General features: G+C 30.6%; 3 protein-coding genes and 1 pseudogene across 4 annotated transcripts; 2 read left to right on the top strand and 2 right to left on the bottom strand.

Moving 5' to 3' along the window:
• Positions 1-45,543: 45,543 nt before the first annotated feature.
• LOC120080284 (myb family transcription factor EFM) lies at positions 45,544-51,039 on the top strand. Its single transcript, XM_039034911.2, has 4 exons — positions 45,544-46,938; positions 47,483-48,187; positions 48,666-48,742; positions 50,272-51,039. Exons 1-4 carry the CDS (start codon positions 46,692-46,694, stop codon positions 50,773-50,775), a joined length of 1,533 nt encoding a protein of 510 aa, XP_038890839.2. The 5' UTR covers positions 45,544-46,691; the 3' UTR covers positions 50,776-51,039.
• A 3,721-nt stretch (positions 51,040-54,760) lies between these two features.
• LOC120079600 (RNA-binding (RRM/RBD/RNP motifs) family protein) lies at positions 54,761-58,968 on the bottom strand. The gene is made up of 9 exons (XM_039033828.2): positions 58,707-58,968; positions 58,139-58,237; positions 57,568-58,031; positions 56,486-56,552; positions 56,329-56,382; positions 55,947-56,015; positions 55,765-55,830; positions 55,618-55,686; positions 54,761-55,229 (listed from the first exon to the last, which is right to left on the bottom strand). The coding sequence occupies exons 1-9, from the start codon at positions 58,815-58,817 to the stop codon at positions 55,188-55,190; spliced, it is 1,041 nt and encodes a 346-aa protein (XP_038889756.1). The 5' UTR covers positions 58,818-58,968; the 3' UTR covers positions 54,761-55,187.
• A 776-nt stretch (positions 58,969-59,744) lies between these two features.
• Positions 59,745-66,545, bottom strand: GONST4 (golgi nucleotide sugar transporter 4). 2 transcript variants are annotated; one of them, XM_039033827.2, is made up of 2 exons: positions 65,033-66,545; positions 59,745-59,926 (listed from the first exon to the last, which is right to left on the bottom strand). In XM_039033827.2, exons 1-2 carry the CDS (start codon positions 66,030-66,032, stop codon positions 59,889-59,891), a joined length of 1,038 nt encoding a protein of 345 aa, XP_038889755.1. In that variant the 5' UTR covers positions 66,033-66,545; the 3' UTR covers positions 59,745-59,888. The 2 variants fall into 2 exon arrangements, with proteins under 2 accessions (XP_038889755.1, XP_038889754.1); XM_039033826.2 differs by lacking the exon at positions 59,745-59,926 and adding an exon at positions 63,736-64,348.
• Positions 61,191-63,291, top strand: LOC150035794 (pentatricopeptide repeat-containing protein At2g29760, chloroplastic pseudogene; annotated as a pseudogene).
• Positions 66,546-71,464: the final 4,919 nt, after the last annotated feature.

The following is a 71,464-nucleotide window of genomic DNA, read 5'->3' as shown; positions in this document are numbered from 1 at the left end:
GCATGATTACTTTCGATCTATATTGAATAGATTAACCTTCAGATCATTCATGTCAATGTCAATAATAAATAATATCCCGAATTCTATTGAAAGATTGATGATAGTTTTATAATAACTATTGTCTTCCACAACCAAAACTCTGAATGCCTTTAGTGAGATATCTCTTAGATGAGATTCAAGAAATACCGACGTATTGTTTTGGTATATTGAAGACCATAGCTCTAAGATAAAAATATTTTTATATACTAGTTCAATTATGATTTCCGTTAAACCCTAATTAATTAGGAATGAATTTCTACTAAATAAGTCCATACTTAATTAATTAGATCATATAATAGAGTCCAATCTAATAAAATATTCACATAAAATACGTTGACATTTGTTAATTACATTTGGAAGATTTATATAATTAATCAATATGATTATTAGAGTTTCTCTTGTCCTAGGGTTAGTTTACTTCTAAAATTGGCAAAATTTTAGGCAACATGATTATTTTTATTCTTCATCCGTCATTTTTTTTTAATTTCTTAAATACTATATATTAACCTTTTTTTTTTTTTTTAATTTTTAACTTTATCATGTGATGAACATTGATAAGGACAACGAGTCTCAAACTATCTTCACAATGATGTGATATTGTCCACTTTAGACATAAATCTTCATGACTTTGTTTTTTGTTTCATCCCAAAAGGCCTCATATCAATGGAGGTAGTGATCCTCACTTATATACTCATGATCCTCCTCTTATCTAACCAATGTGGAACTTTGGTCGCATTTCTAACAAACATGAACTACAATTTTTTTCTTTTCAAATATTCACACGGTTACATTCTAAGAAAAAAATCACATGTGTTATGAAAATATGTTGGATGTGTTTTCCATATTATTTAAAATTTATAAGATATCTTTTAAATAATCTCTCTCTCTAATAGTTTAAGAAAAGGAATAAAATGGTTGACATTAGGGTTAGCCCCACAACGTACCAATGAAGGGAATCAATGAACTTGTATTCATAAATGACAATCAATTCAAACCTTTATAAAGAAAAGTTTTGAGATGTTACAAATGGTTCCTTACGTAAAGATTTTTTTTCTTTTAAAATATAATTTACTTGTAAGCATTTTTAAAATTGTATTCAAATATCAATAACTATGGGATAAGATTTCCAAATTCTTAATATTTATTTTTTAGACTGCTTCTAAAGTATAATTTCATCACTATGAATATAAGTCAATAAATAAGATATCTTGAGGTTGGCATTTGGAATTTTTACCAATATACATTTGTTGTTGTAAAAATAAAATAAAATTAAATAATAAAAAAATTCAAACTTGTTTAACATTTTTCTTTGTAAAGTATACGTTAAAATAAAACAGTTATGAAATGAAATCTATATATTTTAATATTGATTAAAAAAAAAAAAGTACTCCCAAAATGATTAGGATGATTGTGACTATGAAAATGATAACAATCTAAAACCGTACACAAAACAAAGAGGAAACAAATTGATTACATGCACCTAACTTCTTAGTGGTCCAATTGATATTTAAAATATGCCATCTCACAATTAATTTGAATTGAAAATTTTAGGTATCATTTGATGAATATTTAAGTCTTGTTTAGTAATTGTTTGAATTTTGAAAACAATTCTATAGGTTAGTTTTTTGTTTTATTATCTACTTTCTACCAACATTTTAAAAGTCAAGTAAAGTTTTGAAAACTAAAGAATAGTTTTTAAGAACTTGTTTTTTGTTTATAGACTTTTGATAAAAGCTCAACTTTTCTGCTTAAATGGAAAACCAGGGTAAGAAATTGAGAAAAAATATGTATAAGTTTAAAAAACCAAAACAAACAATTCAAGTGTTGTGTGATAATTATTAATTTAGTTTTAAATTTTTTAAAATTAAGCCGGTAAACTTATATTTTACTTTTAAATTTCTTGTTTTATTACATACTTTCCACCAAAGTTTTCAAAATCCAAGCTAAATTTTGAAAACTAAAAAATAGTATTTAAAAACTTGTTTTTGTTTTTAAAATTTAACTAAGAATTCAAATATTTTGTTTAAGAAAGATGTAAGTAATTATAAAAAATTAAGAGAAATTTAATAAGTTCAATTTTAAAAAAATCAAAACATAAAACAAATGATCACAAAAGTTTGGTAACAATTTGGTTTTCAGATTTAATAATTTTTTTTTTGAAATTTATGTTTATGAATACTATTTTCCCTTATTAGTTCCTTTGTTTAGTTGTTAATGCTCCAAGTATTTTCATAATTCAAGTCCAAGTATTGAAAATACCCCAAAAGAAAATCCATATTTTTCTTAAACATTCTAACTAAGGGACCGTTTGTTTCAAGGATAAGGCTTGGGATGGGTTAGGCAGGCATCTTAAGCCCAACTCTTGTTTGAAACAAGGGTTTAGGAAGCCAAGACTTTCTACACTCTTTCCTATGGGTTTGGATTCAAATCCATAGGTTACATTATTTTTTTTTTTAATTTAGTCTAGGAAGTTTGTCGGTCAACTTCTAGACATCACCTCTGGTGACTGTCGTTAGCTAACTCTGACCACCACCTGCCAACCTTCGGTCACCACTTTTGATGACTTCGTCAGCAAACTTCCAACTACCAACTCCAACCAACCTCTAGCTACCACAGGCTAACATTGAAAAACATTAACAAAAATATTTTTAGTATATAACAAATCAAACAAATTTGTATAAAAATACTTTTAAGAAAGAGTTGTCAAATATTTTTATTTTAAGCATTTTTTTAATAAAAATGTTAAAAAAAAATGAGTTTTTGAATAACATTTTCTTTTCTAAGTTATCCCAAACAAATCTTTAGTTTAATTACGACAATATTTTTCTAAAAACACTTTCTCTTTCTTTTAATTTTATTTCTTTTGGAGTTTTTTTTTTAAATTATTATTATCTTAAATTCTCTTTTTAATTCTCTCTATTTCTTTCTTTATTTAACATTAATGTTTACTTAATTTTAGGAGATTTCATTTATTTTCTTCTATTTTTCCTTACTGAAACTCATCACCTATCTCTAAGTTCTTTTTATAGGTTTGAAAAAAAAAAAAAACTCTTTTAGAAAGTTCATAATCATGAGAAACTTTTCTTATATGTTTTTTTTTATTAACATTATTATTATTGAATAGTAAGGAGGACTAAAAAGTAAATTGAAATAGATTTTTATGCAAAATAATAGCTCATTAGACTACAATAATTGTGTAATTAGGTATCTTTATTTTGGTTGTGTAGAAAGTCTTAATTTAAATTAGTTAAAGTGACTAAAGTCTATGAAAACTTTATTTTAAAACATAGTAAAAATCAAAATATCAAATTATTAAAATAATTTATTAAATAAAATTATATTTTTAATCAAATATCTATTTCAAGTTTTTTTTTTTAAAAAAACAAATATTTTTCTAAATTTTTTAATTTATTTTAAATTTAACTATAATAAAATGACTAACATGAAAATGTAAACTAATCTAAAATCGAGTGCGGATTAAATACAAAAAATAAAAAAATAAAAAAATCACAAACTCAAAATTTATAAATCTATACTTCATTCAAGACTTTCTAAGCGTGCACTTCAAACACAGGCAAGCTACATTCCAAATACAGTTTTCTTGAACCTAACCTATCTAAACCTCCCAGTTTAATCTTAGACTTAATATTTTCAAACTTAACATTCCAAATCTACGCGCCAAAAGCCCCCTAAGAGTTTTTAGTTTAATAAAACTTTGTATTGTTATTTTATTGACCATATTTTATTATTCAAACCTCTAAATAATATTAAGTTAAAAGTGAAAGATCTATATAAATCTATTGGAAACACACTAAATTGAAAAGAATAGTTGTCTTTTGAAGTAATTATAATCATATTAAAATTGTTAGGAGTAGAATGCAACTAAAAGAAATATGTCTAAATAACTTTATTCTCAATAGATTTCTCTAAAACTATTAAAATTTCATTTCATTTGGTTCAATCTAAGACTAATATAACCATGTATCAAATTCGACTCATTTGGCCTACAAATTTTTTTAACACATGGGAGGGGATAGAGAAATATATTCTTTTGCTTATTTTTTTTCCTATCAAATTTTTATGTTTTGAAAATAATTAAAAGATTATCTATAAATTTATACAAATAGAAAAATGGAAAAGCAATATATCGTGAGAGACATCTTGGACTTAAAAGTGAAAACTTAAAGATTAAAGTGTCTCTTTTAAAAATTCAGAGACAAAAAATGACCTAATTAAAAATGTTAGATTGAATTGAATCAAATTATTCTAGGACGATAATCCGTTTTTTAAGCAATTTGTGTCCTACAACGGTACCATAATTTGTAGTGAATATAATTTCTAGATCCTAGTGGACCTTATTGTAAAAATTCCCTTCCATATTCATTAAATAATTTCCTTCTAGAGCAGCTGCCCCCTGCCTATCACAAAATTTTATACCCTAAATTACAAAACCAATGTGACTACATCTTGTACTACCACCTCTTTTTTATAAAACTCAACCATTAAAGCTTAAGGTTGGTGCAACTTTTAGAACTCTCCATATCACACATATTTTCTTCTATAGTTTTATCCACACAATTTATTCCATTAATTTCATTCTATAATTGTCATATATGAATATAACTCAGTTAGTTAACCTAAAGGTCAGATGTTCAATTTTTTCATTCCCTCTTGTTGATCTAAAAAGTGTTGTCCAATTACTTATCTAAATAGCTCAACATATAAATGTTGGGAATGACTAGTCAATAAATCATTTGCTGGAATGACTTGTAATAAAATTAGTTAAAGATTTCTAAATGAATTTTCATATTTAATTTAAATTTGAAAATGGTTTTCTCTATTTAATGATGCATTTTTCTATTTAATTTAGATATGAAACGTTTTTCTATTTAATTTAGATATGAAACGTTTTTTTTATTTAATTAAGATCTAAAACGTTTTCTACATTTAGTTTTGAAAAACATTTTGTCGGATTCTTATAAAAAGAAAAATGGTTGGTTTAGTCCACAAGAGTGAAATATGAGTTTGACACGTGATATTTCTCTCTATTAAAAATGATTTAATTCTGAGCAAAGTTTCCACTCAATTCCAATCTTTCTTCGACGAGTGCACGTCTGAGAAGAGTGTTGTATTAACCTTGGGGAGCAACCAGCTTCTGGCAATTTAGCACTGAGATCGTGCCGATTTTGCTTTCAAGGCGGTGGATCTTTCACGACACAACAAAGATTGAGATCCAGAATTGATGACGACTAACAATTTGAAAGAAAAATTTAAAGAATACCGATCGATTGTACCTCTATCTTTGATCTCCTTCTCCAGATCGAATCAAGAACACCAGAATCGTCAACATACACCATTATCATCTTTACAACTGCTCTAATTTAGATTTGGTAGTCGGAAAAGCACTTAATCGGATTCGAAAAGATTCATCTCATGGTCAGATCCTAGAAGTTAGTTCGAATTGGAATCCACATTTGCGATCATCTTAGTCGAGTCGATCAATATGGAACTTAAAGATGATGGCGTTGACATGCAACAGACGGAAGCAATTAGGATCTTAACCACTCTAATTCCATTAATTTTAGTAATTAAGCATGCATGTTCAAAATACAAACATAGAGTTTTAGATTTTTACCTTTGATGAATCCCTTCAATCAACTCGATTTTCTTATTCTCTAGCTTGTAGACCAGCACAAGATCTTTCCTACTTTCCTTTAGGCCCTTTGATGAATCCCTTCAAATCAACATTTCTTCAACTCGATTTTCTTCTTCTCTAGCTTGTAAACCACTACAAGATCTTTCCTACTATCCTTTAGGCCCTTTGATGAGTCCCTTCAAATCAGCAACTCCTCAACTCGATTTTTTTCTTCTATAGCTTGTAGACCACGACAAGATCTTCCCTTCCATTCTCTAGGCACTTAGATTAGAAGGTGGAATCTAAAATGAGAGTGAATTTTAAAAAAAAAACATTTCAGATTTGGAGTGCTTGATATGTTGAAGAAAGAAAACCAATTTTCCTCTTCAATTCTTCATTTTGCATGAATAAATAAATTAAATTCTCAAATATATAGAGAATATACATGCATCACTAATGTATATCAAAATCATCATTTATGAGTGGGAATTTGAGGTGCTGATTTAAAGTGGAAAATTTGGAAAATTTCCACTAAAACTTTTATTATTTTAAAATTCAATTTCAAAATTGAATTCTCTAAAAAAATTCATTAAATGATTCACAATAAATAATATTAATTCTACAATTAATATTAAATAAAATTCACTAATTTTAAATATAGTTAATTCTAATAATTAATTTTAAATAATTTAATATCTAATATTAAATTATTAAAGACATCAATCCTAAACATGAATCCTTATTCACATTTAATATTTAAATCATATTTAAATATTTAATTCTTTAATTTTGTTTAATACAATAATTAAACGTTCAATTATATTGCATATAATTAATAATTCCCTTAAATCAGATTATAACATTTCAAATACTCTCATCACACTATTATAAGATTTAGTCTGTTTATGAGCTAGTAGGGAGACCTAATGGACCTATAGATCATGAGCTCCAACGATCCAAGATTAATTGGCTAATACTCTTTTAATCAAATTAATCAATATTCGTTAACTATCGGACACTCCACTAAAGCCCAGTAGTTGCACTCTCCTCACTGTAGATATATTTCTTTCTACTTGATTTAACCATGATCAGTAAGTTGATCATTCACAAGTTGTTTGTATTAACAGCTGGGTTAAAATTACCGTTTTACCCCTGTAATACATCTTGCTCCTTAAGTCTTAACTGATCCACTTAATGAACAACTGGTTTATGGTTCTACCAATAAACCGAGTCATTCTCAGTCATAGAGAGGGCAGAGTCCCTTTATTCAAGACTGGAAGTCAGTACTTAAGGGAACAACTTATCTGCTAATCCTAAAACGGGTAGGAGTGAATTCCATCTTGTTGAACTATGTCTCCATCTATCTACTCGATCTTACCCTTAAAATGGGAGGCTTATTGAGTGACAATGTTGAGCCACTCTCACCCACGCAGATTAAAGGATAATCCTGAATAAACAAGACTTCATAGTTAGCTCATGATTGAGATAGAGTTACCTTAGGTCATCAGATCGAAATAGTCAGTTTTAATAGTAAACGGTCATTATAAAGAAAAGTGACTATTTCGTGGTTTGGTCTTATGCAAACATCCTTTGCATAGGATGCCCCCATTCGCATGTCTCCACATAAACGATTTTGAGATCATATCGTTTGTATCTAATATAAAGCATGTCGTATCCATAGTGTCCCTAGGATAAGGTATCCAACCTTATTCTTATACTTATAGACTGTTTTGGCTATATACTCAAACACGATCATCTTTTATGTCTCCACATATCATGCTATATCTAGGAGTTTGTTAGTTTATTGGATTTATACTATTAGTTGTGCAATTTACACATTCAACAATAATTTTATTGAATAAAACTCAATAACAACTTTATTGCAAATAGAATATGTTTAATGTCCACAAACTGTGAGATTTAGGACATACAACCCAATAGAAGACTGGAGTCCGCTGAGGATGTCGGTGGAGGCAATAATGCGTGACATTCTTGTTTGAGGAGAAAGTCATCTCTTTGGATGTCAATAAGGAACTTCGAGTATGAAATTATGGATAAGCTTGGATTCAATAAATGAAGAGTTAGAAAATTAAGAGGTTAATTTCTCTTTTTAACATATACACATAATTGGATTGTTAGCTTGCTTTGTTTTTTATGAATGAATTCTGTTAGGAAGAAATTTTGAGCAATATTATACTTTGATTCTTGTTTTGAGATTAATAAGGAATGATCTAAAAATAAGAGAGACTTTCATCCCAAATTAAGAAGGAAAACTAAGGAAAAACAGAAAATTTTTGGTAAACTAAATTAAGAAATAAATAATAATAATTTGTTGATAAAATCATTCAGCTAGAGACATGATTTGAGGAACTTGGAGAGACAACTCAACATATATAGTTTCCACTTTGTGATGAACAAATTAGTTATTAATTTATGTCGATTATGTTCTTGTGATATAATTTTTATAATATGTGGTTCTTGTAGCATGATATTGAATTTTGTGGTTAACCATCACTGACAATTTGGATGATGATGCTAGTGATCTTTTTCTTGATTTGATTAAGTTTCACATATGTTGAAGATATTTTAATTGGTTAAACATTGGGTTAAACGTGATAGAGACTTCTTGAACTCTACTTAGGTAATCTTATCACACAATTATAATAACCAAAGTTTATTTTTTTTATTTTTTTTATTTTTTTTATTTTTTTATGTGACCAATTGTCTATAAGCCTCCTGAAATATCCAAACCATAATGCTCAAATGAGAGCTCTTGTATATAAGGTTGTTGTGTGTAATATCCAAACAAGGAAAATAACATTTGCAATACTAGATATTATAGCCATTGGAAATTTGGCAAGAAATTATGTATCATTTCATTGTTTGAGGTGTTAACTATTGATCTGTTGAACTATTGGGTTGAGTTTGCTCTTGATTGATGAAGTTAATGTGACATGTGCTGATATAGTTAGCTCACGTGCTTTGTTAGATTGTTCCACAAATTCAATTTCTACATATGGTATGAAAATTTAGCAATTTTATTTTATTGTTATTGTATAGCATGATATTTCATATAACTTGAATAGTACATATTCGAATATTTCATGAGTAGTAAACTGTATTATCTTAAATGAGATGCTATTGTGATCTACTTGAGCATGTCTATTAGCATGTTAGCATGAACGGAAATAATATTCCATGTGTGTAATATCTGACAAAGTTTATACATGATTAATTATCATGTTTGGCCATTAATTTTTATGAAGTTGAAAAGTATTATTAAACTTTTAAATTGAGTGTGACCCTTTAACATTATTTTGACCATCACCTAGCTTGTTTCTAGTATGAAAATATGTAAATTCCATCATTTTTGTGGAAACTTATAAAATTGATGGTAATTTGAGGTATTGTCTAAGCTAAAAAATATGTGGACATTTTATAAGGACTTTTCATAGATATAGAAGCTAGAACAACTACCTTCGTTGGTATAAGGTTTTTTGGGGTCAAACCTAAAAGCAAGGCCATGAGGGCTTATGTCCAAAGTGAATACAATATCATTTTATTATGAAGATATTTGGAGAGTTGTTATCTCTAATAAGTAGTATCAGAATCGTCCCCTAGCTTAGTCACGTTGATGTAAATCCTCAGGTGTCGAACAAAGATGTAGTGAAGCTTCAAAAGCAGTCATGGTGTGATCTATGATTGAACACTATTGAATAGGAAGTATGCTCTGGTGAAAGTAGTTTGCCTAGATAAGAGTTAAATGGATGGATGGCTACTTGAGAGGAGGTTCAGTTGGTCCTTTGTTTGAGGGGAGGATCGTTGGGAATGCAACCAAAGTCCCACATTAGTTAGATAAGGACGTGCTCATGGATACATATCTATATAATTTTAATTTATTAAAAGTATAAAGTCCTTGTTTTATTGAGCCTATCTAGGATCATGAAAAGAGAAAATGAAAATTGAACGTCATGGATTTAGTAGAATTCTTAAAGGAAACAAAGCCTTAATAGCATTAGTATAATACATCAAATGGATGTAAAGAAGTCATTTTTCAATGGTGACCTAGCTTCCAAATAATTGTGCAATTAGAACTTTAACAGTACATTAGTAAATATCCATTGATACACATGTTTACTCAAAATTGTTTGAGTTAATTTTGTGATTATATGTTTGTAAGCTGATAATATGCTTATTTTTGGAACAAACGTAGATGTAATCAATAATACAAATTTTTTATCATGGTCACATTTTGAAATGAATTAGATAACGTAATACTTGGTGTTAAGCTTAAAAAACCTGAGAATGGATCTATTTGGGTCAATCACATTACATTGGAAAACTGTTAAAGAGATTTGATAGTCATGATGATGCTTCTGTAAGAATATCTTATGATGCTAGTATGAGCCTTAAGAAAAATAAAGGAGATAATGTTTCTCAATCTAAAAATGCAAAGATTATAAGAAGTGTTATGTTTTTTATGAACTATACTAGACCTATTATTGCATATGTTGTGAGAAGATTGAGTAGATATACACATAATCATGATAAAGATCATTTGATTACTCTTTGTTGTTCATAAAGGTATCTTAATGGTACAGTGGATTATTGTTTGCATTTTAATAATTTTTTCCATATTAGAAGGGTAGTGTGTGCAAATTGGGTAACTTAGAATGACGAAGTAAGCTTTACTAGTGGATGTGTTCTTATTGGATAGATGAGATATTTCATGGAAGTTTGAAAAACAGATTTGTATAGCAAGATTCACCATGGAGTCTAAATTTATTACTCTAGAATTAGCATTACAAGAGATTAAGTGACTTATAAGCCTACTGGGAGATACACCATTGTGGGGGGCATTAGTATGAGTGGCTTAGAAGTCTACTGGAAGATGTACCATTGTGGGTGGGCATTAGTACCAATTTCTTTGCACTGTGAATCACAAGCTACCATAGGAACTGTCAAGAATAGTGTGTATGATGGCAAGAGGAGGCATATACGCCTCAGGCATGGAGCTGTGAAACAATTACTGAAAGGAGGATTATTTCCTTGTAAGGTTTGAGAGGAATTTTGTAGATCTTCTCACTAAAAGCCTAACAAGGAGAGCAATTCTAGAATTTTCAACAAGTATGAGACTCAAACCATTATAATGGTCCATAGCCTTTTATCTGGGTGGTCTATTGCGATAGACCTGATGGTCCATAGCTCTTCATTTGGGTGGTCATAGTATGGACTTGATGGATAGAACTAGAACCTTTAAAAATACCATAGCTCTTCCTTTGGGTGGTCTTGGTATTGACTTGAAGGATAATTTTAAAATCTTCGTAGCTCAATTTTTGAATCGTTTATCTTTGACAGACTTGATGAAGTTGGTTCTAGTATGGACTAGATGTGAAATCTTCATAGCTCAGTTTTGAGTAGTCTATTGCAATAGACTTGATGAAGCAATTAACATGATTGTGAAGGTGTGACCGCTTCTATGGAAAAGTTTAAGGCTCTTTTTTTAGAGCTTTCACATTGTTCCAAGGTTTTATGTGCATGGCCTTAAATAGCACGCTTTTATCGCAAAATCAATGGAAATTTAAAAAGTAAAACGTGTTGTAGGGATCTCAACCATAGTTATTGAAATTCAAGAGGCAACTCACTCACTCACTCTAATCAGGTTGTTGCCCTAATTCACTATGCATCAATTCAAATCGAAAGATATTGATATTTAAGTTTATTCTCCTATATTTGCTTAGATAAATTGTTTATTATTTTTTTACTTCTAAGTCATTCGTGGAGGATTGTTGGAATTGACTAATCAATTAGTTATTTTTTTGGAATGACTTATAATAAAATTAGCCAAGGATTTCTAAATGTATTCTCATATTCAATTTAAATTTGAAAATGGTTTTTTGTATATAATGAAACATTTTCCTATTTAATTTAGATATGAAACTTTTTTTTAATCTGATTTAGATATAAAACAATTTTGTATTTAATTAGGATGTTTTCTACATTTAATTTAGAAAAATGTTTTTGTTGGATTCTTATAAAAAGAAAAATGGTTGTTTTAGTCCAAAGTGAAATATGTGTTTGACATGATATTTATCTTTATTAAAAATGATTTAATTCTGATTAAAGTTTCCACTCAATTTTGATCCTTCTTCGACGAGTGCATGTCTGAGAAGGATGTTGTGTTAAACTTGGGAAGCAACCGGTTTCTGGCGATTTAACATTAAGGTTGCGCTGATTTTGCTTTCAAGGCGGTGAATCTTCCATGACACAACAATGATTGAGATATGAAATTGATGATGACTAACAATTAATTTATACTATAGCACTTTCTCAAAATCTAATTAGATTGGCATGAGCTTCACTATTGGTTAAATTTTTGAAAATGCAATTTGAAGTACCACTTAATTGGTTAATTAATTAAGATATTATAGTCTCGACCAAAGGGTTAAAGATTATCTTTTCCCCAATATATTGCTAGACTTTTTAAAAAAAGTTTCATTTTTAAGAATAATAGCCAAACTTTAAATATTAAAAATATATTTTGTATCAAATAGATTCCTAAACTCTAAAAGGTGTCTAATACATCTCCAAACGTTTAATTTATTATCTATAGTTTCTAGAACATTAAAAAAGTTCTAATAAACCCCTAAGCTTTTGATTTTGTGCCTATTAGGTTTTTGGTCTTGAATAATATATCCTAGACCTATCTGAAAGTCACATTCTATTAGACAGATTTTAAATTTATCTCTAATAGATTTATTATCTTTTTTTTTTAATATTTATAAAATGTAGAGCATGTTAAGGTCCTATTAAACATAAATTTGGAAGTTTAGAGACTTTTTTTTTTTCTAAAACATTTTTAATACTCAAGAATCTATTAGACACAAAATTTCAAGTAATTTAGGTTCTATTTGATAACCATTTTGTTTTTGGTTTTGGTTAAAAATTAAGCCTATTTCATCTCAACTTTTCACATTGGTTTACATTTTTCTTAAGTCAAAAAGTTGAGTTCTTAGTCAAATTTTAAAAACAAAAATGAGTTTTTAAAATACTGTTTTTTTTTTCCTTTCAAAACTTGGCTTGATTGTTTAAAAAAAGTGGTAAAAATTAGATGATAAAGTAAGAAATTGAGAGGTGGAATGAGTGTTTATATGTTTCATTTTCAAAAACTAAAAACCAAAAATTAAATGGGTCTTAGCTTTTGGTTTTTAGTTTTTGAAAATTAAGCCTACAAATACAACTTACCTTACCTCTAAGTGTCTTGCTTTCTTATCTCCTTTTTACTCATGCTTCAAAAATTGAACCCAAATTTTGAAAATTAAAAAAAATAGTTTTTAAAAACTTATTTTTAAAATCAATTTTTTTAATAAAAAAAATGTCAACCATTATAGGAAAACAGTAGGAAAGTAAGTTTAATTTTCAAAAAGAAAAAAAATAGACAAAATGATTATTAAAAGGGATATTAAATATGAACATGAATACAAATGTGGGGTTAAAAGAAGTGGAAAACAAAATAAGATTTAACAATTTAAACCATTAAACTAAAAATAATCAAACAAATCAATGAGGCCTAAATTTGATTGGTTTTCTTGTGTAATATACTCAATTGCAATTATATTGTACAAATTATTAAAACCCTAATCATATCCTAAAGGAACCGTTTTCCTTGGCCAATCAATGGAATGAATCCATGGAGGAAAAGTAAGTTTCTTTCCTTGGAAGTAAATTTCAATAATTGGAGCAAAAAAAAAAAAGAAGCAGGTTTGAACTCAGGAACTTTTAATCCTTCCCAATTTACCAAATCACCACCAATAATCCATATGGGTTTATTTACATTATTAATTTTAGTTGAACCAAACAAGATCTTAGGAAAAACCTACATTACAAGTTACTTATGTTCGGTGGTTAGGAACCTTAGAAACATTGTCCTAATATTCGTACAAATCAATGGGCTCCCGTGGTCGGCCAATTAGAATGCCGGCCCAGGCCCATATGTCTCTTCTCTTTCATATGGCCCAACCCATTTGTGGGCCTTTGAGCAGCAGCCTAACACTGAATTAGGATTAAATTATAAGTTTAGTCTTCACATTTTAAAACTTGTATTTATTTGATCTATGGATTTTAAAAAATATAAATTTAAACTTTTAATTGGTATGTATTAAGTTTAAACATTCAATAAATTTTTAAATTTTTAATTTTATGGTTAATAGACTAATATGTCATCTAATCGATATTTTTTTAAATGTCATAGTTCTACTAAACAATATTGAAAGTTTAAATTTCATTAAGATTCAATTTTATATATAATAAATATATCTTTTCAATATAATTAAGAACATATTAGACCTAAATTGAATTTAAATGTCTATTAGATATTTTTAAAGTTAAATAATCTATAAGACACATAAGTAAAAATTCTATATTTATAATTTAAGTTATTTTACTCATTTTAATATTTTTGCAAAGCTTAAGTCCCTTGATAAAAAATTATGGATCTGCCAGCTGTACAAAAAGAGGTGAAAGTAAATATATATATATATATATATTGAATTGCTTTTGCAACTTAAAAAGTGATTAGGAAATCTTAACTATCTAGTAAAACAACTTATTTATTAATTTTTCAGAATTACTTTTTTAAATTTCAACGGCGTGTAAAAACTTATAAATACCAACTTTTAGATTTAGCTTTTCAAACAATTTGTTACCTCTATAACCATTTAAATAAACATATTACAATCAAATCATTCTATATTAATATATTTTGTTACATCTATTTTCGAATTTTAATTGATTCAATTTTTTATAACAATTATTTTTCTTTAAATTTTATTGAATAATCTAGATTAAACAAAATTAATTGAAATCCAAATTATACAAAAATTTAAATAAAAATCTTATAATAAATTTTAGGTTAATTATCCATATAATAATAATTGAAATAATAAGCTATTTTCGCTCATATAACTAAATTATACTAATCTAATATTAATTTATCAAACACTATTTTACTTCCGTTTAATTTACCAAACACTAATCTATTCATATTCTTATTTCTTTTTAATTCAATTTTAGTCCTATTCAATTGGATATTTTGTTAGGAATAATTAAAATGCCTATTAAAACCTATTAAAATCAAGAAATTGTTTTACATGACAAAATTGTTAAAAACATTTTTAAATATAACAAAATTTCACTATCTATCTGTAATAGATATTGACATTTTATTATATTTGTAAATAACTTGATTCATTTTCCTATATTCGATAGACTATGACATTTTGTCATATTTATGAATATCTTGACTAATTTTTCTATATTTGAAAACAAACCATTCAAATTTTATTAAAAAGTATTTTTTATACCTTAATAAATAAAAAGGTAGTTCAGAAAAAGATCAATTTAAAATTTATTTTTAAAGAAAAACTTGAGAGAGATTATATATAAAAAGAATGGCTTTAAAGTAATTAACTGAAAACCTACATATTTCCGACTATGTAGCGAGAAAAACAGGGGAAAAAAAAATCTAATTTAATAGAATAACTTTGAATATAAAACAACTAACAAAATTTGTTGTTTAAAGTATATTTTTTCAAAAAAAATCTAAGAGGTACAAATATTTGGATGAAATTACATGATAAAAAGTATAAGCAAGTCTCTCCAACTTTTAATGTTGTGACCAATAGGTCTCTAGCATTTTCAATGTTGTTTAAAAATTAATGAATTAATTAGACATAAAAATAAAATTTATATCCCAGAGATATCCAAACTTTCAATCTTGTGTCTCAAGAATTTTAGAAAATGTCAAATAGGTTAAGAACCTAGTTCAAGAACAAAAGATTAAAAATTTTGAGATTTATTAAATACTTTTTGAAAAGTTCAATTGCCTACTCGACAATAATATGAAAAATCCAAAGATCTATTAATTCTTTTTTTTTACAAATCTAGAAATCTATTTAACACAATCCTAAAGTTCACGGCACTTGTAATTTAACCTTAAAAATTACAAAGTAATATATAAATCTTGACATATATAAGCAAAAACCCCAACCTAGGGTTGATATTCAAACATATCAACTATAATTAATATCACATACAGTACAATATACTTGATCATCATCTTGAATGAAGATAATGTGAACTTATTTGATTTGACAAATAAAAATATACCCACATCTTCACTAGAGAGAACCAAAAAAAGAAGAAAAAAATGACATTGTTATTGCATAAAGTTTGACATCAGAATTTGACACATTTTAAGATGGTTAATTCACATTTGAATTAATTCTACAAGCAATTAATAAGGTCATGACCAAAGTTGTAGGAATCAGTTTGTGTTTATTTAAAGGGAAAAGAAAAAAAAAAATGAAAGGAAAAGAAAAGAAACGAAAAGAAAAGAAAATTCCTCTCTTCATTTTAACACTTTGAAAATGCACTTTTTTTTTTTTTTAATTTTTTTTAATTTTTTTTTTAAAATTAAGATTAGTTAGAGGCCGACCAAAGTGATTCTAATTCCAATTCTCCACTTCCCCCTTAGCTAATTGTTCTTTAGTTTTGATGCCCATTTTTTCACAAACATCTTTTGGTCAACTTTCTTAAGGTAATAGGAACCTATTCAATGGTTGCTAAAAGCATCCAACTTTTTATTTTATTTTATTTTATTTATTATTATTTTAAAATTTTGATAACGAGAAACAAAGTATAGCTACGAGCTTTTATGTTAGGGAATTATAAATAACAGAAGAAATTGTATAGTAAATATAGAGAAACAAACACGTAAGTAATTAGGTTGAGATTCAAGTATCTTGTTCTCTTTAAGGATCAATTCAATCATGGCACATCAAGTACTCTTTGACATGTATGTCTCTAAGATATAACGATTCAATTAAAGCATTATGTAGTTCAAACCGCTATGCACTAAAAGATTGAGTTCAAAGCATTGCAGCAAATAATACTCTTTTTTTACCAGTTGCTTGTTAATGAACAAAGATGATAAATATGAGGAGTAGAAAGAAGAGAAGATTAAAGATGTTGTGTGTTGAGAGTGTTGGTAAGAGAGATATTTATAGGAGATTTTTAGATTAAGAAAGTTAATATATAATTCATAAGGATTTTTAACCTTCCTTCAAATATAGAAACAATTGGAGATGTTTTAAATCTTGACTTAAAAAAAGGACTACACGCTAATTATCATTGAGCTATGTTCATTTCGACAATTATGTTCAATTTCATTTATGGTAACTTGCCATTAATTTGTACCCTAATCATCAATAGTGAAAATGACAAATCATAACAATCTTCAATGTTAAGGGCATGACAATAAAGTGTAGAATGTTTCTATCGTTTCCACGTTGATTAGAGAAGTGGAAAGGATTAGAGTTTATAATAAATACATATAGATAAAATCTCCTTTATAATACAAAGAAAATCATTAAATAATTTTAAAAATAAATTCATATTAAGTTTTCGTCCAAAATAGAAAATATACGATAGAAGAAATTTGATGTCACACCATTAAATTTAAGATGCAAGGAAATAAAGAATCTCTAATTAATCCCAAACAAACAAAGGATTTAGAGAATATTTTCTTTTTTGCATAACACAAATGGGTTTAACATCAACTATATAGCCCACAAGTGTAGCCATCGCTGGCTTTTATCAAAGCTTAAGAATATTTCTCATAAATGCAACTTAAAGTTTTGGTTCTGTTCTTAATTTTAACTTTAATTATTTTTTCATATTTTTCTTTAGACCAATCCATTGAATATGGCTTTGAAATTCTGATATTTATGTTTATCAAATTGCAATAAGGTATAATTTTGCTGTAAAAAAGAAAAATTAGGTTTAGAATAATAGAATCTCACTTTTCTCTCATCCGTATATCTTTTTTAACTTTAATGATAAGTATCTACCACTAATTAAGCATATATTTGTTTTTTTTTCCCTTCATTTATTTACATTGAAGTATAAAGTATAAAGTATTTTTCCTCCTACTTTATCTTAAATTATAATACATAATGTGATTGGTGTTGTTATTAGAATCTCTAGGTTTTCAACTTTACAACCAAAGCTTAGCTTAAAAGCCTCAATTGGCAAATGGAATAAGTTTTGTACCGATGTGTTGTTATTTTCTTTTATCCAATTTTCAATTAGTTGAAGTTTGAGGTCAATTGTGCTAAAAAAAAATGTCAACAAAATATTAAAGTTATATGAATAATAAGATTGGTTAAATTATTATAAAGAAATATGAGAACCTATTTAAAAGTATATGTTTCATACCCTAATAGACTTTTGGTTAAATACTACTTTTGATTTTTTGTACTTTAATTTTTGGACAATTTTGATCTTTGTATTTTTATAACGTTCATTTTTTATTCTAATATTTTTACTTTGGTTTATTTTGATATATCCTTGTACTTTAAAAAACGGTCATTTTAGTCTCTTAGAAATCAATGAAATAAAAATGAAAAATTAAAGGGACCAACTAATGGTCATATTTTTTAAATACAAATGTTAAAATGAACTATTAGAGATGTGAGATTGACAATTCTTGTTTAAGGTGTTCGTTATTTTCAAAGGATGTCTATTTGAATGCTAAGGATTATCTGGATGCATCTACTGATCTCTTATCCGTTGTGTCTTATTTAACCAAAAAAAAATGTCTCAAACATGTGTATTCTCTGGTTGCCTGATGTTCCTGTTGAGATATAGTTTCTGTCGTTGTAATTTTTTCCTTGTTGGGAAGATTCTCACATAATATTGCTTTCAAATATGTTTCCTTATCTAACGTTTTCTGACTACTTTGTTAGGGCTATCCTCCCGTTTTGCTATGTATATTTAAGGAGGGATTCATTGTCAGCTAGGATTACTCATTTTTTAAGGGAAAAAAAAAATAATCCTCATTGCAGTTGTCTTGTGAGAATATACAAACTCACAAATGTGTAACCTTCTCTCAGTGAAGGTATTGTGTGCTCTGTACTTCATTAGTACTCATTTAGAAGTTGTTGGAGTGTGCCAACTCGAGAGGGGAAAGTCGTCGGAATGTGTCAATTGAAGAGGAGATGATCTAATTTAGGAAGAGCCTAAGCTCTTAGAGTGGAGAGTCTCCTATTGATAAAAGAAAGATAAACTAGTAAAGAGAGAGTCTCATATTTAGGGGAGCCTCAGTATTCATTTACTAATGTGTTTCTGTTTAGAGAAATCCTAAATCATATTGAGAGGGAGTCTCACATTTAGAAGGATGTTAAATGCTCTTTCAAGAAGTCAAGCTAGACATGTGTCACTGTTATAGTTTGTAATAACAAATAAGTAAAAGATTGTAATTACTTTACTTTACATTAGTGTATTTATCTCTCTTGAAGATTTTGTTCCGCAAACGTAGACGATATTTTACCGAATTTGGTTACCAACTTCTGTGTTCTTGATCTACGTTATGTTCTGTGTTGTCTTACCAAGCATCTTAGCATTTTGTTTAACTTTTGTTTGGGTACATTTTACTACTTTTCTATTTTTTTTCATGAACAATATGTGAAAGTATAAGGGCGAAAAAAAAAATAAAAAACAAAAAACAAAAATTAGAAGTACAAAAATCGAATTTTTTGAAAGGGTAACCAAACACAATCAGAGCCAAAACAAAAATTACATACAACAAGTTATGGTGTAGTGAAATCTATATCTAAATAAAGAGGTATCAATTGATATAACAATTGGTTTTTTTGTTTTGAATTTGTATTTAGGTTTTTTGGGAAAAAAGTTTGATTATTTTAGAAACATCTTTCTAATTTAAGTATTAAGAAAATTTTATTCAAATATGGTTACTTGCAATTTTTATTTTAATATTTCTAAATCTTATTTTAGTTCTATTAAAGTAAAATATATGTAATTACTATCTTATGCCATATTTTATTAAATCCCTTAATATATCACAAATGAAGTAAATCACGGTATTAGGGGGAGTCTAAGCCATTGCTACTAGAAAAGGTCAGTCTTAGGGGAGCCTGAGATTCAGCTTCGGAGAAGGAGTTTTCCATCTTAGGAGGATCATAAGATTCATTAGTGAAGAGAGTTCGCTAACTTGAAGAAAGATAACATAGTGAGAGGAGTCTCACTCATTGTCGGAAGCCGAGGTGATCAACACTAATATTGTCAAACTTAGGGGGAGTCTTAGTACACTTGAGAGAGAGTCTCACATCTAGGGGGAGCATAGGTGATCAATGAGTTGAGCTTTATGCGAGTCACTATAGTGGTCGTGTATTACAGATAAGTATTACATTGTAAACTACTTAACTCTTTATATTAGTGGATTATCTTTCCTAGGCACACTACCCCTCAGACGTAGGTGGTTTTATCACTAAACTGGGTTATCAATTTCTATGTGTCTCTACTTGTTTACTTCCTGTTAGTGTTTTTGTTGTTTTACTGGTTGTCAGTGCTCTTTGTTTAACATCTGTGTATCAAGGGTCGAGTCATCATATCGCTTTTTCAAATAATAATCATAATTCGAAGAAATATATAATCTGTATGGATCTCTGTGGTTCAGTATTATCGGACAACTTCCTTTGTATTTTCTTGTTATATTTGAATGAAATGAAGTTGGGATATGATGAGGGTACTACGAGGATACCAATCTAGTTGGAATTCTTTGGTATACATATTGACCCACATATCGTATCTTTCTTAAAAAACAATCATAATTTTTATGAAAAAAAAAAAAAAAACACTACATGAATATATGTCTAAAATTTATAGTAAAAAGGCTAATAGATTATAAAATGCTTTTGGCAAAGTAAAAAATAACAAAAAATAAGAAAATAGAGGCGTATTACAAATATTATGATAATAGATGTCCATTAGATGCTCATGCTTAGTGTTCATTGACTATATGTCAATTTCCTAAAGCATTGTCCATGTTAGGGGAGTTCACGATTTAATTCGTTTCGATTTGGGACTCAAACCGAACTGAACTGTAAATTTTAAAAAGTGTTTTTCTGAAATCGAACCAAACCGAATGAACGCTTTCGTAGTTTTTTTTAATTTTTTTTAATGTTTTTTCATATTTTCTAAATTATAAGCAGTTCGATTTGGTTTGGTTTCAAGGGTTTTTTTGTTTTTTTGTTTTTTTTTTAAATTTTTTTTATGCTTTTTCATATTTTCTAAATTATATATATATACTGTTTTTAAATATATTTATTAGAAAAACTATTCGGTTCGGTTACAAATCAATTTTCAAATTTGAAATCGAACCGATTCGCAATAACTTGATTTGAAAATATATCAAACCGAACCGAACCACATTAGTTTGGTTTCGGTTCAGTTTCGATTCTGTTTAGCATTCAGTTCAGTTTTAGCAGTTTCAATTATCAGCCCTGGTCCATGTGTCTCAACATTATACATTATTAGTCTCCATGTAATCCACCTCTTACTTGCCAAATTGCCTATAAATAGTGGCATTTGGTGGGTTTTGAAATACACACATTGAATAAAAATCCAAAAATATTGGAGAAAATGGAAAAATCCATCATTTTTATTTTATTTACTTTTGTTATTTATTTATTTCATATATTTATATACTATGTTTAATTTATTTTAATATTTAGTTATTTATTTCATTATTATATTATATTATATTATTTTAATATGATATTTTATTGATATCCATGTTCTCATTGTGCTCCTCAAGTTCACAACACGTTATCAGCACAAGCTCCTATAATTTTCCTCGGTAAAGGTAGATCCTAAAAGTATGTTTATTTTTCTCTCTTCGTTATAATTAATAAATTAAATATTATTTTACATATTTAACATAAATTTTCTAATATAAATATAATATTTTGTAATAGTGTTACTATAAACATATTATAAAATTATAATTTGTAGCATTTGATATTAATGGTAATAATTATTTGTCATAGTGCTTGATGCCAAAATACACCAGGATGCCATAAAAATGTGATCATCGAAAAACAATTTTTTCTTCCTAAAGCTCGACGTAAATGGATACACTTGAGGCTCCAAAATTTTTAATCGATATGTTAGAGAAGACATTTTTCTACATTTCGGATATGCTCCTACAGTAGTAATATCGAGAGAAAGGTTTTAAACAGTATTTTGAACTAATTTCATGCATTCTCGTGGTCGAAAAAGAATAACGAGTTATTGATGAAAAATCATGAATCTAGACCAATTGGAACAACACCATTCCCTAAAGTGAATGTTGTGAATGTAATCATGGTTGATGTCGTGGTAGCGGTCGAAGTCGTGACCGTGGTAGAGGAAGAAATAATTATTATTTTCGTGGTGGTCGTTCTAATCATTCAAATTTAAAAAAAATCACACAAAATGATGATCATAAAGGAAAAACTTCACAAGATAAGAGTTCAAAAAGTATTGAAAATAAATACTTTTGATGTTGAATGACTGGGCAGTGGTCATGTACCTGTCATACGTCAAAACACTTAGTTTATCTCTATCAAGCCTCCCTGAAAGAAAAAGAAAAAAATGTGGAAATAAATTTTGCATACCAGGATAATGAAATATTTTACCCATCAAACATAATAGATTTAGATGTGACATATTTTTTCAAATCTCCTTAAAGGAAAATTGGCACAATTGATGACATAACAAACGTTTCTTTTGATTTTGATAATATTTAATATTAATGTTGTCCCTTTTTTTATTGTCATGTTTTTTTCCCTTGGTTAATATTAAATTTTATATATTCAAGGTGTTGTTTTATTTATTGTAATTATTTTCTTTTAATAAAGAAACCTGTAACATTTTCATATGTTAGGTGACTAAAAAACAAGTGAAGAAAATCTACATCTAGCAGATAATATAACTTCACATACAAAACTTATAAGTAGAAAATATTTTTCCAAACTGGCAATGCTGGAAGCAAAAGTCAATATGATATCAGGTTCTGCAAACTAGATCAAAGACATTGGAAAAAGAAATATTATTTTGCCTAGAGGAACAAAATTTATAATTAATAATGCATTGTTCTCTAGTCAATCAAAGAGGAATCTACTTAGTTTTAAAGATATACGTTGCAATGGTTATCATATTGAGACTGATAGGAAGAATAATATGGAGTATCTTTATATCATACCTACTGCCTCATATAAAAAACGTAAATTTGAGGAGTTGTCTGCTTTATCTTTTGGATTATATTATACTCATATCCGAGTAATTAAAACATTTGCAATAATGAACCTGAAGGTCATGAATCCAGACATGTTTACAATTTGGTATAACAGATTAGGTCATCTAGGGTCTAAAATGATTAGGAGAATTATTGAGAATTTAAATGGACACCCATTGAAGAGTTAGAAGATTCTTCAATCTAATGCATTATCATGTGATGCTTGCTCTCAAGGAAAATTGATAATTAGACCATCACCATCTAAAGTGGGAATTGAATCCCATACATTTTTAGAACAAATTCATGGTGTATACATATTAACTCACCAAGTGGACTATTTAGATATTGTATGGTATTAATAGGCGCATCCAGCAAATGATCACACGTGTGCTTATTATAAGTCGAAATCTTGCATTTACAAGATTACTTGCTCAAATAATTAAGTTAAGAGCACAATTTTCTAATTATACAATTAAAACCATTCGTCTTGATAATGTTGGTGAATTTACATCCCAAACTTTTGATCATTATTATATGTCAATTTGGGATGAGTGTTGAACATCCTGTAGCTCATGTTCATACACAAAATGGTTTAGTAAAATCATTTATAAAACATTTGCAGTTAATTGTTAGACCATTGCTTATAAGAGCTAAGTATCTTACATCTGTATGGGTACATGCTATTTTGCATGCGGCATCATTTGTATGCATTAGGCCAGTAGCTTATCATAAGTACTCACCATTACAATTAACTTATGGCCATGGCCATGAACCAGACATTTTTCATAGAATTTTTAGATGTGCAGTATATGTTTCATTAGTGTTGACAATCAACAAGCGGAAATAATTTGGATCTTAAGTACTCTAATTACATCAATTTTAGAAACAAAGCATGATTGGTCGATGAAGAATAATAGGGTTTCAATACTTGCCTTTGAAAAACTCCTTAATTTCTTCAAAATTTAGCTTGACCTCTTCCCTAAAAGTTTATAAACCACCACATGATCTTCCTACTATTATCTAAACCCTTAGATTAGATGGTGGAATAAAAAAAGAGACAAAATTTAAGGGAGTTGGAGAAGATTTTTCTAGTTTTGGGCAAGTTCTTGAGAAAGAACTTTTTTCTTTCTAAAAAATTCAGATGCATGAACTAACTTCTCAGTCAACATAACTGAATTTTGTTTAAAATTTTCATGCGATCAGATTGATTGTTAACTTAACACCAAAACAAGTTGAGTTTGAGTGGGATTTTGGTGTCCCAAGTGGGAAAAACCAACTATGGTTTTTCAAATTTTAAAAAATTGATTTTCATAAAATCAATTCATTTAATTTATATAAAATCAAATTCTATTAAATTAATTTCATATAAAATTAATTAAAATAATTAATTTAATAATTAAAATAATTTAATATCAAATATTAAATTATAAAACCACCAATTCCACAATCATGAATCCCTATTCATGTATTTTAATATTTAAATCATATTTAAATATTTCAAATCCATGTTCATGTATTTTAACATTTAAATCATATTTAAATATTTCTAACTCTCCGATTTCGTTTAATTCGACAATTAAACGTTTAATCATATCACATACAATTAATAATTCCCTTAAATCGAATTTGAACGTTTCAAATTTTCTCATCACGCTTTTCTAAGGTTTAGCCCGTTACGAGCTAGTAGGGTGACCTAATGGACCTACAAATCATGAGCTCCAACGATCCGAGATTAATTAGCTAAAACTTTTTTAACCAAATTAATCAACATTTGTTAACTACCAAATCACTCCACTAAAGCCCAATAGCTGCACTCTCCTCACTGTAGATATATTTTTGTCCAATTGATTTAATCATGATCAGTAAGTCGATCCTTCACAGGCTGTTCGTATTAACGGCTTGGTCAAAATTACCATTTTATCCCTGTAATACATCTTGCTCCTTAAGTTTCTACTGATCCACTAATGAACAATTAGTTTATGGTCCTACCAATAAACTGAGTGCCTCTCAGTCACAAAGAGGGCGAGCCTTTTTGTTCAAGACTAGGAGTCAATACTTAAGGGAACAACTTATCTGCTAACCCTAAAATGGGTAGGAATCTATTCCACTTATAGGACAATATCCCCAGCTATCTACTTGGTCTTACCACTAAAATGAGAGACTTATTGAGCGACGATGTTGAGTCACTCTCACCCATACAGATTAAAAGATAATCCCACATAAACAGGACTTCATAGTTAGTTCAGGATTGAGATCGAGTTACCTTAGGTCATCAGATTGAAATAGTCAGTTTTAAAAATAAACGGCCATTATAAAGAAAAGTGACTATTTCGTGGTCTGGTCTTATGCAAACATCCTTTTGCATAGGATTCCTCCACTCGCATGTCTCCACATAAACGATTTTGGGATCACATCGTTTGTATCTAATACGAAGCTGGCTGCATCCATAGTGTCCTAGGATAAGGTACCCAACCCAATCCTTATACTTATAGATCATTTTGGCTATATACTCAAACTCGATAATCTTTTATGTCTCCACATAAAGTTCAAATATTCATGCTATAGCCAGGGATTCGTTAGTTTATTGGATTTAGGCTTTACAAGTGCAATTTACATATTCAATAACAACTTCATTGAATAAACCTCAATAACGTCTTTATAGCAAAATAGAATATGTTTAATTTTACAAACCGCGAGTTTTAGGACATACAACCCAACATGTTCCAATTGCTCTACTACAACATACTAATGTGGATCCTCAAAGAAGGTTAGGAATGTTGGGGTTGATGCCCTAAATCTCGTAGTGTCCTATAGTTTGTAAACCTTGTATGAACAAACTTGTATGTGATTAATAATATTTGATATTTTATTCACTTTTCTATGAAATATGTGATATTTTATGTAACGACCCAACCCCCTAAGACTTAGGTAAGGCCATTACTAAAATAAATGCATGCACAGAATTTAAAACGACGCTTAGTTATTTAAAATAAATGCTAATTAAACAAGAGAAGTTCAAAAGACATTTATTAAATGCAATTGTTAAAACAAATAATAGGGTACCCAAAATTCTTAAAGACTAACAAAAGTATATAAAAAAATAATCCTTAGTAATAAATTTTAAACAGTAAAACTAAATATTAAGAAGAAAATAAGGACTCAAATTTCAAGGTGTGGAAGCGAAAAAGTCTAGTCCCAGTGACACGATCACGAATTCCGCTGCGCCATCGTCGGTGCATCTTTACCTTTTCCTGAAACATCAACATAAGAAATGATAAGTATGAAATACTAGGTAAGTAACCCCACCACTGAGGTCAGGCTAGGCATCTATATCCTCTAGATACCCACCTATGGCACATAAACACATGAAACAGACAAGAGACCGAGTCTTATCCTATTGTAGTTAAGTATGCCCACAAAACTGGTGAATCCCGAAGGAAACACAAAACTGGTGAATCTTGAAGGAAACACAAAACTGGTGAATCTTGAAGGAAACACAAAATTGGTGAATCCCGAAAGAAACACAAAATTGGTGAATCTCGAAGGAAACACAAACTGGTGAATCCCGAAGTAAACACAAACTGGTGAATCCCGAAGGAAACACAACCTGGTGAATTCCGAAGGAAACACAAATCTGGTGAATCCTGAAGGAAACACAAACTGGTGAATCCCGAAGGAAACACAAAATTGGTGAGCATCTAACTAATCAATGAGGATATTCACACAGTCTCAACGTTCAAATAATCAACACCGTACAATTCTAAAACATACATGAAATCCTTGGTACCATGGCACCATTACATACACATAATCCTCAACAACATATTCTACAACATTCATGTAACCTTACATCATAATTCTACATCATACAAGTATGCCTCAACACCAGCAGATCAGACGTCGACATATGAAAACACATACCATCACATACTAACGATCACGTGCTTAAGTGTGTATTTAAACAATTCAGAACTCGTACCAGAACATACTTTGATTCAGGTCATACTATCAATCAACATGCTAACAATTTACCATAGCATACACTTACCATGCTAGCATACAACTAAAGCTTGGCCCGTGGGCAGTTCCAGTGGTAAGATTACTTACTTTAAAGTCAAAATTATGTTTAAGCGACAAGCAAATTAATCCTCCTCCTAGCTTAGATGGATTTTGAATTAGGCCTAAACATAATCCAAATTGCAATTAATAAAAGAGCTTAGTTCCAATAACCAAATTAGCCAAATAATTCCCAATAATCTTACCCAAAAGCTTGTCGAAACCACAACCAATTCCTCTTCACAGCACACTTTTAACTTCAAAGCTTCTCCAAAACTTGATTTTTAAAGCCCAAACAAATATGTGTCAATAGATTGAAGCAGAACACCATTAGCCAATAAATCCAATAAAAAAATGGCACAATCTTACCCAAATCCACAAGTTCCGACGACCCTTATTGTTGGCAGCACATATGACGAGATACGACGGATTCGAAGCACCCTTGCATGACTGACGGCGAGCGTCTTGGCTGTCGGGTTGTGAATCTTCAGATCTGGGTGCGAGTGACTGTGGAATCTCGATACTCTGGGCGACGACCTGCAATCCACAGAGACCAGTGCGGGTTGGCGAGCGATACTGTAGGGGTTCGACGATCAAAGACAGCTGATCTCGTGAATCGAGTGGCGGCGACTGCTTCGTGGCCCTAACGACTGAAGGGAGTCGAGTTAACTTAGGAGGCATGCCGCTGAACAGATGCTCGTGGTCAGAAGAGAGGGCAAGACGTTCGTGGGTTTGGACGGAGGCGACGTGCGGTTGGGAGGAAAGAAGAAAGAAAAATTAGGGATGGTGGTATTGCCGTGCGGTGCGAGGAAGAAGAAGAAGAAGGGTTGGTGGGGGGTTTTAACAAAAATAATAATAATAAATGTAATAACTAAAAAGGAAGGTATAATTATAATAAATTCTTTCCATTTCGAAAGGAAACTTAATTTCTACCATAACTTTCACATTGAAATTCAAAATTGAATAATTTTCCACCAAACTTAAATTCTCACATTTATACTTGAGATCCAAAATGAATTACCAAATAATAACGTTACTGAAATTACATTATTATAAAAAAAATATGCAGGGTGTTACATTCTTCCCTCCTCAAAGAACTTTCGTCCTCGTAAGTTAAAACACTGCGGGGTGTTACATTTTAAATGCATTAACCATAAACCAATAAAATAACATCCAAGGTTATCGTTGTAACTTAAACATGTATATGGAGACATACAGGTGGATCATGTTTAAGTGATAACCTAAATGGTCTGTAGTAGATGGATAAGGCTAGGTACCTTATCCTGGTGACACTACGAGTATGACCCGCTTTGTAGATGTTACAAATGTTGTAAAGTACTATAAATGATCTGATCTTGATCATTCATGTATTAGACATGCGAGCGAGGATATTCTATACAAGAAGTTTGTATAAGACCGGACCACGAAATGATTAATCTCATTATATAACACCGTTTATAATAGAGACTTTCATTTCACTAGGATGACCATAGGTAACATGACCTTAATCCTGAGTGAACAATAAAACTTATTCTGAAAATTCAATAAGTTGTTTTTGAATATATGTATTGCTTATTAGAAATCCAATAAACCTAAAAATCCCCTGACTATTACATGAGTACTTAAACTTTATATGAAGACATAAAAGTGGATCAGGTTCGAATAAATAGTCAAAATGATCTATAGTATATAAATAAGGTTGGGTGCCTTATTTTGGTAACACTATTTGGATGTGGCTTACTCTGTAGTTGTTACAAAGAGTTGTAAAGTGTTATAAACGAAGTGATCCTAATTCGTACATGTTATGCCATGAGGAGTGGTGGTGTCCTATGTAAAAGGATTTGTACAAGATCGGACCACAAAATAAGTCACTCTTAATTTATAATGTTGTTTATTGTTTAAGACCGACTATTTCAAAGCGATAACCTAGGTAACTTGACCTTAATCCTGAGCTGACTATGAACTCCTGTTTATTCGGCATTATTCTTAGATTTACATAGGTGAGGATTGACTCAACAACGCCGACTCAATAAACTCTCATTGCAGGGGTAAAACTGGATAGATAGCTGGGAACGTAGGGTGCAAGAAGGAATTCACTCCTACCCTCTTTTAGGGATAGTAAAGAGGTTGTTCCTTAAGTGCTAACTCTAGATATTGAACAAGGGGTCCTACCCTCTCATTGGCCCGAGAGGGACTCGGTTTGTTGATTGGATCACAAATCAATTGTTCATTAGAGGATCAATGGGACTTAAGGAACAATAGGTAATCTCAGGGGTAAAAAGACATTTGACCAAACCATTATTATGAACAACCTATGAAGGATTAACTTACTAATCATGGTTATATCGAGTGGACATAATATATCTACAGTGAGGGGAGTTCAACTATGGTTTTCAATGGAGTGACCCATTAGTTAATAAATGGAAGTTAATTCAGTTAAATGAGTTTAGCCAATTAATCTCGGAGGTCCCCCTACTAGCTCGTAAATGGATTAGCTTTAGAGTAGCGTGATAAGGTAATTTGAAATGTTCAAATTAGAATTAAAGGAATGAGTAATTATATGAGATATAATTACTCGTTTAATTTTAAGAATTAAACGAAATTGGAGATTAAATTTAATATTTGATATTAAATTAATTTATGAAATAAATTTTGATTTTAGAAATCAAATGTGATTTTAAAATCAAATTGGAAAAGTTAAAAAAATACATAAATGGAATAATTCGGTTTTTCCATTTACCTTCAAAGTAGCTCACACAAAACCCATTTCACTTTGGCTTCAAAAACTCTAAGCATGAGTTGCATCTCATGCAGTCATCTTCTTTTCATGATAGTCTGCAATATATTGAGAAGATTGGAGTGAAATTGATGAATGTAATATATAGAATTTTTGCTAAAAATTCGGGTTGAAGAAAGTGTTCTTCAAGTGGGTTGCTGCTGTGAGTTCTTCTCTAAATTCCCTTCATTCAAGCTTATTTTGAGTCTCACAACTCAATCTAGAGCTCCAAGATGATAGTGGAAAGATCTTGAGGTGGTCTACAAAAAGATTGAGAGAAATCTGCAGCTGAAATCGAGCTTTGATGAAGTTCTACAAAGGTATGACATGAAACCTACTTGTTTCTGCAAGAGCATGCTTTAGTTTCTGTCAAAATTAATGAATTAGAGTTGTTATTGATCCTTGTTGCTTCCGCTGCTTGCTGATACATTCCAACATGGGGAGCTGGGAACTCAGCTACACAAGATGGAATTTATTCCTTCCTCAAAGTAGGGGTAAGTAATAAATTACTCCCTTAAGGGCTAATTCTGGGTCTTGAACAATGTGGCATCACACCCTCTCCTGGCTTGAGAGGGGTTTAGTCATAGTAGGACTATGATCTATTGTTCATTAGAGGGATCAGTGATACTTAAGAAGTTAGATGTACTTACGAGCAATTTGTGAAGAGTCATCGTACCGTTGATTGGTTATATCCAATGGATACAAAAATCTATAGTGCGAAGAGTGCAACTGTCAGTCTTTAGTGGAGTACTCGATAGTTAATGGATGATGAATAATATAATTAAAAATTTTAATTAATTATTCAGGTACTGTTAGAGCTTCAAGCAACAGGTCCATAAGGTTCCCTTGGTAGCTCAAAAGGATTTAGTTGAGAATCAATTTTTAGATTAATTTGAATTGTTCAAAGTAATAAGAGAGAATTTAATTATATATGATATAATTAACATAATGTATTTGATATATTATAGTTTAATTGGAGGTTTAAATATTTGAATGTGATTCAAATATATTTTTCTATGAATGAGATTCATAGTTGTTAAATTTAATATAAATTTGATTTATATTAAATGTCATAAAATAGAGAAAAAGAACAATAGTTTATATTGTATATGATGCAATATTAAAACTATAGGTTATAAATATAATATGAGTTGGTTATCATATTTATTTATATTATTTATTATTTTGAATAATAATCCTATTTTCTCTCCAATCACTTTAGTGGGTGGTTAGTTGGTATTTTTATGGCAAAAAGGAATGAAAAGAAATTAGTTTTTTCTTTTCCTTCAACGCAGTCCACTATACGAAAATAGGAGAACCTATACGATAGAGTTTTTCACTGCATGATTGAGAAGATTCCTATACGATAGTTCTTCCTCAATCTTCTTCCTCCTCCAAACTCACAAACTCCTTCCTAACCAAAATAGTCAGAGCCCCACAATTCCTGGGTTCTCACTCCGAGTATACCGAGGACTCCAAGTAGTCGTGTTTCTATTTCGGTTCGAGTTTTCTTGAAGAGTGTCTTCAAGTTTGCTGTTTGAAGAGTTCGTGACAATTTGAGGGATTTATGAGAAGTGTTCTTCAAAGGTATAATCTCTTGAACTACATTTCTTGTTTAAAAAGCATGTTGTAATTTTTAATTAGAAAGCATAAACGGTTAGTTTACTGTAAATTCATGCTTTCAATCTAAATGAAATTTGGATGATCCACTTCCGCTCATGGATCTCATTAAAAACGAGTTCCTTCAAGGAATATATGTTGGATGTGATTCCCCATCAATTATTAAATATCTTGAGCCCCTGATGGGTGATGTATTTACTACACGATTTGTTGATTTTCATTTTAATTAGACAAATTTTTCAACATTCGGAGGAGGAATTAAAAAAGTTGGAAAAATTGATTTCATGGAATGCATCATTATTGTCTTATTTAGATTCCCGTACAGACCAATGTGAACCTGAAGTTCAGAAAATAACTCATTTGTAAATATAGCAAATCCGTTACTAGACGCATTTATAAATGCTAGAAAGTGACTAAGTCACATATACCAGCTGCAAATGCTCCATTAAATATAGTAAGTTGTCACTAATGAGTCTGGGACATGCCAGAAGCGTGATAGACCATTCGGTTCCAAAGATAAAAATCCTCGAAAAAGAAATAATCAATAAATGACGCAATTAAGAATATGGATGTTCTAGAAGACATCCTAGATATGAGTACTCATAAGGATATTGAAGTAAATGAGGATAATAATGGAATCTCAATAAATTATAGAACCATATAAGTTGACAACATTTTTGCATACAATATGTTACTCACGATATTATTTATGAAAGTAAGTATGAAAAATATCGACATAGAAAGGATTGACTTATGTGGAAAGAAACAATCCAATATAAATAAACTCATTTTTCAAATCGTGAGGACTAGTAGTCCAGACATCAAAGAATGTCAAACATGTGGGATACATGTGAAATATTTGTAAAACAATAGAGTGAAGTCACAAGATATAAAGTGAGATAGATCCCACAATAATTCTCGCAATAGACTTGTGTTAATTATGAGAAAACATATTCTCTAATGGTCAATATACAATACGATGAGATATTCAATTTATTTGATTGTGTATGAAAAGTTTAATATGCATCTTATGGATGTAGTCATACCACATTTATATAAATCTCTTAATAATGATATTTATTTATGAAAATTCCTGAAGAATCAAATGTACCATAATCCTATAATTCAAATATTAGAGAATCATATATATATATATATATATCATAGAGATTCTTATAAAATATTCCTGACGAATTGTGATATAATCATCTTATTCAATATTTGTTGGTATGAGGGTACAAAAATAACTTTATTTGTACTATTTTTCATTCACTAGAATTTTTTTCCCAATTAGTTTTTTCCTAGTAAGGTTTTAATGAGGCATATTATATATATATATATATATAATGGGCATCTAAGTAGGAGTATTATAAATATTATGATAATAAATGCCCATTAGATGCTCATATTTAGTGTCCATTGTGTTAGGTTTTATGTCCTACGATTCGTAGATAGTGAATGTAATTAATAAATGACCGTCATTCATAAATAATTATTAATGTTTTTATCAATAAGTGTTATTGATGTTTTATTAACCCTAAAGTCCAATAAACTAACATCCTAGGCTGTCTTATGAGTCTTGAACTGTATATAGTGACATATAGGGATCAATATTCAAGATACAACCTAAAAGGTCTATAGTATAGGGATAAGGTTGGGTATCTTCTCCCAGTAACACTATGGATACGACCCATTTTGTATTCGATACAAACGCAGTGATCCAACACGTTCGTGTAGGAGACATGTGAGTAGGGTATTTTGTGCATTGAGTTTGCATAAGACCGAACCACGAAATAGTAACAACTAGATGTAACTCCATTGACTATTTATGTTTTTATTTCAATAGGATGACCTAGGCAATTTAGTTTTACTCCTGAGTATATTATGAACTCCTGTTCACAAGGGATTATCCTTTGATTTGTATGGGTGAGAGTGGCCAATTCGCTGACTCAATATGCTTACCATTTTGGGGATAAGACCGAGTGTGTAGCTGGAAACGTAATCATACAAGATGGATTTCACTCATTCCCGACTTCAGAGTAAGTAGATGAGTGTTTCCTTAAATGGTGTCTCTGAGACTTGAACAAAGGACTCTACCCTCTCACTGACCTGAGAGAGGTTTCTATTTAATGGTTAGACCATAAACAAGTTGTTTATTAGAGGAGCACTGGTACTTAAGAATGTAGAGGTAACCTAGGGGTAAAATGGTAATGTGAGACAGCTGATGTTACGAACACTCATGAAGGACTAACTTGCTGTTATTGGTCTATATCCATGGACACAGAAACATATCTGTAGTGAGAAGACTGCAACTGTGGGTCTTTAGTGGAGTGTACCCACAGTTAACAAATATTAATTAATTTGGTTAATGAGTTTTAGCCAATTAATCTCACATCGTTGGAGCTTCTGATTTGTAGGTCCATTAAGTCCCCTTCCTAGCCTATAAAAGGTATTGAGCTAATTTATCATTAAATTTAATTTGAAATGTTCAAATTCAAAATTGTGATTTTTTTTTTTTACTATATGTTGATACATTTTAATATAAAGTTTAATTTTCGATTTTATTGTTAATTTTGGATATGCATCATTGGCTTTTCTGAAGGAGTCGTCGTGAAGGGTCGTAGGCCAGTCTTTCAGTCATTTCCGAGGGGAGGGCAGGGTATAGAATGGAACTAATACGTAGATGAGTTTTGGCTGGTAGAACCGATTCAAAATTGATAAATGAGAGCATGAAATATTTGAAAAAAGTTCAAATATTAATTTAATATGAATAAGATTCATATTGAAAACTATAGGTTAAAAATAATGTGCATTAGATGCGCATTAAAATTATAGGTTAAATGAGAGAAATATTTTTGAATATGATTCAAATAGAAAATTAAATTAAATATATGATATTTAATTGGATGATTAATTAATTGTTATTTAATTTAATTGATTAAATCAAAACAATAAAATTTAATTTAATGTACATTAGATGCACGTTAAAACTATAAGTTATGTGAGAGAAAATCATTTAAATATGATTTAAATGATCATATAATCAAATATGATTTCATCAATAAATTTAATTGAATTTAATTTAAACAAATTAACACCCTATTTTAGGGAAGTTACGAGAAAAGTGGGATCAATCCCATGTTTTTCTCTCCCTCTCTCACCATCTCTCTAACAAAAGGGTTTTGTTTTGCAGAGGGAGGAGAGGCTTTCAAGTTCTCTGTCGGTAAAAAAAAGTCGTTCTGTGATATTCCCAAATCCCAAAAGAGTTCAGTTGTCGGTCTTTAGTGGAATATTTGACAGTTAATGAATGGCAGATATCGTGGCTAAAGAGTTTAGTCAGTTATTCACGTACTATTGGAGCTTTGAGCCATAGGTCCATAAGGTCCCCTTGGTAGCTTAGATACAAGTTGAGAATCAGTTTTTTGGTCAGTTTGAAATGTTCAAATTGACAAGAGGGAGTTCAATTATATATGATATAATTGACTTTATGTATGAGATATATTAAAATTATGTATGAGATATATTAATATTATATATGATATAGTTAATTATGTATGAGTTCAAATATTAATTTAATATGAATAAGATTCATATTGAAAACTATTGGAATATATATTTGATGGACATAGAAATATATGGACATAGAAATATATCTGTGGTAAGAAGAGTTCAGCGATCGGTCTTTAGTGGAATGTCTGGCAGTTAACGAATGGTGGATATCGTGACTAAAGAGTTTAGTCAGTTATTCACGTACTGTTAGAGCTTCGAGCCTCACGTACCGTTAGAGCTTCGAGCCATAGGTTCATAAGGTCCCCTTGGTAGCTTGGATACAAGTTGAGAATAAGTTTTTGGGTTAGTTTGAAATTTCAAATTGAGTAGAAGGAGTTCGATTATATATGATATAATTGAACTAGTTAATTATATATGATATAGTTGACTTTATGTATGAGATATATTAATTTGGAGAAAATTGGACATAAATATAATTTATATCTAGTGGAGGAAAAATACTATGGTTAATATATGTTATTAAACCATAGGTTATGAATATAATGTGATTATATTTATTATTTATTAATTGGATAGTTATGGGATAATTGACCGGCATCTCTTCAGTTTTCGTAACTGATGAGTAAGATGAAGAATCGTTTTGAGATGCTTAAATAGCTCACGGTGTGTTGTGATTCAAGAGGGTCATCGCTTAGTAAATCAAAGCATATACGATAGTGCTGTTTACTGAACGGTCACTTACACTCACGTGCGCTACTTACTAAACGATCGCTTATCTTTTACTAAACAATCGTTTAGTGCCCAAGTTTTACTAAACGATCGTATAGACGATCGCTTACTTTTCCTACACGATAGTATACTTCACCTAAACGATCAAGCATTTTGTCTATACGATAAACAAGTCTTTCTTTCACTTGCTTGATCGTCGTATACGATCTCTTTTCCTCCTCCCCTCTACCAAATCCGAACATAGCCCACTCTTTGGATTCTCACTCTGAGAATATTGAGGGTTTCAAGTGGTGGTGTCGTCCCTTTTCTTCATCTATTCGTATGGAGACGATTCGTGGTAGACGATTGCATGTTACTGAATGATAGCTTGCCGTTCCAATGAAAGCGAGATTTGCTGTAAAGAAAGTCTTCAATTGGTATGTTCTCTCGGTCTCTTGTTTATTTATCCTTTAAGCATGTCAGTAATTTAGCATTGTTAATGCATATTTGTATGTGTGAATGTATATATGAAAATTTTTTCACAATGAATTGGAAAGATCCACTTCCGCTCATAGGTACTCTGTATAAGAGTTCCTTCAAATATCCTCAGCTATCTACTCGGTCTTACCCCTAAAATGGAAGATTTATTGAGTAGCGATGTTGAGTCACTCTCACCCATGCAGATTAAAGGATAATCACGAATAAATAGGACTTCATAGTTAGCTCAAGATTGAGATCGAGTTACCTTAGGTCAACGATTGAAATAGTCAATTTTAAAAGTAAACGGTCGTTTTAAAGAAAAGTGACTCTTTCGTGGTCCGGTCTTATGCAAACATCCTTTTGCATAGGATTCCTCCACTCGCATGTCTCCACATGAACGATTTTGGGATCACATCGTTTGTATCTAATACAAAGCTGACCGCATCCATAGTATCCCTAGGATAAGGTACCCAACCCTATCCTTATATTTATAGATCGTTTTGGCTATATACTCAAACCTGATCGTCTTTTATATCTCCACATAAAGTTTAAGTATTCATGCTATAGCCAGGGATTCGTTAGTTTATTGGATTTAGACTTTACAAGTGAAATTTACATATTCAACAACAAATTCATTGAATTAACCTCAATAACGTCTTGATAGCAAAATAAAATATGTTTAATTTTAAAAACTGCGAGTTTTAGGACATACAACCCAACATGTTCCAATTGCTCCTCCACAACATACTAAGGTGGGTCCTCAAAGGAGGTTAGGAATATATGTTGAATATGATTCCCCATCAATTATTAAATATCTTGAGCTCTTGTCAAAAACTTGTTGGTTAGGAAAAATTATTACTTAGGGAAAATTTATTAGGGACGGATGGGGTTGTACATGCAATCATGCGTTAGACATGGCTTATGCGTTTATGCCCATGCGTCTTAGGTCATGCGTCGGAATGAAAATGCGTTAATCTTGTATGCAATGACCATGCATTCCTGTCACGAGTTTTCTTACACTCACGCCAAGTATAACGCAAATGCAAGTTTCTCGGGTAATCTGAGGTCGAACATGAGGACTTGTCACTCAATAATGCTTGTGAAGCAATGTGTTTGAGGCAATGAAAAGAAAAATAAAAAGAAGAAGTTTAATGAATTTACACACTACTCCTACTCCTATCTAAATAGATTGAGCAATGGAAGACTTGCGATGAGAATAGATAGATACACAACAACCATTAATGCATAGTAATGTTTATTATCTTAAATCACTTGAGTAATCCCAGCTCGTCACACTAATGCATCGCACACCTCTCGGTGGTCAGCCACATGACTATATCTCTATAGTGCATGGTTGCGTTGAGCATAAGATTGTGCCTATCTCTAGGAACAATGCATACTTTGCTTTAGTGCGTTCCATCTCTTACCTTCTCAGGCAATTGACGCGACTATTTAACTTATAGACAAGCAATGTAACAACCCATAGACAAACGTTACTACAACTCTTTCACCAAGCAAAGAGGATTAACTCACTATACTCACACAACGCACACATCTAGGTGGGTTGCTACATGCGTCCCATCTCTAAGCTACACGATTATATATGTGATCGCTTTTGATAAGTAAACGATGAAGATAAACAATGATAGAGATAAAGGTGATGAAGATAACGGCAGTGAAGGAATCAAGATATGCATTGATTACAAAATGTCTTAATAACTTAAGCTAAAATGTAATACAATACAGAGATTAGAAGAGAAATGAAGGACTCTGCGTCAAAACTGCCGGTGGTGCCATGGATGAATGGTGGAGATGTCTCTCTCGAGCTCTATCTCCGGCGAAAGCTCCGGTCGTCACTCGATCTGGTTTGTGGAGGTGAAGAATTCTCACTGAAAATCTTGCTCAAGTTCTCATCTGTGATCGCAAACCTCTGCCTTGAGGCAGAAATTCAGATGTCTTGAAATGAAGGTCCAAAAGGCTATTTATAGAGTTTAAACATCGACAACTATCATGATTGCGTTATGGTTCACTGCTGCTTTTGTCGCGGTATGGGCAATGTCACATCGTCTTATCTCGTTGATACTCCCAAGGTATGCGTCCGAGCTTGATTCAGCTGAAGCATCAACGCGTCCTTCCCATCTTGCGATCATCCTTCTATTATGGTTGTCACTCCGTGGCCACAATTCCCAAATGATCACTGCATCCGCTTGATCACCACAACTTTCGTGCGACGGGCGCATTCGGTCACCGCAATTTCCAATTGATCACCACATTCGCTTGATCACCGCAACTTTCGTGCAATGGACGCATTCGATCACCGCAACTTCCATGTGATGGACGCATGTGATCTAATTTTCAGCACATGTGTTTGTCTTTGCGATCGCCTGGCTTCAGCACATGCGTTTGTCTACAATTGCTTACTGCAAACGCATGTGTTTGATTCTTGCGATAACTACAAAAATAGATACTTTGGCATGGAGTAACGCATAATATTGGAGTCAGTGAGGATTTACATACTAATCGACGCAAAACTCAATTTTTCGCAAATTCTAAGTATTATCACCGCATTTTCTACTTATTAGCTCTCATGATTCTAAATAAAAGGCTTATAATAACTGGCATTTCTGCCAGTTATCAACAGGTGATGTATTTACTGCACGATTTGCTGATTGTCATTTTAATTAGACAAATTCTCCAACATTCGAAGGAGGAATTAAAAAGTTGGAAAAATAAATTACATGGAATGCATCATTATTGTTTCATTTAGATTCTCGTATAGACCAATGTGAACCTAAAGTTCAGAAAATAACTCATTTGTAAATATAGCAAATCCGTTACTAGACGCATTTATAAATGCTAGAAAGTGACTAAGTCACATATACCAGCTGCAGATGCTCCATTAAATACAGTAAGTTGTCACTAAGAGTATGAGACATGCCAGAAGCGTGATAGACCATTCAGTTCCAAAGATAAAAATCCTCAAAAAAGAAATAATCAATATATGACTCAATTAAGAATATGGATGTTCTAGAAGACATCCTAGATATGAGTACTCATAAGGATATTGAAGTAAATGAGGATAATAATGTGATCTCAATAAATTATAGAACCATATAAGTTGACAACATTTTTGCATACAATGTTACTCACGAAATTATTTATGAAAGTGAGTATGAAAAATATCGACATAGAAAGGATTGACTTATGTGGAAAGAAACAATCCAATATAAATAAACTCATTTTTCAAATCGTGGGACTAGTAGTCCAGACATCAAAGAATGTCAAACATGTGGGATACAAGTGAAGTATTTGTAAAACAATAGAGTAAAGTCACAAGATAAAGCGAGATAGATCCCACAATAATTCTCGCAATAGACTTGTATTAATTATGAGAAAACATATTCTCTAATGGTCAAAATACGATGACATATTCAATTTATTTGATTGTGTATGAAAAGTTTAATATACATCTTATCGATGCAGTCATACCACATTTATATGAATCTCTTAATAATGATATTTATTTATGAAAAATAGATGATTATATATATACCATAGAGATTCTTATAAAATATTCCTGACAAATTGTGATATAATCATCTTATTCAATATTTGTTGGTATGAGGGTATAAAAACTCTATTTGTACTATTTCTCATTCACTAGGATTTTTTTTTCCAATGAGTTTTTTCCTAGTAAGGTTTTAATGAGGCATATTATATATATATATATATATATATATATATATATATATAATGGACATCTAAGGGGGAGTATTATAAATATTATGATAATAGATAGTTATTAATGTTTTTATTGGATTTCTCATACCTAGTGTCCATTGTGTTGGGTTTTATGTCTTACAACTCGTAGATAGTGAATGTAATTATTAAATGAGCGTCATTAATAAATAGTTATTAATGTTTTTATCAATATATATTATTGAGGTTTTATTTAATTTTATCTTATTAACCCTAAAATCCAATAAACTAACATCCTAGGCTCTCTTATGAGTCTTGACTGTATGTAGCGACATATAAGGATCAATATTCAAGATACAACCTAAAGGGTCTATAGTATAGGGATAAGGTTCGTATCTTATCCCAGTAACACTATGGATATGACCCACTTTGTATTCGATACAAACGCAATAATCCAACGCGTTTGTGTAAGAGACACGTGAATGGGGGTATCCTGTGTATTGAATTTGCATAAGACCGGACTACAAAATAGTAATCACTAGATGTAACTCCATTGACTAGTTAATTTTCTATTTTAATAGGATGACCTAGGCAACTTAGTCTTACTCCTGAGTATATTATGAACTCCTGTTCATGAGGGATTATCCTTTGATTTTTATGGGTGTGAGTGGCCAATTCACTAACTTAATATGCCTACCATTTTGGGGATAAGACCGAGTGGATAGTTGGAAACATAATCATACAAGATGGATTTCACTCTTTCCCAACTTCAAGGTAAAGAGATGAGTGTTCCCTTAAGTGATATGTTCGGGACTTGAACAAAGGACTCTACCCTCTCACTGGCCCGAGAGAGGTTTCTATTTAATGGTTAGACCATAAACAGGTTGTTCATTAGAGGAGCACTGATACTTAAGGATGTAGAGGTAACCCAGGGGTAAAACGGTAATTTGACATAGCTGGTTCTATGAACACTCGTGAAGGACTAACTTACTATTATTGGTTTATATCCATGGACACAGAAACATATATGTATTGAGAAGAGTACAATTGTGGGTCTTTAGTAGAGTGTACCCACAGTTAACGAATATTGATTAATTTGGTTAATGAGTTTAACCAATCAATCTCACATCGTTGGATCTTCTGATCTGTAGGTTTATTAGGTCCCCTTTCTAGCTTGTAAAGGGTATTGAGATAATTTGTTATTAAATTTAATTTAAAATGTTCAAATTCAGAATTGTGATGTTTTTACTATATATTGATGCATTTTAATATAAAGTTTAATTTTAGACTTTATTATTAATTTTGGATATGATTCAAAATTTAAAAAAAAAAAAAGAGAGAATGAAACATTTGAAAGAAGTTCAATTATTAATTTAATATGAATAAGATTCATATTGAAAACTATAGGTTAAAAATAATGTGCATTGGATGCACATTAAAATTATAGATTAAGTGAGAGAAATGTTTTTTACTATGATTCAAATGGAAAATTAAATTAAACATATGATATTAATTGGATGATTAATTAATTATTTAATTTAATTTAATTGATTAAATCAAAACTATAGGTTAAATTTAATTTACATTAGATGTACGTTAAAACTATAGGTTATGTGAGAGGAAACCATTTAAATATGATTTAAATGATCATATAACAAATATGATTTAATTAATAAATTTAATTTAATTTAACAAATTAACTCCCTATTTTAAGGAAAGTTACGAGAAAACATGGATCTTTCTCTCCCTCTCTCACACCATCATTCTCTCTAACAAAAGGGTTTTGTTTTGTAGGGGAGGAGAGACTTTCAAGCTCTCTGTCGATAAGAAAATCATTATGTGACATTCCCAAATCCCAAAAGAGAGAATCCTACAATTCTCCATAGTCTCCCCGCAAGAAAGAGAGGTTTCCAAGTGGTAGTGCCTAATCACAATTCAACAGATAAATTCTATAGAATTGTCGAAGGTTTGCAAGGCAGGGTTTCTTCCACGGTATAATTAGGCTTTTTGGGAATAGCATGCTTAATCGTTATTACTTTTTATTCTAATATAAAATAGTTTTGTTTTTATGTGCCAATTAAAAAACAAAAAAACAAAATGTGTGTTTTGGCTTTCCATTGTGCCATAGGGTTTTCATCCCTTCACATTGACCATAGTTCATACCCTCATTTTACGTAGTGTTGTTCATGTGTTTCAACATTACATATTTGCTAAATTGCCTATAAATAGTGACTTGAAAGACACACATTGTGTAAAATCAAAAAAGATTGGAGAAAATAGAGAAATTTGTCATTTTTATTTTATTTACTTTATTTATTTCATATATTTATATATTATGTTTAATTTATTTTAATATTATATTATATTTATTTTAATATTATATTTTATTAATATACGTTTTTACATGGTACTCTTTAAGTTCACAACCAGACTTAGTAAATTTAAGGTTTATTGAAATTAAGTAAAGGAATTAAAGGTGTGTAATAAGGGTAAAATAGAAGGGTTTGTCTGGATAATAAACAAAGTTAATTAAAAATATTAAAAAGAGAGAGAAAAAAATGGGGGCTGAGTGGAAGAATATTCGTTTAGTTGGTACATAATATATATTTCAATCCAGACAGAAAGGATATTCAGAAGGACAATTTAGAGAGAATAATTGGACACGTGTCATCACAAGAAAGAATCTCTCTCTTTTAAATTTCTCTCCCACAAACCCTAAAATCAGAGAGACAGAGAATCTAAAGAAAAGTTGAGAGTTGGAAGCTTATAACAGAAGAGTTGTTGAGAAAAGTAAAAAATCATCATTTCATTTTGGGGTTTCTTTTTTCAGTACAATGGAATTTGATGCAATTTCTCTCTCTCTCTCTCTCAACTTTTCCATTTGCCACACACAAAATCTTACTTTCTTTCTTTTTCCAGCAAAATTCCAACATATCCATATATATACATTTACATACATTTATATTACCATCCCACTCAAATTTTTATCTGTTGATCGATATCTAACCACTATTATCTCATTTGATAATCATTTAATTAAAAAAAAAAAAAAACAATACTTACCTATGGCATCTTCTATTTCTTTTGTGTTGTAATGGGTTTGGTTATATTGTTCTTTTAGTTAAGTTTGTGAAATTATAACAAGTTTTCAATACTTGGAAAAAGTACAAAGGACATATAAGTCGTCAAGTTAGTTAAGGGTGTTAAGAATATGTTAACCTAGATGATATATCTAGGTACACCTACTGACGCCTTTCATATCCAAAAATTTTAAAAAAACAAGTTTTTTTTTTTTTTTTTTTTTAAAAAAAAAAAAGTATTTGAAGATCAATTTAATTATTGCTTCTTGAATTTTGGCTGGGATTCAAAAGGTTTTTATTTTTATTTTTTTTGTAGAATTAGAGAATAGATTACTATATGATAGAGAGAAAACAACATTTGTAAATTGGTGTATCAAATCTAAGTTTCTTTTGTAATTATAATGCGTCTACTATATCTTTTAGCCTCTCATTTGTACTTTGTTCTTATCAATTAAGCGACTTTGATATTTTTCTTAAAAAAATGATTATATGAGATAGAGAAAATGACTTCATGTTTGATATGACTGATATAATTAAATCGCGCAAACCTAATGTTGTTAATTTATAATGGTTAGATGTGTGAAAGGAAAAATGATTAAAAAAGAAAAAACTTATGGAATGGGGTATATGTAGAATTTGTAAGGCAAAGGAGAATCTAAAAATATGTCATCCCATAGGGCTTTGGCCAAAACAACATAAAAAAAGGATAGGTTGTGCTCTTCCCAAATCAAATCTTCCTTTGAACTAAGAACTTTAGAAAGAGATTTTAAAAAAGGAAAAGAAAAAGAAGTAATTAAAAATAGTCCTATTCAAAATGCATCTCCCATTTGCTTTTTCTACTTCTTCATTTCAATCTTTTAGGATACAAGATTTTGGAAATATATAAAAAAAAAAAAAAAAGAACCCAAAATCAAATTGGAACTCATCAATGAAGGTTCTTGAAGCATAATTGCCTCTTTTATCAACAAAAGGAGAAGTTTTTACTCAATTTTTTTATACGGATTTTGTTTAATAAATAAGTGAATCATAATATAAATATTGGCTATTATTACAAGTTTAGTCGTTGGGCTTTGAGTTTTGCATTTGTTTGACTCTTCAACTTTAAAAAATGTTTAATAGCTTTCTAAACCTAACTTTCAATTTTGTATCTAATATCTCTCTTACAAATTTGAAATTCTTAAAAATGAATTGATCTATTAGATATAGATTCGAATTTTATCTCTAATGAAACTCTAAGGCCTCATTTGGTAATCATTTGATTTTTTTGTTTTTTGTTTTTTTAAAATCAAGCCTATTTCATCCACATTTCTTACAATGATTTACATCTTTCTTAAGTACAATGTTTGAATTCTTAGCCAAATTCTAAAAAAAACAAAAACAATTTTTTGAAAGATACTTTTTTTAGTTCTCAAAATTTAGCTTTATTTTTTTTAAACCATTGGTGAAAAATAGATAACAAAGAAAGAAATTTGGAGGTGGAAGCAACGTCCATAGACTTAATTTTAAAAAACAAAATGGTAATCAAATGGGACCTAAACTTTTAGGCTCTTTTGATAACTATTTTGTTTTTTGTTTTTTATTTTTTATTTTTTATTTTTGAAAATTGTGTTTATTTTCTTAACAATTTCTTACCGGTGGTTTTCAAATTTGCATATGTAAGCATTTAATTTTCTTGAGTGAATTTGTAATTTTTCATCCCAACAAAAGTATTATATAAAAAAGAAGGTATACATTTGAGGTTAGTGAGAATCTTGTTACCTTCATACTCCCACTTTCCTAAAAAGAAAGTATAGTAATAGTAGCAAACTTGGAGAAGATTCCCCATCACTTATTATGCTATTTCTCAACAGTCTCTATTTATTTATTTTATTTCATTTTTTTTTTCTCTTTAAAAGTTCTGTGAGTTGAGTTGTGTTTCCCTTAATTTAGAGTCGTAGAATTGGAATTAAGATATTCCTTTCTTAGACACTATATATTTTATTATATATATATTATATATATATATATATATATATATATATATATTTTGGGTGAAATTTTTAGGTAAAGATATGAGATATTCTCTCTCTCTTTAGAGAACAACTAAAGTATCACATAAGTTAAAATTGATGGACTTAATTGATCTACAAGTAAATATAATATCTTCTATATTAACTTTTTTGAAATAATTGCTGTCGAAAAATTCAATTTTGAAATGAAGTAAAATAGTATACAGTATTTTTCAAATTTAAATTAGAAAAAACAAGTTATGGAAGGTGGTAAATTAGTATTAAATTGGTGTGATTTGAATATAAAAACTCAAGCTAGGTTTATCATCTCAATTATTTTCATATCGATATTTTATTTATAAACTATTTAAGTTTATTATTTAAAAATTTATATGATTTAAAATGAATATAATTTTTTAAAATTTAAGTTATTAAATAATGGTTAAACAAAACCCATGATAATAATAATAAAAAAAGAATATATCAATCAAAATTTCACGAGAAAACAATAGATATAGAATATATATATAAGGATGAATTTGAGATATATGTAAACATCTCAAGAGAATATATCAACTTTTGTACGTTAGATTAAGTTGGAAAGTGATTATAAGATTCTCTCACAATTACGTTTTATGTTTGTAAACACAAATATCAAATAGGGTCATAATCTAAAAGGCAAAAACTCACACACTAACTTAAGTTTGAAGTAAATGATAAACTAAATAGCATACAAATATAGAGACATCAAACAATATTCTAAACCTTTGTGTAATTTAATATAATACACAAAGTTTTAGAAGAATGGATGCAGCTTTTGAAACCCAAAAGGAAAGTTGCATGCATGGGTTGGGATCATATAGAGATATATAGTGAAGCCTAATATATATTTTGGTATAAAGTCTAATTTGGGGTTGTAGCTTTCTCTCTTTTCTCTCTCACTTCCATTCACTCAAATTATAAAACTTTGGATTAAAAAAAATGAAGATGAGTTTGTAGATATGTATTAGAAAAATGCCAACTTGAAACTTTGAGTGAAAAAAAAAAAAAGTAGAAGAGAGAGAGAGAGAGAATATTGAATAAATATACATAATTTTATCATATTCAAGAGATAATACCTTTGGTTAAAAATCAAAAAGGTAGGACAGAAGAATTGAAACTAAGCTCAGGGTTCTTAAAGAGAGTTAAAGAATGGCAAAAAAGAAAAGGAGGGAAAAAAAAAGAGAGACACAAATTGTAAAAAAGAAGAAGAATCCTACTTTTTCTTTTTAGAGGGTGTAACACGAGGACTTTCCGAGTGGTCTCCCAAATTTAGTACTAGTTTCATCCAAATACGCTTAACTGCAAAGTTATGATAAAATTCTAGTGTTTTAGTGCTGATATGATCGTACCCAAAAAGATGAGTCATGTTTTTTAAAAAATAAAAATACAACATGAGAACTTCCAAGTGGTTATCTAACTTAGTACTACTTTCGCCTAAATACATTCAACTACATAATTTTGATGGGATCCGATGCATTATGATCGTACCCAAGAAAGAAGAATCATACTTTATATTAGTGATTTTGAATTCTCTTCTCTCTCACAAACAAAGAGAAAAAGAGAGAGGCATAGATATCTCAAAGGTTCCAAAACCAAACCCTAAGCACATGATCCCTCTAATGTCAGACTCTCTTGATTCCTTCTATCAAATTAAAAGCATTAAATTTTTTTTTTCTTCTCCTCTTTTTAGCTTTCTTCTTTAGTTATTTTTGCCTTTTTTCTTTGCAAGAAGTTACTCTTCTTCTTTATCCCCTTTGCTTTGCTTTTTTTCCTCTCTCTTTCACCCTTTATTCCCCTCTTGATCCTTTGTTATGTGTTCATAAAACAATATTTTTCTTTCACTTCTTTGAACCCTAGCCCTTTGGTTTTTCTCTTGTTTGTGATTTCACATGAAATTTTAAGTTATAAGGAAGAGAAAAAGATGCCATCTCCTCCTGAATTGAGCCTTGATTGTAAGCCTCATAGCTATTCTATGTTGTTGAAATCTTTTGTTTCAGATCATCAAGTGGCAGCTACTACTAACAATACTCAAGATCAACATCATCAAGATCATCATCATTCTTCACAAAACCAACTTGAAGATTTGCTCTCTCGTCTTGAAGCTGAAAGACTCAAAATTGATGCTTTCAAACGTGAACTTCCTCTTTGCATGCAACTTTTAACCAATGGTAAGATTTCAAATTTTGCATCTAATGAATCATTAACACAACCAAATTTTGTTGATTAGGGTTTTTTTTCTAGGTCAAATGATATCTTCGTTCTCTCGTTCTCTTGTGTTCTTTTGTCATTTTCTAGCTTTTCATATCTCTCGATCAAAGTAGAGTTTGGACGAAATTCAAAATCGTTTTAATATAATCTTTTTGTATATATTATTTAAGACGAGTTAAGGGCATAATTCATCCTCTTCCTTTACTTATATGTGTAAAATATGTGTTCTCTCTATTATTTTTCTTCAAAATTTTCAACTTCCATCTCAAAATAGTGGAGCCATGATCCATTTAAGTTGCAAACATTTACATCGTGTAGACGTACGACAATAACATGCGATTAATTTTTTCTTTCTCTCTCATGTTTTCTTTTAATCTCGAGATGGATAGTACATACTTGATACCAATTGAATTATGTTGCTCATTTAATTGGCTTCTTCAAATCCTAAATTCAATTGGGTATAGAAAGTTTTGATTGATTATTTTTTCCTCTTTGGTTTTATAGCTTTGGAGACATCAAGACAACAACTACAAGGGTGCAGAGTAAATAGAAATAATATTGATGATCAAGAAAATGGTCAAAAACCAATTCTTGAAGAGTTCATTCCACTCAAACAAACAACCTCAGAAGGCTCAGAAAGCTTATCAAACATTTCTGATAAGGCAAATTGGATGACATCAGCTCAACTTTGGAGCCAAACAACAACAACAAATAATTTAACAAATGATGAAACAAAACCACATCTTCCAATTGATCGTCATCATCAAATTGGATTAATCCCAAAGCTTCAAAGAAACAACAACCACCACCACCATAACAATGGTGGAGCTTTTCTTCCATTTTCAAAAGATAGAATTTTGCAAAATTCTACTTCTTCTTCTCATCTTCCCGATTTAGCCCTCGCCGCTACCTCCACCATCGCCACCGCCGCCAACTTTGGTGATAATGATGGAAATAAGTGTGGAAATTCCAATCACCACCAGCAGGAAAATGGTAACTTGGTTACCGGAAAAGTGAATTTGGGCGGTGAGGGACAAATTATTACAAGTAGTAGCAATAATAATAGTAATAATAATTCTACGGTGGTGGCTAATAATAATAATACTACCAACTCAACAAATCAGACTCACCGGAAAGCTAGACGGTGCTGGTCGCCGGATTTGCACCGGCGGTTCGTCAATGCTCTTCAGATGCTTGGTGGTTCACAAGGTGAGTAAAAATAAAATAAATTAAAATTGTACTTTAATTTGGGTTGTTTTTAGGGAGATTCTTATTTGAGCTTTAATTTTTTGTTGTTTGAATTTTTCATGTGAGATCTCTTCTTTTTAGATTTGAGAGTTTTTATTTAATTTTGACCAAAAGAAAGAAATTAAAGCTAGATGGATTCATTTATGTCTTGTTTGTTAAGGTGACATTCTCTTCTTTAAAGTCGGAAATTCAGTATTTTATTTCTGTAATTGTTGTATTAAGAAAATGTAAGTGCAAGTTTTTGTCTTTTTTGGAGAAATTAATAAGGTGAATTTTGATTGATTGTGGAAGAAAATTAAAAGGTTGTTTTTGTTTGGTTTTGTTTTATATTTTTTTCCCTATTATTTTAATTTTGAACATATAGTTGATTACTAATTTTCACCGATTTAATTGGTAATATATATATATATATTTTGTTCATGTTTGGAAAAAAATATAGTTGCCACCCCAAAGCAAATCAGGGAACTGATGAAGGTTGACGGTTTGACCAATGATGAGGTTAAAAGCCATCTCCAGGTTCTCTCTCTCTTTTGTCTAATGTTTTCATATGTTTGAGACATAAATCAAAATAAATAAATAAATAAATGATTAGCTTGTTTAAATTATAAATGTGATTTTATGGTTTGAAAAAAAAATTAGAAATTTATTCTCTATAGTTTAAAAGTTACAAATATTCCTCCTCTATCAAACTATATGTGGACTATTTATTAAGTTTGGTCAAATCACATGTTTAAAATGATTAAATTTTAATTTTCTATAATTATTGGAACGAAATTTGTAGTTTAAATAAATCTATAAACTTCTGACAATTTCGTTATATATATAGTACTTGCATGGTTTCATTTAATAATCATTTTGTTTTCTATGAAATTTTTGTGTTGGTTTGTGATCACAATTTTTTTTTTTTTTTTTTACGGTTGTTTTCATTTTCCCTAAATAAAATATTTGAATGTTAGTCAAATTTAGAAAATAAAACTAAATTTCTAGAAACTATATATAGTCTTTAAAAACTAAAATTTGATTTTGAGAACATTAATAGAAAAAAGATATATAATAAAACAAAGACATTCATAAGTTGAAAGGGTGGTTTATAAACTTAATTTTTAAAAATAAAATAATTATCATTTAGGTTCCGTTTTGTAATAATTTTGTTTTTTATTTTTTTTAAAAAAATTAAGCTTATATCATCTATATTTCTTACAATGATGCATATTTCTAAAGTACAATGGTTAAACTTTTAGCCAAATTCCAAAAATAAAAATAACTTTATTAAAGTTACATTTTTTAGTTCTCAAAATTTGGCTTGGTTTTTTAAACCATTGATGAAAAGTAGATTACAAAGGAAGAAATTGAGGTGAAAATAGTGTATATAAGTTCAATTTTTAAAAACAAAAGCAAAAAAAATAAAATGGTTAGTAAATGGGACCTATTAGTAATTTCTCTTTTACTTAAATCTCTCACTAATTGACTCAAATAAGAGAAGAAAAAATAATTTCTTTTAGTTTTACACTAATAAATAATGAACTGTGTTAACTAACTTACTCGAAATCTTAAAATCAAGATAGATCATCATATTCAAAAATCTCTTAGGGGATGTTTGGCCCCCTAAGGTAGGTTGGATGGATAAAAAAAACACACCTACTGTTTGATTCACCAGTTATTAAATATGTTTTTTACTTTGTTATTTGCATTAACTCATATTTTTCACCTCGTTATTCACATCAATTCTCTTAATTGCTCTTCTTTTATAATAATTACCAACTCAACTCAGTGTGACAAACGTCCCCTTAGTAATCTTTTAAAGATTAAATAGTTTTCATTTTAAAAATTCAAAGCTATATTATATTATTAATTTTTATTCAAATATAAAATTGAATAGACACGATTTGTAATAATTTAAAAAGAAAGAATTCATTATATTAGATAAATTCGACCAACAGTTAAGAAGTTTAAATCTCGACAAAAACTTAACCTAAATAATAAAAACAATGGATTTTGTATGTATAATTGATTATTCTTTTCTTTTCTTTTTTTATGTACATTAGAAATATAGGCTGCACACAAGACGACCCAGTCCAAGTCCACAAGCGGCCGGAGCTCCGGCGCCGCAGCTGGTAGTCTTAGGAGGCATCTGGGTTCCACCGGAGTACGCCACGGCGGCCGCTGCTGCCGCGCATGGCGGAGCACAGGCCCTCTATGGACCACACCCAACAACCTACTGTGCACCACCGGTGCACCAAGATTTCTATCCACCGCCGCCGCTGCCGCACCACCAGCTCCACCATCAACACGCGCTACACCAGCAGCTACACATGTATAAGGCCGTCGCCACTGCTCAGGCCCACAGCTCGCCGGAATCAGACGGCCGAGGAAATGGCGACCGGTCGGAGAGTATCGAGGATGGCGGGAAGTCGGAGAGTGGCAGCTGGAAGGTGGAGAGCGGCGGAGAGAATAATGGCGGCGGCGGAGAGAGAAAGGGAAACTTGGCGGCGCTGAGGCAAGAGACCGGAGACGAGAGCAATGGGAGTGAAATTACACTCAAGTTCTGAGGCTAATTAAGTAATTAATTATAATGTGATTAGGGGTTTAGACTAATTAATTTTAAGAGCTAGGTTATTATATATATAATAGAGAGAGAGTTTTTTTTTTTTTTCCTTTTTTTTAATTTTATGTCATTTTAATTTCTAATTAATTCTTATTAACTTTTGAACCAAAAAAATATTTGATGATGGTGAAGAAAGTGTAAAAGGAGGGCATATAATATAAAAATAAAAGTGCCCAAGTGTTTGTTTGTTTTCTTTTTTGATCCTAAATCTTCGTGTGGATTTTTTTTTTCTTTTATTTTTATTAACATATGTATTAAATCCTTATTTTACATTGAAATGGTTAATAATTCATTTATTTTCCATGGGCTTTTTTCCCTAAACAATATTTTAGGTATTTTCATTAATTTAACCTAAAAAAGGAAATCATTAATAGAAAGAAAAAGAAAAAAGAAAAAAGGGGATGTTTGTTTTCTTTTTCCTTTTGTATGGTATAATAAGTTTTATTCCAATTTACAAGAGAGTGGGGATTAGATTTTGATGCTATCTAGTGTTTTGTCCTTTCTTTTCTTCATATGTTTCCATCTTTGATGAAGTAGGACATATTTGCCCTTGTACTTAAAGATAATGACTAATGAATTTTATAAGAACAAAAAGAAGAATGGAGACGAATAGACCTTCTAAAGTGAAAAGCGATGTCATTTGGATTGGACCTAGAAGAAAACAAATCAATTTCAAACAAAATAGCTATTAATGAACATAATTGAATTTGATGCATCAAATCACAGCTTAACAAATAAGGTACCTAATTTCTATCACCCGGGCTGTTTGGGATGGGTGGTGCTTAGAGATCATCTAGATCATATATGTCTTGCTAGCTTGAAATTCATTCCTTGATACTATGAATTGAAGATTCTCGAATGACTGAAAAGTATTATATCGCTTAGTCTATTGAATGTTTTGGTTGAATTTGATTGTTTTGAGATTGTTAAACTACTAAACAATGAGACAATTGACATTTCTGAAACATCTTTCTTTATACATGAGGTCAAGACCTAGAGCAATGAAATGAGAATTGTCTCCTTTAGTCATGTTCGACAAACCCAAAATGCACTGACACACTCAATAGCATATACAACTTTAGAGATGCAAGAGTTTTTTTATACTTCAAACTCCATTTCCTAAGTGGTTCACCCTGTATCGTCTAATGATGTATTAATGTAATTTATTTTGGTTTGTTGTTTTTTTCTCAAAGAAAGTGCCTAATTTATTTTTTAAGGAAGAAAGTTCAATTTTTCACCTACATATCTATTGAATTAAAGAAATTACTCGTGTGTATCGTACTTCAACTTAACTTCTCATGAATGCATTGTTTGAACAATATCAATTTTAAATTGCAATGTCTTTTTTTTTTTTTTTTCCAAATGGTCTTCAAATATTCTTTCACCTTCTTTGTTAAGAGGGTTAATTTCTTTAAATTCATGCCACTCCTGTTTCTCTAGGAATTGAAACTATGATGAAGGAATCATTAAAAAGATGAATCTTTGGACAAAATGAGTCTAATAACATGTTTAGTTGAATTCATATGTCTAATACATGTCATGAGAACATTAAAATTAGGAATGTGAAACATTGAGTGCTTTCAACTAATACATAATGTTGATTAGATAACTTTATCTTTCTCGAGGGTTTACTTATACAAAAGAATTAATCACTTGGTAAGTATTTGATACCTCATTCATGTAGTCACCAAATAATAATCATAGGTAGATATTAAACTATATGCCTATAATCTTTGAGCCAAAATATAACTTTTAGACATATGTAGATAACACTATTTGTTTATTTAGGACAATTTGTAAAGACGTTTGAGAATATTTAGATGGTCACATTTGTTTTGCAGAATTTTTAATGGGGATGTCTTGAAATGGTGTATTCTTTTAGCAATGCCCTTCTATTTTTAGATAATTTATATATTAATTTAACATAACTAAATTTATATAACATTTTAATGTCTTTAATGTCTTTAATAATTTATTATTATGATTTTTTAAAATTAATTTTAAATGTTTTGTTTTTCTAGACAAGTTAATTTATATTGTTTCAACATTTTTATAAAAAAGAAATAACATTAAATATTAATTTATATTTAGTTTTGAAATGCTTGAACTTATTGTGAATGACAGATAATTATTATAAATGAAGACAATTTTATACATCGTTGATAGTATTCATTTTATTGGATCATACTTGTACATTAAAATAGAGAAAATTTGAGGAAAATTATATCAATTTATCAATTTTTTTTTTTAATATTGGATTATCACTATAGGAAAAGTAAAATAAAACAAAATTTTCATTTTAGACTCCGATTGAAAATAAATTGAGTTGTATGTTATACAATTTAAATAGAGTTTCCTTTATATGCAAATGGAAAATATAAATATAGTTAATTCCATAGAGTGGTCTTTATTACTAAATAAATATAGTGATTATTTGAATTAAAAATAAAAATAAAGAAGAGTGGAATTCAAAGGAACGGTAAACGGAGGTTAAAAAGAATATATTTTTAACATGGAAATATTGAAAATTTATGGAACGTTTAAGGTAAGAAGTTGGTTATTATAATCCTAGATTATTATAATTAAGTTATAATAGTTTGTGTTTGAAGTATAAATTATTTTAGTTTAGGTTATAATAGTATGTATTTGATGTATACATTATTTTAATTTAAGAAATAAATAGTAAACATTGTAGCAAAGAATAAAAAAACAATGAATGTAAAATAGTAAGAACGGTAGCAAATAGAGGATTTTAAAATAGTCATTTCTATTAGTATTATGAATGATAGAAAGTAAGATCAAACATGCTTATGTCCAAAATGCACAGTATTGTTGATACTGAAACAAATTTTTTTGAAAATTTTTTCAATAAATCTATCAACAATTTTGTTAATATTTTAAAAGGTTAAATTATAATTTTAGTTCAAGATATGTGTCAAGTAAATCCGGTCATTGAACTTTTAATTTTTTATTTTTATTTCGAAAATTTTAAATGTCATTTTTTAAAAAAATTAATTGATCCATTTATTATGTATACATTTTAAATTTTATGTATAATAGAACAATAATTTTTAAACTTTGTCCAGTAATTTTATGAATTAAAAAAAATTGAAAGTTCAACTACTAATTTGTAATTTAACCCTCTTAAAATTATAAGAAAACAATAACATAGTATTCAATTTCTATGAATATTAAAAAAAACAAAAAACAAAAAACAAAAAAGAACAAGAACAAAAAAAGAAAACAAAACTTCCTTTAGCTTCTAGACCTAGTTGGAACAATTTAGAAGAAGCTACTCCAACGAGAAATAATGGTTCAATGACTATTTGAAGAATCAAAGATTAAAAATAAAAAATAAAAAATCTTCGAAAAAGGAAAAAGAAAAAGAAAAATGGGATAGGTAGGCTGGCTGAAGCTTTGCCTCATTTGTTTAAGCAAATCAGAAGATTTTCAAGGCACCGAAAGTTCTCTGTGCCTAAAAACTTTCCACCTTAATTTCTTCTTTGCTTTCACAAACTTTACCATGTAATGTAACCCACGCTACCACCTTATTTTCTCACTCACTTTTTTTCTCTTTAAATTTTCCATCGACGAGGAAAGGCCTATTTGGACCATTCCTAATTCCCATCTCAACATTCTCTACTACTTTACTTCATTTATTTATCTCATCTGTCAGGTTTGAAAAAGATCAAAAAGAGACAAGGCAGAGATTCTATCAAAAAATCTTAACAAAATTGTTTCACTATATAATTCTAAAATATCTTTTCAAGCGTACCTTTTGATGCATTTCTGGACACTTTTTCTTCCCATGTTCTCTTCCTCTTCAGTTTCTTTCATTGAACCCGAACTCAGCATCCTTTTTCCTCCAGAATTCACTTTCGAAATTAACTTTATTAAGATGAGCTAAATTGTAAGTAAAAGATAAGAGGGGAAGAAATTTAATAATATACCAATATGGAATTCAGTTTGAGAAAAGAATTACAACCTAAACTTTGAAATTCCATTCATCGGAAGGAATTTCAGGCAAGCTGGAAAAACTACTTGGATGTTAGAATTAATGTTTCAATATATCTTTACCTACCTAACTTGACAAAAGTGAAATGAACCTCTGAAGATGCTAATAGTGAGTAAACATGTGCATACTTGATTGTGAAAGTACCATGAAATAAATGGACAGCTAGCTTAATCTTGGGAAAAGTTAGGTTACAAACGAATTCTACATCACAATTTATCATCAGTATGAACAGAAGTCCACGAATACCCTGACCACGGTGAATAGTTTCATGCCAATGAAATAGCACAATGCAGCCTCTTCGACTTATGACATGGAATTGCAATAGGCTGAAACTTCATACTTCATCCAACATCACTCTCTATGGCAGTTGATTCAACCAGAGCCTGTAAAGTAAGAAAAGGTAATTAATTTTATTCATTAATGTGAAATGTCAAAAGGATGAATTAGAAGTATCTTTGGAGAAGAGTAAACTACAGAGATGGGAGATTTAGGTAATCTTTACACATACATATGATATATGATAATTCTCTGATAACTGATATAGAAATAAAAATATTCTTGTCACAGTATGGTAATAACATTTGTATGTCATATGTAAGATTCCCTACAAAATATTGACACGTCGTACAATTGTTCTAACAAGACCCTGTTCAACAATTTCATCCATGAGCACATTTTTTATATAGCATTAGATGTTAACTGTTTCTTATTAGTATTATTGTTATTTTGAGAAAGAAGAGAATGAAGGAGTTTTAATGTTGAAACACAAACCTGAAGTTCTTGTTCACTGGTTTTAAGTCTCTCAGAATAATCTTTCACCAGAAGAAAGCTTTTATGGAGCTGCAGTTATTTACATAACAAAACCAAAATTAGCATTGCCAGTCTAATTTCTAAACAACGTAAAATACCATTCCCAACCTTGGTCAGTTGCATCTGACGGAATGAAGAGCGCTTCTTTGCACTGATCAATGCATCTTCCAGTTTCTGGATCCAAGTCAGTTGGACATGACCTCGATATTAGTTATAAAGCTTGAGGGACAGGGTAACAATGAGAACACGACAAAAGTATCATGGTTGCAAGTTATAAAATTATTTTATACCTTGGCTTTCTTTTGCAACTCAATCACAAGTTTTTCTTTCTCTCCAGACCTCTCCTCTATTTGAGAAACCTGAAAAGGAAAACCTCTGAGGCTTTAAATTCAAGTGCAATCATGATATCTAAAAAAGAATGATGCAAAACAAGTTGCAGAACATTGCATAAAACCCTAATTAGATTCAAATGCAAGTATGAACTGCAATATGGGACCTATATGTACATAGATTTTGAAGCAAATTTCAGATCGAGAGAATTAAATTATGCTAATCCACATTGAAATTTTTCTAAAAAATTTTGCCAACCATTTCCAAATGACCATCTCTCTTTTCTGCAATGAAAAAAGAATCATCAAGCCACTCCTTGGTCAACTATATATAGAAACAGACCTCTTTTCTAAGTTCTTCCAATCTTTCTGTAGATATCTCCAGTTGTTCCTTTAACTACAACGCAAACAATAGTAGCCAAAGTTGCATTAGATGCTTATTAGTCAGTTGTAACCTTTTAATGGAGAAAATCTAAAAAGGTGAAAATTAGTAAGCATACTTCATGGATATAATCATCACTAGAATCAGATGAAAGATCCCGAGCAGTTCGACCTTCACTTGTAAGACTGAAAACAGAAGGCATGAAAGCAATCATATAATCATGGCCAAAATGTTATTCCACTTTCTCCATCCTTTTTATGAAACAGGAGGGAAGAAATAGCAAGATCTGGATCAACTGTAAGACTGAAAGGAGAAGACAATAGCAATCGTATAATCATAGCCAAAAAGTGACTTCATCCTTTCTATGAAACAGGAGGGAAGATATTGCAAGATCTGAATGCTACTAAATGATCGTATAATACATCGGAAGGAAGAACATATGCATTTTTCCTTTTCCTTTACTTGTTATTTATTATTATTATTTTTATTTTCTAGATAGGAAACAATTTCATTGTTTGAATGAAATGATACCACAGATAACTCATTCAATAGATTTACAAAAGATTCCTCCAATTGGTAAAGAAAAATATAAGTTGTAGTTGTTAAAGGGAACCACTTCTTTTACAATAGAGGACTAAACCATAAAAATATGAAAGTGATGGGGAAATGGCGTGTACATTTGGGGAAAAGAAGAATTAAAGATGGTGTTAGAATTTCACAAGACCATACAAGCACTAAAATGAGCTAAGAATTATGTGGGGGCATTTTTTAAGTGATCCCTACGGAAAATTTATTATTTAATTCATCTCTTTGAATGTTGTAACAACAGATCTATTGTTTTGAACATGCCTGAACTGCCCTCCAGTTGTGCAGTTCACTAGTAGGGACGTCCTTCCCATCTGTTCAATCCCCTTAATATAAATCCAATGAAATTTTTTTTTTAAAAAAAAAAAAAAAAAGGGAGAGAGAGAAAGGGAAAGAAAAAAGGGTGCTTTCAAGATCTCTAAAAAATTTCTGGAATCACTAACTGCCCAGATCAAAACAATCAAACATCTAGAAATAATCAAACATTTCTAACATTAATATTTTAACATTATGCCACAGATGTTCGAATTAGTTATATGACTAGCCAAAGACAAACAGAAAATTTATATTAAAACAACTCAACATTGATTTCAACAAGTTTGAAGACAGACTCACCCGTTATCTCTCCTTGAGAGTTGATTTCTATCATTGTCAAGGCTTTTCTCATAATCATCAGCATTATCAATGCCTCCACCTCCAATCCAATCTGCACCATGGTTTTTTTCCGAATCTTGATCGTGGTTCAACTTCAAGTCATGTACCTTCTCATTATCCTTTGAAGATTTTTCCAATTCTGGATCCCTATCCAATAATTTATCCTTTGGTGGATCATGATCTTGTGAATGCTCATATCCTCTTTCCTTGTCAAGATCATGTTCTCGAGACCGATCACGATCTCTAGACCAGTCATTATTTCTACCTCTATGACGATACCTATCATGATCATAATCCCTCCCTCGATCTCTATCCCTCTCCCAACTCACGTCCCTCTCTACATCGAACCGATTACCTTCTCTACCAAACCTTCCACCACTTCTACTCTTCACTCCATTAACTCTGACGACCCGCCCTTCAATACTCTAATTCAAAGCCTTACAATGTCAGAACTGAAGACTCAAAAACATAATGAAAAATATATAACCATCCAAGACTTAAAGATTTGTATACCAGCCATAAATTAACATACCCTTCCATCCATGTCTTTGATGGCATCAATAGCAGATCGAGGATTTGTAAAGGTAACAAAGCCATAGCACTTTCCCCTAGTACTACGATCATTGATAATCTGATGACCAAATCAAAGTGTTCAACTAGAATTACATTACGGAAACCACGTGTAACCAAGCCATTCAACAAGCCTAATTGAAGCCTTTTAAAAACACATAGCACACACATGTCATGAAAGCATTTTAGTAAAACAAAAGTAAACTAACGACTCAATTCTCCACAATAGCAAAAAAAAAAAAAATCTTCACCACAAACCCAGTTTTTTCCACCATTTCCAGAAACTCAAAGCACGTCTATACTCCCAAAAAAACGTCATAAACTTTGCGTGTGAATTAATCTCTGAACTTCAAAGGAAAGAAAACTAATAATAAACATAAATCTAGACAATCAAATATTCCATTAGAAACACCTAAAGAGCTGCATAATTCTTAAGTATACATGAAGTAACGCTATTATCAACAATCTTGGAAGAAAATTTGTCACATAAGAAGGAGGAAGGAGCGAATCCGGTTGGTGGAGGAATTGACCTTAACAGCGACGACGGCGCCGTACAAATCGAAGATTCTGCGCAAACTATCCTCTGTTGCGTCGTAAGGAAGACCGCCGACGTATATCGAGCTATCGTCGTCCACCGTCATGGCCACCGCGAAAATCCAATCTCAGAGGAAAATGAAGAAAATCAAGAACACTACTGGACACCCTTTCCCAACTCACCATCGCTTTTGCTGATTTGTAGGAACCGTTAATCGACATGTCGGAAGTGAAAAGCCAAACATAACGACATATCGTAAAGAAGAGAGGGAAAAGTATACGCCACTACCCCTCTAATATTAAATTAGAAGTTTAGTCATTAACTTTGTGATTCGTGTTTAGTCGGTCTATAAAATTTTAAAAGAATATAATTGACTACTAAATTTAAATTTTGATAAATCACAAAATTAGTTGAGCAAGTTGAATCTCGAACCTCTTGATCAAAATTTTCAATTGATAAACTTTTAAAGATGCATTTAATGGATACTAAACTTATGTTTTTTTTAAAAAAAAATTAAACTCTAATAAATCAAACATTTATTAAATGCAGACTAAATATCTAGTCCATATGATTATTTGATAATTTTTTAGTGCAAATATTTTTTTATATACATTGTTAAAATTTTACGAAACTATTAAATATATTTTAAAATTTGAAGATCCGATATCCATTTGAATTCTTCCAACGACAAACCTAGTTCATATGAAAGAGTTACAATAGAATCAAACCCTCTCGATCAAAATGTAAAATTGGTTTCATACACGCTTGTACTATAAATTATTATTGAATTATTTTACTTGTTATTTTATCTTTTCCATTTTTTCTTCATCATTGACCTTTAGTTTCAATGTTCACTCTTATTCACTCACAATTTAAAAATGTCGGCTTACACATTTATTAAAGTTTAGGAATTAAATTTATTGTCCAATATTATCTTTAAAGATTATGTTGCACATGATTAGTTCTTATTGTTTATATTTATGGTCAAGTTGTATTAGTTCATACTTCTCCATGATTTTTGTTTTTGATATCATTTATATAATTTATTATCATGATTTTTTATAATTTATGAAGCAAAAATTTGGCATGTAACAATTATTTGTGACTAAAGTAGTTTTCTAACAATAATAAGAATAAGAATGAGAACTAAAATATTGATTATTTGAAAGTAGATGAGCTAAGACATCCCTTTTGCTTTGTATCTTCTAATGCCAACTGCAAGATAGAATCAAAAGTATCAATGCAATAACACTTTAAAATTTAAAGATGAAAAATGAAATAAATACCAAAGTTTTATCCACTAAAATAGAATTTAAGCTACATTGCAAATTGAGTCTATAAAACTATATATTAATTTCAATGGGATACCTGGAAGAATAATTTCATGACACTTCAAATGTGACCCAATTGAATATTTTTAAATCGCAAAAAATTGAAATTTTGTTTATTAACTATTTGGTTTAGCACAATATTTATCCTTAGAGGTGTTGAGTATTAGTTCAAACATATCTTTAAGAAAAATGAAAACTATTTGTAAAGGATGATAGGAAAACAAACATAACTTTTTTTTTTTTCCTAAAGAAATCAAATAATTATGAAAGAAAAGCTTAGATGGTAACATCAATCTTAATATTCTTTATAAACAACATTATGCATGTCTTTTAATTTCCATGCATCAACTACCACATCAATTTTTATACTTTATTTTAACAAAAATAATTTTATATTTGAATGTACTTTTTAGAACAATTTTCAAAATCAAGAGTAAAAATATAACATTCTAAAGCCTAAAGGAATAATTGAAATGTAACCCAAAAATCAGAAATATTTGGTATGACTTACCTCATATACATTCTAGTTAAATTAAATTTTTATTCTATGAATTTTGAAGTTATCTATTTGATCTCTAAATTTTCAAAATTGTCAGATAAGCCTCTTAACTTCTAATTTTGCATCCAATAAATTCTTTAACTTTTTTTTAAAAAAAAAGTCTAATAATTCTTTAAACAAATAATTGTATATCTAATTAATTCTTAAATTTTCAATTTTATATTTAATAACTTCTTGATCTATTCGATATTTTTCAAAAATTCACAGATCTACAATTCATAAATTAAAAGTTTTGAGTTCAACATAAATTTAAATTTATATTCAATTAATCAATTAATTATTAGGTTATTTTCAAATAAAAAATAAACCAACTTATTTATAAATATGAGAAAATGTCATAGACAACCGCAATAAATTTGTAATTGATAGATAGTTACATTTTGCTATATTTATAAATATTTTTAATAATTTTTTCATTTAAAACAATTATCCTGGCGTATTTTAAATATATCAAAGACGCTGATCCAATCAACCTATTAATTTTTTTTTAAAAAAAAAAAAATTTAGAGACCTATTAACAAAACTAAGAAAGTTAAGAAGGAGAAGTGGAAGTTCAAACGGAAATTAACGACCGAGAAGAAAAGCAGCCATGGCGGTTCCTCCGTCGCTCCACACATCCGCCCAACCTCATCCACAAAAAACCCCCACAGCGACAGCCACCGCGAAAACTATCACAACCACCTTATCTCCGCCGCACCCATGTCTGGAATTGCTCGACAGTTGCTCATCCATACCGGAACTCAAGCATATTCATGCCCAACTCTTGAGAACTGGCCTCTTCTTCGACACATTTACCCGCCAGCAAAATTGTGGCCTTCTCTTCTCTTGATCGCACTGCGACTGGAAGCCTCCATTACACCTGCAAAGTTTTCGCCCAAATCTCCAACCCCACGCCCTTCACTTCCAATTCCATTATTCGTGGTTTTTCCTTCAAGAATTTTTCACATGACACCGTTCTTTTCTATCGACAAATGCTCGTCAACGGTCTTCTCCCTGACAGGTTCACTTTCCCATCTCTGTTCAAGGCCATTCAAAACTTATCCGTAGGGAAACAGTTGCATTGTCACTCGACGAAGCTCGGGTTCACTTCAGATGCTTACGTTCAGAAGACTTTGATGTATATGTACTCGATTTGTGGGTGTTTCGTTTCAGCTCAGAAAGTGTTCGACGAAATGCTAAACAGAAATGTGGTTTCTTGGGCGACCATGGTTGGTGCTTATGCACAGTGGGATCGACCAGAGAAGGCCATTGAACTTTTTGAGATAATGGAGGTTGAGAACGTGAAAGCCAATGAGGTTGCTTTGATTAAAGTTTTGACTGCATGTGCCATGGCAAGTGATTTGGAAACCATGCGACGGGTGCACGAGTACAACAATGACAATGGACATGGGTATCAGTGTGTTGATGACAACATTATCGGATGCTTACTGTAAGTGTGGCTCGGTTACTGTTGCTAGAGAATTGTTTGACAAGATGCCTCAAAAGAATTTGGAACATCATAATTAATGGACATGTGCAGGATGGCAACTACTAAAAGGCATTCCTGCTATTTCGTGAAATGCAGCTTAATAAGGAGGTCAAAGGCGATAAGGTGACAATTGTTAGTTTGTTGATTGCTTGCAGCCATTTGGGTGCGCTTGAGATCAGATGCTGGCTGCATGCCTATATTGATAGAGAGAAAATTGAGATGGATGTAGCATTAGGCACGACACTCGTCAACATGTGTGCTAAATGTGGGAGCATAGAGAGTGCGAAAAAGGTTTTCCAAGAACTTCCTGAGAAAGATGTTATGACTTGGATGGCAATGATCCTCGGCTTTGCAATGTCTGGACAAGGAGAGAAGGCTTTGAAGTATTTCAATGAGATGCAGAGGAGTGGGATAAAACCCGATGCAGTTACGTTTGTGGGTGTCTTGGTCGCTTGTAGTCATGCAGGATTGGTGAGTGAAGGAATTATGCACTTCAATGCTATGTCTAATGTCTATGGAATTCAACCTAGCATTGAACACTGTGGTTGTATGGTCGATTTATTGGGCAGAGTAGGTCTCATAACCGACGCAGAGGAGCTGATTCAGAATATGCCAATGACAGCAGATCACACTGTTCTGGGAGGGCTTCTTGGGGCCTGCAGAGTTCATCGCAACCTTGGGGTTGCCGAGAAAGCAACCCAACAGCTTCTGGAACTTGATCCTAACGATGCTGGAACATATGTTCTATTATCAAACATATATAGCTCAATGGAAAAGTGGGAAGAATCTAAAAGGATCAGATAACTCATGGCAGAAGGAAAGTTAAATAAGTCCCCTGGTTGCAGCTTGATTGAAAACGGAATAGTCCATGAATTTGTGAAGGGTGATTTCTCTCATCCTCAGTCAAGAGAAATATATACGATGCCAGATGACATGATTAGCAAGTTGAAGGAACTTCCCGCGAAATCAGAAGTCCTGTTTGAGATGGATGAAGAAGAAAAAGAGACTGCTCTTTGCCTTCACAGTGAGAAACTAGCCATTGCATTCGGACTTATTAGCACAAAACCTAAGACACCAATCCGGATTGTGAAAACTCTTCGTGTTTGCACACACTACTACTAAGATCATTTCAAACGTTTATGAAAGAGAAGTAATTGTATGAGACCGCAATAGATTTCACCATTTTATGGATGGAAGTTGTTCTTGTGGAGATTTCTGGTGATCGTTCATAAATATCAACAGAAGTTCAAGATTGATGTCCAGTTTGACTCATTATCAGTCCATAAGATAACATTCTTTCTTATTCTTAATTAGATAGTTTTATTTGGAAAGTAATGAGAGGATCAGTGGGTTCTGTTGAGGAGAATATGGACGACCCTCCTTCCCACCAAGAGAGGAGGAAATAGAGAGATAAGTAATATTGATATGAACTCCCTCATAGATTGGAACTAGAGTACAGAAACTCTTAAACTACAAACACCAGAACGCTCAGTCTGAGATATAAACCCTAAGGTTCAAGTTAGGAACAGATTGCTTAAGATCAAAGTCTTTGCTCTTAGCTCAAAATTCCAACAAACCAAAAATAGGATGATCAATCCTACCTGAATAGTCTTGGATAGTAACTCAATACTAGAATTGGAAAGACCTCGAATCAACTTGGCTCAACTTGAAAGAAAAGGAAAAAGGCTATTAACTCATTAACCATAGCAAATTTGAAGAAACAACTTAACGGCAAAGCTTTATATAGCCTTCCAAGAGACTGCATCTAAATTAGCTAAGTTTTCTAATCGATGTAAGATTTCTCAAAGTGATCGGTCATACGACTCCTTTATGGACTAGAATTACTTAAATGAGACTATGGCTCACATCAGGACCAAAATAACATCAGCTAAAAGCCTAATTTTGGTGGAAATAAGAGTAAATAAGTAAAATAGCTGAAACACGATGATTGTGTCTTCAACGGATTCTCCAGTGGATATGATTGAGTGGCAAGGAGAGTTGATTAGGCGCGGATCTCTTAGCTTCCTTAGAAATGAAACAAGATTTTCATTTGATGGAGGTTTCCTCCTCTTTTGAAGAGATCGGTCATTTCTAGTTCTTTTCTTCATTTTTAGGTTCCTGAAGCTCTCCTGGGTTGTTTCTTGCTCCATCCTCCATTTGGCGCCACTGGTAAAGCAATGCTTCATCTTCCTGCTCCTGCTGTTGATCATTCTTGTGTAGTTGTGGATGGAGGTTGGAAACTTGAAGCTTGATTAAGTTCTCTTTATTCATATCAAATCCTTAATCAAGCAGTAAGATAATAGATAGATAAGTTTACTGTTCGGTATTTGAAACTAAACTAGAGGTCTAAGAAACCCTGCATCCAACAGCTCAAAGATGCCATTACCTGTTAGCAACCCTCCCCCCAATTGAACTATTCCAGTGATAATTTGATGAGAAAAACAAAATACTACCAAACAAACAACAATCGTGAAATCTCACAACTCGCGAGATCCGATGCTTGTGTTGGGGGGGAAATTATACAACAAATTCTTCACAGATTACTATCAACCAGGAAAGTGTGCATAAGATAACATCTAGTCCATGCCTTAGAGATTCTCAGTTTCGAGGATTAAAAAAATAATAATAATAACAAACTAGAGATGTTGAAAGTCCTTATCAAAAAGGGATGCCGAAAAGGCTGATCATAATTTACTGCTAAGAAGTTTATATCATACGAATCCCTGAGCTAAATGCATAAAACTCTTTCATTACAAATTAGAATTCGTAGAGAAGTGGTATATATATATAATCCTTGAAACTAGCATGTATGAATGACAGCCCATGATAATACTTCATCAATAATAAGATTCCAAAATATCCAGTACCTTAGTTCATATAGGTTTCAAATATCCTACTTTTTTTTCATGAGTAGCCAAAAAATCTAAGTTCCAAGAAAAAACCTCATACGGAGGAAAGTTTACCAGGCTTGCCATGATTTCCCTCAGGATCATTATCATTTCCTGTGGGCTTATCTGCCAACGATGGGGCATTGCCAGCTCCAGTAACTGACTGCTGATATAGAACACCCCCTGAAATTGTGAAAAGGAGGCAGACCAAACCAAATGGATTCGCATGCTTATCCCATATCACCACATTGATAGCAACTGTTAAGAACTTATTAACCACACCAGTAACTGTGAAGGCAGTAGCAGAAATTGCCTTTCTTGCCGCAAAACCAAAGAAGCTTATGAGGAAACCAAATACACACGATAAGGATACAGCATAAAATGCATCATATTGAAACCAATCTCCTCCACTTGAACCTAAGGTAGAGAAAACCTCAACATACTCTCCAGTAATGAACCAGAATACAGGAGCCAAGATCAAGGAAATTAGATTATTGTACAGAACAAAACCCCATGTGTTCAGCCCAAGATTTGTAACCATATGTTTGATGTAAACCATCTCAGTAGTAATTGTCACCAAATAAGCAAATGCCCATGAATAAGCAGTCAAAGTAAATGCAGAATCCGTAGCTACATACCCAACTGCTCCACCTAAAATGATCAGCAGTGACCCAAACGTGAGCTTGGATGGACACGGTTGGTTTCTAAACATGGTATCTGCAATGGCAACTAATAGAGGGGTGCAGGATCTGAACACTATGAAAGTATCCACATTAGCATGACGAAGAAGATTTGTGTTGGTAAAGATTGCTAGATAGAACACAAACGCAGCGGGTAAAAACTTCTTAGCAGTTGCATATGTAAAGGGGTCATGATGCAAAAACCCAAGTTTCCCCAAAATCCAAACTCCTACAGCAGAGGTTAAATACTGCAGAGCCGTCAAAAGACCAGGGTAGTTAAATTTGGTAATGGCAAACTTGTTTATTACAGCAAGCAAGCTCGAACAAAGAGCATAACCAATCACAAGACCACTAGTTGTGAAGTATTGCTTCGTATCCACTCTAATGGAAGACATTGCTGTAGTCTATAGTCAACGAAAATCAGTAACAGCCACAGATTCAAGGTGGCATACGGATCAAGATCAAAAGAGAAGGTACCCAGAAGAGGAAATCAAGAATGTAATGCGAATATCAAAGCTACTTATCCAGATCCTTGAATACAGAAAAACCCACATAAAATAAGGGGAATTCTCCAAGAATAACCAAATGGGATGGATTCAAATTCAAAGTAAATGGTAAATGAAGAGAAAGTAAGAGGAGTTTCTCATTACCGACAAAATTGGGAAGCTCGGATCTGGAGTAACAATGAAGGGCAAATTGTAATCGTACAGATGCCCCAATAATCTAACACGGAATCATAAAAATCCAAAGACCCACTGAAGAATGCAGAGAGAGAAGGAAAATGGGTGTGGAGCCGATTGTCATAGACTTTAATGAATGAAGTACAGAAACAGAGGAAATAAGGAAAATGAGATTGAATTGGTAGCAGAGGAAAAATCAATGGGGTTCTGATTTAGAAGAGATGGGATGGATGAAGGTGACAGAAGAAGGCCCATTTAAAGCCCATTACCTAGTCGGAAGATCTCAAGGTAACGACGTCGTTTAGAAGTCTACTTCAACTTCTTGCGTGTGTATTTATTTATCATTTATTATTATCTATGGAATCTCTCATTTTCGACCTAGTTAAGCGAATAAAATATTTACTCCTTAAACTCTCCTTAAAATAATAATTTATTTTATGGATTCTAGTCTCTAATAATTTAATCCATATACTTTTAATTTATAACAATTTAAACCCTTGAATTTTAGTATGTAACAATTTGGTCCTTATAATTTTAAATTTGTAATAATTTAATACCCATTGTAGAAATTTAATGTGAAAATTTAATGAGCTTTCTTACAGAAATAAAACGATGAATTAATTAAATATTTAACATTTTTATTAAATAAAATCTATATCATAAAATAAAATTATCAAATTTTGATTTTTTTTTTTTTATATTAAGGACTAAATTGTTGCAAATTTGAAAGTATAAGAACTAAATTATTACAAAATTGGAAGTACAAAAACTAAATCGTCATAAAATCAAAATTCATAGAATAAATCGTACTTTCATAAAAGTTTAGTGACCAAAAGTATTTTTTAACTAGTATTTAATTTTATGCAGCTTATTTAGCACTATAATTCTTTGCACTAACGTTATTCATAAGTTTCCACATTTTCCCAATGGTGTTAATTTAATTTATTGACCAATTTTGTTGACTTTATAATGTATAGGTTAAAATATTATTTTAGTCCATCTACTATGAAATTTGTTCATTTTTAATTTATATACTTTTAATGGTCTAATTAAAGTCTCAATTTTTTCAATAAATCTTAAATTTAGTTCTTATGTTTATTTATTGTTGATTTTTTTCAAGAAATTTTTGTTCTCTACTAATAGTTTGTGATAAAATCTTGAAAACATATTTACATACTATATTTTCTTGCATGACGGACAAATTATTAATTAATTAAAAAAATTAACTTCGAGAGACTAAACTTAAGATCTATTAAAAATACATTGACTAAAATTGGACATTTTAAACTGTATGGACAAAATTGAACGATTCTCAAAGTATATGTACTAAAATAGTATTTTAACCTAGTTTATATACATATATAAAACACTTAATTCTTTTATTAACAATCTTCATCATATTTTTTAAAATAGGAGTATAATTCATTAATAATTTGTATATTTTTTTCATAACGTTGAAGGTTTAAATTTTTCATACCCAATATTTGTTTATTAAACAAAAGAAAATTACAACAAACCCATATAGGCATTCAATTAAAATTAAGGGTGATTAAGTCATTGCCTTAAGTCATTGCTTTAATAACAAGTAAAGGTGCATTCAAACTTAATCAGTCAAAGTCAAACTACAACCTAGCAATTAGTTAAATGCAAACCATTTGTTCTACAACAATAAGTCAGAATGAAGGAGTAAATGACAAGAAAAACAATTAAGTGTATAGCAATTATAGCATCATCTAGCAGTGATATGTTATATTGTTGATAGGTTCTTATTAATGGTAGACCATATCGTTAATAGAAATCTATCAACAATAGAGTTTATCACTAATAGACTTTGAGAACTAAATCTAAATTTTGCTATATTTATATGTATATAACAAATGGATAATGGTGGAGTAAACGAGAAGAAAAACTTTCCATGAGCCATATGGGAGCGGTGTATATATTTTCTTAGTAAAGAAACACGTATATTATATGTGGAGTCTTACCGTTTTAATTTAAAGTGAAGGTGATCATTATGAAATAAAAAATTATTATTCAAATCTACCCTAAAATCTTGTTTCATATCTATAGTTTATCTATCACTTCCACAAGCTCTATTGGATTAACTTCTTTTAAGACATGGGCGTTAACCTGAATAATTGCAACTATTATAATATAACGATGAAATTATTATGAATATTATAATAATAAATAAATATCTATTGTTTTGTGTCCCAAAAGTCATGTGTCACCTTTCATATTGTCCATGTGCCTTGTAATTGTTCATATTTGATGTCCACGTAAGTTCACATCCTACTAGCCACTTTTCCTATAAATAGTGACATTTGGTAGATCTTAAAATCACATATATACATTGATGAGAATTTCACTTCAAAATTCCACTAATTTTCATATTATCCAATTTTATAATTTTAGTTATTTTATTTTATATTATATTTTATATATTTAATATTATTATATTATATTTTCTCTATATCCGTGTTCTCGTCGTACTCCTTAATTTCACAACACGTTATCGGTACGAGCTCCTATCGTTTTCTCCACTAAAGGTAAGTCCTAAAGGTATGTCGGTTTTTCTTTGTTGTAATTAATAAATTTAATGTTATTTTGCATATTCAATACCTATTAAATTTCTAAGATAAGTACAATATTTTATGACAGTGTTGTCATGACAAATCTCACAAAATTATAATTTTCCGTCCTTGATATTAATGACAACAATTATTTTTCATGGATACTTGATGCCAAAATCCACCTGGATGCTATGAATCTTGGGGAGACTATTAAAGAAGGAAATACGAGATCCAGTCAGGATAAAGCAAAAGCTATGATTTTCCTTCGTCATCATCTCCACGAGGGATTGAAAATGGAGTAACTTATAATAAAAGATCCCTATATCTTGTGGAAAATTTTGAAAGAGAGGTATGATCATAAAAAACAGTTATCATTCCTAAAACTCGTTGTGAGTGGATGCACTTGAGGCTACAAAATTTCAAATCAGTAAGTGATTACAACTCAACATTATTTAAAATCAATTCAAAATTGTTATTATACGGAGAGAAAAATGTTGATGCTGATATGTTAGAGAATACATTTTCTACATTTCATATCTCGAATATGCTCCTATAGTAGCAATATCGAGAGAAAGGTTTTAAACAATATTATGAATTGATTTCATGTCTTCTCGTGGTCAAACAAAATAATGAGCTATTGATGAAAAATCATGAAGCTTGACCAACCAAAAGAACACCATTCCCTGAAATGAATGTTGTGAATGTTAATAATCGTAGTCGAGGTCGTGGTCGAGGTTATGACCATGGAAGATGAAGAAATAACTTATTATTTTCATTGTGGTCGCTTTAATCATTCAAATTTCAAAAGAACCACGCAAAATGATGATCACAAAGGAAAAGTTCCACAAGATAAGAGTTCAAAGAGTGTTGAAAATAAATGCCTACGATGCGGAATGACTGGACATTGGTTACGTACCTATCCTACGTCAAACACTTAGTTGACCTCTATCAAGCCTCCCGGAAGGAAAAAGAGAAAAATGTATAAGAAAATTTTGCATATCTGGATAATGACATATTTGACCCATCCCACATGACAAATTTGGATGTGGCAGATTTCTTTGAATCTCTTGAACAGAAGATTGACACAGTTGGTGGAATATCAAATGTCAAATGTTTCTTTTGACTTTGAGAATATCTAGACTTAATATTATTATTTTCTTTTATCTATCTTCGTGTTTTTTTAAAATAATTTTTGTATATTTTAAGTATTGTGTTTCTTGTTGTAATTATTTTCTTTTAATGAAGAAACCTAGATCATTTTCATATGTTGGATGACTAAAAAATGAGTAAAGAAGATTTATGTCTGGCAGACAGTGCAACTACACATACAATACTTACAAGTAAAAAATAATTTTTTAAACTGACAATGCTAGAAGAAAAAGTGAATATGATATTAGGTTCTGCAAACTTGATCGAAGGTTCTAGAAAATCAAATATTATTTTGCCTAGAGGAACAAAATTTATAATTGACAATGCATTGTTCTTTAGTCAATCAAAGAGAAATCTTCTAAGTTCTAAAGATATACGTTGCAATAGTTATCATATTGAGACTGATAGTAAGAATACTGTGGAATATCTATTTATCAATCCACTGTCTCAAATTAAAAACGTATATTGGAAGAGTTGTCTGCTTTATCTTTTGGATTGTATTATACTCATATTCGAGTAATTGAAACATATGCAACAATAAACCTGAAGTTCATGAATACAGACATATTTACAATTTAGCATGACCGATTGGTTCTTCCAAGATCTATAATGAAGAGGAGAATTATTGAGAATTCAAATGGACATCCATTGAAGAGCCAGAAGAAAAATTGATAATTAAACCATCACCAGTTAAAGTAGGGACTGAATCATCTGCATTTTTAGAACGAATTCATGGTGATATATGTGAACCTATTAGCCCACTAAGTTGAACATTTAGATATTTTATGGTATTAATAGATGCATCCAGTAGATGGTCACACGTGTGCTTATTATCAAGTCAAACATTTGTAAGATTACTTGCTCAAATAATTAAGTTAAAAAGACAATTTCCTGATTATACAATTAAGACAACTCGTTTTGATAATACTGGTGAATTTACATCCCAAACTTTTGATAATTATTATATGTCAATTGGGATAAGTCTTGAACATCCTGTAGCTCATGTTCATACACAAAATAGTTTAGCAGAATCATTCATTAAATGTTTGCAATTAATTCCAAGACCATTACTTATGAGAGCTTAGCTTCTTTCATCTGTACGGGGACATACTATTTTTCATGCAGCGTCACTTGTACTCATTAGGCCATTAGCTTACCATAAGTACTCGTCATTACAATTAGCTTATGGTCATGAGGCAAATATTTTCCATCTGAGAATTTTTGGGTGTATAGTATATGTTCCAATTGTTCCACTACAATGCAATAAAATGGGTCCTCAAAAAAGGTTAGGAATATATGTTAGATATGATTTTCCATCAATTATTAAATATCTTGAACCCCTGACGAATGATGTATTTACTGCAAAATTTGCTGATTGTCATTTTAATGAGATAAATTTTCCAACATTAGGGGAAGGAATTAAGA

The sequence above is a fragment of the Benincasa hispida genome, chromosome 6, assembly GCF_027475165.1.
Source record: "Benincasa hispida cultivar pf3 chromosome 6, pf3_genome.v1.1, whole genome shotgun sequence".
In the NCBI taxonomy this organism is placed as follows: domain Eukaryota; kingdom Viridiplantae; phylum Streptophyta; class Magnoliopsida; order Cucurbitales; family Cucurbitaceae; genus Benincasa; species Benincasa hispida.
Note: the sequence above shows the minus strand (reverse complement) of the source record. Positions and strands in the feature narration are given on the sequence as shown.

Coding starts and splice junctions, on each gene's coding strand:
- LOC120080284 (XM_039034911.2), top strand. CDS start 46,692: ATGCCATCTCCTCCTGAATTGAGCCTTGATTGTAAGCCTCATAGCTAT. Junction 48,188..48,665: donor GATGCTTGGTGGTTCACAAG/GTGAGTAAAAAT, acceptor AAAAAAATATAG/TTGCCACCCCAAAGCAAATC. Junction 48,743..50,271: donor AGGTTAAAAGCCATCTCCAG/GTTCTCTCTCTC, acceptor TATGTACATTAG/AAATATAGGCTGCACACAAG.
- LOC120079600 (XM_039033828.2), bottom strand. CDS start 58,817: ATGACGGTGGACGACGATAGCTCGATATACGTCGGCGGTCTTCCTTAC. Junction 56,383..56,485: donor GTGATGATTATATCCATGAA/GTATGCTTACTA, acceptor TTTGCGTTGTAG/TTAAAGGAACAACTGGAGAT. Junction 55,831..55,946: donor AGTTGCAAAAGAAAGCCAAG/GTATAAAATAAT, acceptor ACTTGGATCCAG/AAACTGGAAGATGCATTGAT.
- GONST4 (XM_039033826.2), bottom strand. CDS start 66,032: ATGTCTTCCATTAGAGTGGATACGAAGCAATACTTCACAACTAGTGGT. Junction 64,349..65,032: donor GGGAAATCATGGCAAGCCTG/GTAAACTTTCCT, acceptor TGCTTGATTAAG/GATTTGATATGAATAAAGAG.